Raw genomic sequence first — 72,089 nt, forward strand, 5'->3', positions numbered from 1 at the left:
ATTCTCTAAAGCGACATTAGTGGTCTCTGGTGGTGGAGAAACTAATATTAAATTCTCTAGCAACCGCTCTGGTGGACATTCCTGCGGTCAGCATGCCAATTGTACAGTCCCTCAATGCTTGAGACATCTCTGGCATTGTGTTGTGCAGCAAAATTGCACATTTTAAAGTGGCCTTTTATTGTCCTCAGCACAAGGTGCACCTGTGTAATGATCATGCTCTTTAATCAGCTTCTTGGTACGCCACACCTGTCAGGTGGATGGATTATCTTGGCAAAGGAGAAACGCTCACTAACAACCCATTTGTGCACAACATTTTTGAAAAATAAGCTTTTTGTATGTATGGAAAATATTTCAGCTCATGAAACATGGGACTAACACTTAAGATTTTGCGTTTATGTTTTTGCTGTAATTGTAATTCAACGGACACTCGAATGGACTGTGTGCATCTGACCAACAGATTGAGAGATTATTCAGACAAAATCCTTGCTGGTGTTTTTTTTTAGGGGGAAGGCTGAACATCTACGTGTATAAATACAGACACTGTCGGGGCAAAGATACGTCTTTCTAAACTGAAATTATACGTGGTTCAGGCTACTAATTGATCCGAACTAAAATGGAGTAACGTTTTCACCTTCCAACATGGCAGACGTATATACCCATTTTCTCCAATCACATGGCAGGGTTCTCCTCGGGGAGCACATCCGGTGGCGTTTCCTGTGTTTGTAAATTGAAAGAAATTGGAACTCAGGCCACGGGCGTCGAAACACGACAAACGAGGAAATTTTAAAGGTAAACACCAAAAAACGACGTTTGAATATCACAAATGGTTTCACTTCTTGTATGTTTAGTCGTTTATCAGGCGATATTTGACATATTCGGCCTCCGTCTCTAAGCAAAAAAGCAGTGACTGACACGACTTGTTAGCTTGACAACAGGGGAGGGGGAGTACGCATCGACCATCACGAATGAATGTCTTTATCGGGAAATCTTGCTGTACTAGCTGCTTAGTCGTTTTGTGGCTAATCTGATCTCAATCCTCAAACTTGTTTTATATAGCTGGCTGTATTTATCCGGATCTAATTATATCGAAATTGCCTAATGATAAATTTATATTTCGATTTGTTGATGGGTGGCAACTGAAGTTAGTAAAATGTGATGATGTACGTGGAAGCCACTACTAGCTAACGTTAGCTACGTCGTTATTAGCTAGCTATCTGTTTCTGTTTTGGCTAGCGGCTAGTTAACTCCGATACAAATCATCGAGAGGCTATGATTACATTAACAATTTTGTAACTAGCAGACTCTTAACCTGAGCGATTAGTGCAATAATCTTTAAATGATTATAAGATTACGAGATAATCCTTTTAATTGTTGGGTTATGCCATTTAAATGTAACTTCAAGTAGCTAACGTTAGTATTTCTACCATTGCAGGCTAACTAGCAAACGTTAGCTAACAGCTACGTTTTAATTAAATGTGTTTCACTGTATATTACTACTTGATTGTCCATTGCCTTCCCACACTAGCTAGTTATTTCGTTAACTTCGCCAATTACAAAGTTAGTCGGTAGCTAGCTGCATCCAGGGAAAACTGCTCATATTTGCAACGATAACTAGACATTAGTGTATCAAAATGTTGCTGCTAGCTGCATGTAATAATGTTAGCTAGCTATGGGGTTGCTAAAAGATGGCTTTAGACTTTCCTTGGATCATTATTTAGCCAGAGCCTTATTATTTGACTATTGTTATTACATTGCATATATTTAGCTAGCTAGAGTTAGGTCAACTTTTTAAATGAGGAATATCTAAATGCATGGCTCTGGCTATAGCCATTAACTTGCCAATGTTGGTGCCATTGGTTTAATTTGTAAAATGTTTTTCAGCTGTATGGCTTTTCTTAATCATGGTAGTCAGTTAGGTTAACCTATCTACAGTATTAGCTGTTTGTCCCAAATTCATGGTAGCTAGCTATACTGTTTATAGTTTTTACACCTGTTTGCTAGCTAACATTAGCTGTATGATTATGTACACAATTGGAATTGGGTCCCTTACCGGATTGCTTGACCATCCCATTTTGGATATTAGCTAGATGTGTTGTATTAATGTGACCCGTGTTCAAGGCTTGTAGGCACAGCTCTTTCAGGATCATATTTCATAGCTAGCAAAGTGACCCGATGACAGTGACAAACAAGGAGTAAACCAAATGACCTTCTACAGTTATTATGGAGATGCTAGTTTTTGAGTTATAATTGGGTTTTGTGTGGTTGGTGCAGTTACAATCTGTGACTCATTGCTGGTTTTATTGTTTTTAAAAATCATTTCATTATTATTGAATGTATTTTTATGTATTGTCCACATCCTCCTCTTCCTCAGTTTTAGTGCTAGATGAGTGTGGTGGGTGTGGCCCCCCGTCAGACTGACCATCCTGATTGACGGATCCCTGGATGACCTTGTCCCCGCCCCCATCCCCGCCCTCACATACACCGTTCCCACTGCAATGTCACACCTGCCCAGCAGCTCAGTCCGCGACCATATGAAATGGGTTTGTTTTCCAACAAAAAAAATATAAAATGGCTACAAACAACATGCCTACTATTGGGCAACATTATACAGTATCTTTTGTCACTCAGGATGTGGTCGTCATAAAATGTAAAGTGCTTGATTTTAATTTTTATCATTGGGTTTCATACTGTTTCTTGTGTAACTGTAACTTGGCCTCTGACAGTCTGTGTGTTTGTATTCTCATTTGTTTAGCTCCTCTACACCCAGACTGGTTCTGTTTTATATATTTTTCAAAATGTCTGATTGGTACTAGATTTCCCTGACTCGGGCTCGGTTCTGTTCCTAGGCGGGGTTGCTTGGCTGTGAGGCTGTTCTCTCCAGTATGGCCCTGATGCAGGCCAGCTCCATGGCCGGTCCGCCCAAGAAGATGATGGCTCCACTCGGCCATGGTCCACCACCCCAGAGGGATGGTTTAGACCGCGGTCCTCAGAGCCACATGATCCTGCCATCTGGAATGAGCTGCCCACCCCTGGTTAGGAGGAGCTGGGGCAATGCAGAGGGGGAGGAGGGAACTTTGTTGTTTATCATTGTCACCCACTGAAAGAACAACAAATTAGAAATGGATATATTTCCCATTGGCTAGGTCTCAGAAGTAACTTACTGTGGCCTGCTAATATGCCTAAATAAGTCTTCATTAATGATTTAAAGAGGCTGCCAGAATATATACACCATTTAAAAGTAGTCGTAGGTTACCTTCTGTATTTCTCTTTTGACAATGTTTTTATTTGATTTTTTACTGTTAATTATTATTTGTTTTCCCAGCATAATCATCTAAATGATTCTAAAATCTCCTGTGGTTCATGTTTAAATTTCACACATTTAGAAAACATTCCTTGCATTCCGTTCTTGTTTTGTTTCTGTCTTGAAATGTAGGCCTTATCTGTAAGGTCCTTTCTCATTTTAAGCTTCATACCATCTCCACCGGGAAGGCTGATTCACAGGCTCCTCTCCCTCTTGTATGTGCTCCCCAGCTTATCCGGAAGGAGGCTGACTTCCACGCCCCCCGCCTGCTGGACGAGAAGGAGATGAGGGCCAACGAGGACATGCAGCTGAAAAAGAAGAACAGGAAGTCAGGAACGCCCTGTAAAGTGAGAGAGCAAGACGGGAGGGGAGGGAAGGTCAGTGTCTCTGAATTTTAAAGCAAAACAGCCTCCGTGTGTTTGGGAGAGATTGTGTTATAAAAACGGTCTGACGGTGTGTTTGTGGGTGTTTGGCTCGCTTTGTGCTTCTGTGTGTGTGTGTGTGACCTTTTTTTTGTCTCTCGCTGAGTTGGTGCCTTTGAGTTTGCACATTTTGTGTGGGGGGAGGAGTGCAGATGAGATGTGGAGGGGGTGGGGTTCTCTGGAGAGGAAAGAGGGGGGAGGGGAACACAATAACTGTTATTGTGTTTGAGGGGGGAGCAGTAACATGTGGGAGGGGGTTAACCCTTCTCTAGGTTTTGCTTTAAATGGTCAAAATGGTTAAAACATTGTTTTAATCCTGTACTACCTTAATTTAATTCAGCCTTTGTCAGCACTGGCTTTTCTCATACTAAAATGATTGTATCATATGTTTCCTTCTATACAACATGCTTGTTGTGGTGATTTAGTAGATGTGTACGTTTGCAAGTTTTTTTTTCTTCTTCTGTATGTTGTATTTAGGCCTACAATTGTATTCTGAGCCACTATTCTGTCATATCCTGCCTAGGTGGTTGTTGTGGACGAGAATGGTAACTGTCCAATATCCAAAGTGCAGAAAAACTTCATCTGTGATCACTGTTACGGAGCATTTAGGAGTGGATATCACCTGAAGAGACACATCCTCATTCATACAGGTATGTGTCCCAACCACAATGGCCTACTACTGGAAGTTTTCCATTACCAGTTAGGGAGATGTTTAACATGCTTAGCTAATACAGTAGGAAAATACATAAGGCCAGCAGAAACACGCGTTTGAATTAAGTGACCAGTGATTTTAATCTTGAGATGGCCTCCAAAAAGAGATTGTCTAGTGTCAGATTTTCATTCACAGTTTTTGGTGTTCTCTGTGGGGACCTTTCACTAAAACTGGTACTCTTCGGTTTAGGGGAGAAGCCGTATGCTTGTGGCATATGTGACATGAGGTTTATTCAGCGTTACCACCTGGAGAGACACAGCCTCATTCACACGGGTATGCGTCCTCTTACCGTACCCATCTCTCACTAAACAGGCTACACCTGTAGTGCTGCACCGGAACCCAAGTGTACAGGGTTTTCAGTGTTCTTTTGTCATTTGGACAGTAATTTCCAACAAAGCTCAACATTCCTTTCACCACAACTATGTGAAGGAGAGGGTTATCACAAATGTACAAATGGGTCCCCCAACACCAATGAGAGTACAAATGAAAGATCTATTTGGTACAAATGTTTATAGATTGGCCATAGGAGGCTGCACAAAGGTCACAGTTTTAGGAAAATGTTGCTTTTAGTAGGTGAAGGTGTTGCTAGTTTAGCAGTAGCTTTTTGTATGCAGTATGAGATTTTGAATAGAATTTACTGCATGGACATCAAGCGACTGATTTTCTGAGACATTGTGTAATATTGGTAAGTAGACTATTTGAAGAGTGGTCTATAGCTTCTCCTATATTGGAAAATAAAACACTGCTTTACACGTTTGCATTTTAAATTTACAGTGAAAACTATTTGCTTTAGATTTTTTTGTTATCTGATATTTGTGAAATTCTCATTTGACCAAAAGCAAGATGCATTCGGATCATAGTCAAGTATTATGGGTGTGTTCATCATTTGGCCATATGTTTATCCTTGTAAATATAACCAATAATCCTACTCATATTCATTTGAGTGGACAGTTTGCAATTTGGAATAAATCCTTTTTTTTTTCTTAAAAAAAAATTCTGTGCAGATTGAATAGCTAATATTTGTATGCTCTGTGTGTATAGGGGTGAAGCCGTACGCTTGTTCCATGTGTGACATGAGGTTTTTCCAGCGTTACCACCTGGAGAGACACAGCCTCACTCATACGGGTATGAGTCCTCTTTCCGTACCCATCTCACATAAAACAAGCGACCCATTTTACTCCTGTTTGTCATAGAGCAGCCTCTGAGTAGAAATGTATTGAGTGTCAAATCAAAAAGACCGCATGGCAGTTGGCCAGCTTCGGGAGAGCTCAGGATGTGACAAAGATCTTTATGCTCGGACAAAAACCATGTGGCCTTCATATAGGTATAAATGCAAACTTAATATACAGTTACTGTGCCTTCAGGAAGTATTCATACCCGTTGACTTATTCCACATTGTTGTGGCCTAAATTCAAAATGGATTACATTTTTTTTCCCTCTCACCCATCTACACAAAATACATGTTTTTAGAAATGTTTGCAAATGTATTGAATCTGAAATACAGATATCTTACTTAAATAAATATTCACACCCCTGAGTCAATCCATGTTAGAATCACCTTTTGCAGTGATTACAGCTGTGAGCCTTTCTGGGTAAGTCTCTAAGAGCTTTGTACACCTGGATTGTACAATATTTGCACATTTCTTCATTTAAATCTTTGTCAAATTGGGTGTTGGTCATTGCTAGGCATCCATTTAAGTCTTGCCATAGATTTGCAAGACAATTTTATATAGAGCTGTAACTAGGCCACTCGAACAGTTCCTAGAGGGTGAATGTTCCGATCGCCAAACCAACTGTTAGATCGCCAAACATTTCTGTACGATAAGCCTTGCGTTCCAATTATTTTGACTTCATCTCGCACTGTTGGCAGTAGATGCACCCGATTCTGCGGCCTTGCACGCCGAGTAGGAGACGTGTCCCATTCTAAACTTTTAAAACCATGACTAGAGAGAGCCTGTCAATGTCTATATTAAAGCGCTGCTGTTTATCAGTGAGTTCATGTTTACGTTTTTACTTAGCACTGTCAACACTTTCTATTCAACACTTTTTCTTCTTATCAGCCGTTCTCCCTACTTCCACTCGCTCTACAACTGGCGTTGCAGTGAATGAATGAGTAGGAAAGTGTATCGATAGGCTTGCGTTTATTAGCGGCTTGCACCTTTTTGTAATATCGAGGAATATTTCATTTGTCTGGTCATAGGAGTAACGCATACAGTTTTACATGAGGTAGAAACAATGCGGTGCAGCTCGAGTTTTGCCATCAGCTGGAAGAACGTTTCTTTGGTCAGTGTCAGGGGAGGAAAGAGAGAGTGGAGGGATGTTGAAGCGGACCGTTAGTCTGCTGCCCTCTTCCCTCTGCTGAGTCTGGCTCCATCAGCCCAGCGAAATAAAAATATAAAGCAAATTATTTAAATGTTATTTCACTTTTTAAAATTGAACCTTTATTTAACTAGGCAAGTCAGTTAAGAACAAAATCATATTTACAATAACGGCCTACCAAAAGGCAAATGGCCGCCTGCGGGAATGGGGGCTTGCATTAAAAATATAGGACAGAACACACATTACAACAAGAGACATCACTGCACTACATAAAGAGATACCTAAGACAACATAGCATGGCAGCAACACATGACAACACAACATGGTGGCAGCAACACATGACGACACAGCGTGGTAGCAACACAGCGTGGTAGCAACACAGCGTGGTAGCAACACAGCGTGGTAGCAACACAGCGTGGTAGCAACACAGCGTGGTAGCAACACAGCGTGGTAGCAACACAGCGTGGTAGCAACACAGCGTGGTAGCAACACAGCGTGGTAGCAACACAGCGTGGTAGCAACACAGCGTGGTAGCAACACAGCGTGGTAGCAACACTGCGTGGTAGCAACACTGCGTGGTAGCAACAGAACATGGTACAAACATTATTGGGCACAAACAACAGTACAAAGGGCAAGAAGGTAGAGACAACAATACATCACTTGAAGCAGCCACAACTGTCAGTAAGAGTGTCCATGGTTGAGTCTTATTTTTTTATAATTTTGTAATTTTTTTTAGAAGAGATTGAAATAACTGTCCAGTTTGAGTGTTTGTTGCAACTCGTTCCAGTTGCTAGCTGCAGCGAACTAAAAACAGGAGCGATTAGCTTTAACAGAATGTGACTGGCAGGGCGGGTGTTGTATGTGGAGGATGAGGGCTGCAGTAGATATCTTAGATAAGAGGGTTTTATAAATAAGCATCGACGGGCATACAGAGATGACCAGTTTACAGAGGGGTGAAGTGACGTGTCTTAGAAGGAGCATTGGTGGCACATCTGATGGCTGAATGGTAAAGAACATCTAGCCACTCTAACACCCGTACCTGCCGATCTATAAATTACGTCTCCATAATCTTGCATGGGTCGGATGGTCATCTGAATCAGGGTTAGTTTGGCAGCTGGCGTGAAAGAGGAGCGACTACGATAGAGGAAACCAAGTCTAGATTTCACTTTAGCCTGCAGCTTTGATATGTGCTGAGAGAAGGGAGTATGGCTAGACTGTACACTGTCCAAGTACTTGTATGGGGTGACTACCTCCAGCTCTAAACCAGGGCTGTCCAACCCTGCTCCTGGAGAGCTACCATCCTGTAGGTTTTCACTCTGTCCCTCATCTAGCGCACCTGAATCTAATAATTAGCTAGTTGATGTGCTGTATCAGGTTGGTTATACCCGGGGTTGGAGTGTGAACCTACAAGAGGGTAGCTCTCCAGGAGCAGGGTTGCGCAGCCCTGCTCTAAACCCATCAGAGGTTGTAATCATACCTGTAGTAATCACACTTAGCTATGCCTCACAAGTAATACATTAACTGGTCTATTACCGGTGTGATCATATTGCCTACCTCAAATGTTGAAATATAATTAAAAAGTGGTGTGAGAAGAACAAGAATGCATTTAGGGCAATTCAAGCAAAGCGAATATGTGGCGATAATGTTTTGGGCCTGTAGCCTGCAGCACAAATACCATTCCTACAGTACAGTTTTATTTTTTTGCATTTTTTTACCTGCTTTTTCTCCCCCTTTTTCGCGGTATCCAATTGTTAGTAGCTACTACCTTGTCTCATCGCTACAACTCCTGTACGGTCTCGGGAGAGACTAAGGTCGAAAGTCATGCGTCCTCCAATACACAACCCAACCAAGCCATACTGCTTCTTAACGCAGCGCGCATCCAACCCGGAAGCCAGCCGCACCAATGTGTCGGAGGAAACACTGTGCGCCCGGCCCACCACAGGAGTCGCTGGTGCGCAATGAGACAAGGATATCCCTACCGGCCAGACCCTCCCTAATCTCTAGTCCTTGCCGATGACAAGCATACCCATAACATGATGCAGCCACCGCAATGCTGGAAAATAGGGGTTGTGGTAATCAGTGACGTGTTGTTGGATTTGCCCTAACAGAACACTTTTTATTCAGGACTTTAAAGTACATTTCTTTGCCACATTTTTTGCAGTTTTACTTTGGTGTCTTATTGCAAACAGGATGCATGTTTTGGAATATTTTTTTCTGTACATGCTTCCTTTTTACTCTGTCATTTAGGTTAGCATTGTGGAGTAGCTACAATGTTGATCCATCCTCAGTATTCTCCAAGCTGTTTTAAAGTTACCATTGGCAGCATGGTGAAATCCCGGAGTGATTTCTTTCCTCTCCAGCAATTGAGTTAGGAAGGATGTCTATCTTTTATAGTGACTGGGGTGTATTGCTACACCATCCAAAGTGTAACTGTTTTAATTTAACTAGGCAAGTCATTTAAGAACAAATTATTTACAATGACGGCCTACACTGGGCCCGGATGATGCTGGGCCAATTGTGCGCTATCCTATGGGACTCCCAATCACAGCCGGTTGTGATACAGCCTGGATTCGAACCGGGGTGTCTAGTGACGCCTCAAGCACTGAGATGCCTGTGCATTAGACTGCTGCGACACTCAGGAAATGTAATGTGTTTTTTATTTATTTTTAATATAATTATTTTTTTAACCCATCTGCCAATGGGTGCCCTTTGTGAGGCATTGGAAAACTTCCCTGGTCTTTGGTTGAATCTGTTTGAAATTCACTGCTAGACTGAGGGACCTTACAATTATCTGTATGTGTGGGGTACAAAGATGAGGTAGTTTATTTAAAACATGTTTAACAATATTATTGCACACAGTGAGTCCATGCAACTTATGTGACTTCTTAATTAAGCACATTTTTAGGCTTGCCATAAAAGGGTTTGAATACTTACTGATTCAAGACATTTCAGATTTAAATTTTTAATCAATGTGTGTGTGTGTATATAAAAAATCCTAAAACATCATTCCACTTTGGCATTATGGGGGTATTGTGTGTAGGCCAGTAAAAACGCAATCTCTATTTGATCCATCTTAAATTCAAGCTGTAACACAACAAAATGTGGAAAAAGTCCAGGGCTGTGAATACTTTCTGAAGGCACTGTATATGTATTTAAATTGTTTAAAACTATCAGACTCATGGGGCAAAAGTCAGTCTCTTGCCTACAGAGGGAATGGTCTCTTGATGTCCAAGCCTTGCACATTACTTACTGGTCCTAGTTCATGTCTAGTTATTGTAATTGATAATGGCTTGAAGTTGGTACAGATTATTACTGATGACAATTTTGTTTTAGGTAAAATCTTATTTTGATGTCAGTGAAGGGTTTCCTCTCTTACACTTTGCCAGCTAACATTTCTGTAGTTTAATTCCCAATTGTTGCCATTGAACCCAAATTGAATTTGAATGGGCATAAAACATTTTCTTGTTTTAACCTTAAATGCACACTGGAGTGTTTGTCCCCAGGGGTTAAGACATGGCAACAAACATTTGACCTCTAGTACTAGAACTAATCAGTCCTTACATTTGTGTGAAATGTATATGGTTATAGTTTGGGAGTTGGGTATTGTTTTGTGTTCCACTTTATGCAATAGGAACACTAGCTAATACATTGATACTCTGTGTGCATAGGGGTGAAGCCGTTTGCTTGCAACATGTGTGACATGAGATTCTTCCAGCGTTACCACCTGGCGAGACACAGCCTCACTCATACGGGTACTGGTTCGCACACCGTACCCCTCTTAACAATGGGCTATAAACACTGATGCTGCACTTAAGCACCAATACACAGGTTTCTTATGTTGTACTTCACAACAAACTAGGCTTTTAGAACCGCTTAACAATTTGTGGCTTTCAATTAATATCTCTGGATTCACTATCTTGGCAATTTCATTGTCTTGGTAAATTGCCAAACCAACCCTTTAGTAGGATAGTGCATTAATAAGCTATATTTGTATACTCAAATGACTGAGTTATGCTGATAATTGTTTTGAATTACATTATAGCCCTTTTAAAATATTTTGAGTGCATTCAGAAATTATTCAGACCCCTTCACTTTTCCACATTTTGTTATGCCTTTTTGTACAGCCTTGTTCTAAAATTTATCAAATATTTTTTTCCCTCGTCAATCTACACACTACCCCATAATTACACATTGAAAACTGTGTTTTAGACATTTTTGCAAATGTATTAAAATTAAAGAACAGTCATACCTTATTTACATAGATATTCATACCCTTTGCTATGATACTCGAATTTGAGCTCTGGTGTATCTTGTTTCCATTGATCATCCTTGATGTTTCTACAACTTGATTGGAGTCCACCTGTGGTAAGTTCAATTGGACATTCTTTGGAAAGGCACACACCTGTCTATATAAGGTCCCACAATTGACAGTGCATGTCAGAGGAAAAACCAGGCCATGAGGTCAAAGGAATTGTCCGTTGAGCTCCGAGACAGGATTGTGTCGAGGCACAGATCTGGGGATGGGTACCAAAACATTTCTGGAGCATCGAAGCTCCCCAAGAACACATTGGCCGCCATCATTCTTAAATGGAAGAAGTTTGGAACCATCAAGACTCTTCCTAATGCTGGCTGCCTGGCCAAACTGCGGAATCGGCGGAGAAGGGCCTTGGTCAGGGAGGTGGCCAAGAACCCGATGGTCACTCTGACAGAGCTCCAGAGTTCCTCTGTGGAGATGGGAGGACCTCCAGAAGGACAACCATATCTGCTGCACTCCACCAATCAGGCCTCTATGGTAGTGGCAAGACGGAAGCCACTCTTCAGTAAAAGGCATGTGACAGACAGCTTGGAGTTTGCCAAAAGGCACGTAAAGGACTCCGACCCCAAGAAGGAAGATTCTCTGGTCTGATGAAACCAATAACTTTTTGGCCTGAATACCAAGAGCCACGTCTGGAGGAAACCTGGCACCATCCTTACGGTGAAGCATAGTGGCAGCATTCTGCTCTGGGGATCTTTTTCAGTGACAGGGACTGGGAGACTAGTCAGGCTCAAGGGAAAGAATTATAAAATATTAGAGAGTGGTGTGTTAATGTGTTTTATAAATCTGTTTTTTCTAGTCGGTGGTCTCTAACCAAGTTTCTCATATTTGATGACAACGTGCTCCAGAGGACCTCAGAATGGGGTGAAGGTTCACCTTCCAACAGGACAATGGCCCTAAGCACATTGCCAAAACGATGCTGGAGTGACTTCGGGACAAGTCTCTGAATGTCCATTGGGGGTACCAGCCAGAGCCCAGAACCCGATCGAACATCTATGGAGAGACCTGGAAATAGCTGGGCAGCAACTCTCCCCATCCAACCTGACAGAGTTTGAGAGGATCTGCAGAGAAGGATGGGAGAAACTCCCCAAATACATGTGTGCCCAGCTTGTAGCGACATACGCAAGAAGACTCTAGGCTGTAATCGCTGCCGAAGGTGCTTCCACAAAGTACAGAGTAAAGGGTCTGATTACTTATGTAAATGTAATATTTCAGTGTTTTATTTGTAATAAATTAGTAAAACGTTCTAAACCTGTTTTTGCTATGATATTGTGTGTAGTTTAATGAGGTGAAAAAATGATTTAATCCATTTTAGAATAAAGCTAACTTTAACGAAATCTGGATGAAGTCAAGGGGTCTGAATACTTTCCCCAATCAACTGTTGAATAATGGAATGTCTCAGTGTAAGCTTTGCATGGCTATTGTGACGTCTCAGATCATTTTAATTGCTGCCCGTGTTCTGGCGCATCAGGCTTTCTTCGATGAGTGTTAAGGACTACTTAAACATAGGGCAAGAGGCAGACTTCTCTAAAGTTGGTGCTCTGTGTGTATAGGGGTGAAGCCATACGCTTGCTCCATGTGTGATCAAAGATTTTTCCAGCGTTACCACCTGGCAAGACACAGCCTCAAACATACGGGTATGGGTCCGCTCACCGTACCCATCTCACATATTTAGGTACTCCAGTGAAATAATTGTACGTAAGACCATCGAGTTTGGATTCGTACAAACAATGAAATATTGCAGATGTACTCCAAGAAGCTCTATAGGAACAGCTTTAATTAGTTTTGCAATGTTATGGACACGTTCCACCGCTGCCACTACTTTTAAAATAGGCCACTGAGTTTTCAAAAATGTTTGTCCATATGTTTGTGTCTGGCACAATACAAACCCATTAATATATGCATGATGCTCTTAACAAGCCTTATATACTGACATGACTGGTGATCTGTGTGTGTATAGGGGTGAAGCCGTACGCTTGCTCCATGTGTGACATGAGGTTCTACCAGCGTTACCACCTATCGAGACACAGCCTCACTCATACGGGTATGGCGTCTGCTCACTGCTACCTCACTGGAGCTAGTGACGCAACATTATTCAGTTGAATGTACATGTTAAGTCCCCAACAGCCCCATGCATTGTCAAATGTTCTGACAAAACGTATTTGTAGGGTTAGGCCACTTTTTTAGCACTCAGGGTATTCAGTGTTGGTTGTCCTTGTGTTGGTAACCCCTTAATCTCAAAGTGAATGGAATGAAGAGGCTTTGTTGGAAACTACTGTCCACTGGAAAGAGCAATCTCAATCTCCATGTTATCAAATATTAGAGTTGTTTTATACATCCAGGTTTTTTCTAGCCAGTGATCTCCTAACGAAGTTTCTCATATAATTGACTCGTATTTTTAATAAGGGGAGTGATTTATCACCAGATGATATTAATTTAAGTGATGTTTTTTAGCTTTAGAGAAAGGCATTGTATGATTTGAGAAATGTAATTGCAAGCACTCTTAAGGGTAGTTGCAAAATTTTTCTTTTCATTAGTTCCCCTCGAAGTGATTTTATACAATTATTTAAGTTGTAGACAGGAAATCCAGCATGTTAATGTCTAAATTTTTTACATTATTTTTTTATCGGGGAATGCATATTTTAAAACTGACAAAGATGGCTAATATCTGTCTGCTCTGTGTGTGTGTTTAGGAGTGAAGCCATATGCTTGTTCCATGTGTGACATGAGGTTTATTCAGCGTTACCAACTGGAGAGACACAGCCTCACTCATACGGGTATGTGTCCTCACTTTAAATCTCCCTCTCGCTTCAATCTGACATTGCAAATGTCATGCATGAGCCCCACTGCAATGTGTGGTTACATGAGTTGTCGGTGTCATGTTGGGGTATAATGGAATTGAATTCATACATATGACTGCATCAAACTCGAGTTTGTGTTGTTAAAGGCATTTTATTTCCAAATCAAAGACTATTGTCCCAGCACAGCACTACCAATACTTCGCCTTGATTCCTGTCAGATCTTAGAGAAAGATCTTGAATATTGTTTTATGTAGGCAAAAGATTTCCAAGCGAACCAGTTTAGAGGACTGATAGATTTGAATCAAACCCCCAAATCATTGCACAACATTTGTAAATCGATGTCCCAGTTCCGATTAAAACCCTTTGAACCCCCATGTTGGAATTGAGCTTGAGGTCTGGCTAAGAGCCACAACTTCAGGCTGACTGTATTTCCAAAAATGTCCTATGGAAGCCATCTTTGATGGCGTTTAGAATAGCAGGTGAACCAGACCGCTTCAGGCGTTTGAGACGTCACAATAGCATGCCAAAAATCACATGGTTGTGTCAATGTGTTATGTTTAAATATGTACCAACTGCTTAAAATGTTCACATCTAATGTTCATATGAACAGCATGATGTGAAGCTATGTGTCCACTGCCATTTTCACCCCAAATTCTAACCAAACTCAGCAAAATTGCAATTGTTATTAGGTAAACCATTGGAATCATTGGTAGCTGGTAGCCACGCTTAGGCTACAACAGTGATTTTACCTTGTATTATGGTGGTGTATTAGAGCATTGCCTTTTCTTAGCATTGCCCTTTTGAACATTAACTGCCTAATACTCATTGGGCGCTAAAATCGAGTCCCAATTGGATTAGTAGGTTGTACCTTTTTGACCAACTGCTGTAACACAATTTTCTGTTAAATAAAATTGTCTGGTGAACAAGACAAACTGTGCTAAGCTTATTTAGCTGCACTAAAGGTAAAGAAATAATCCACTCAAATCTTTTGGTCTTTTTTTTTATTTTCGTCCACTGTTTTATATAGTCCCAAAATGTTTCCCTTGTCAGCGATCAAGTTTTCAAGAGATGGGTCTTTCAAAAAGCTATTTGTCACGTGCCACATCAACATGGTGATGCGAAACACTTCTTCATGATGTGGAAAGTGATCATTTCGTTCTTGAAAGTCCTATATCGGAACTTGATTGCTGAAATGCAAAACATTTTTGGACTACCATCAGTGCACTAATGAAAAAAATAACAAAATATGAGTGGATTATTGCTTTAAGATTGATCATTTTTGGCAGTTGAACTTTTTTATACTGAAGTTGGTGCTCTGTGTGTGTGTGTGTGTGTGTGTGTGTGTGTGTAGGGGTGAAGCCATTTGGTTGCACCATGTGTGACAAGAGGTTCTTCCAGCGCTACCACCTGGCAAGACACAGCCTCACTCATATGGGTATGCACCCTCTCACCTTTTCCCTGTAATTAAACCCTAGTATACAGGGTTGGCAGGATTTATGAATTAGTCATGCACAAAAAAAATGTTTTAATATCCCCAAAAAGTTCTTAATTTAATTCTGTTAAGATGAGAATGGGTTAGTTTTGCCACTGGGTGACATCATCAGCTCATGTGATGTGTTATGGTTGTGGACTAAAACATGAGATGGGGAGGGGGGGGGGCATAAAAAAATCTCTCACTTCATCGGGGGTAACATTTGAAAGATTTTTGTGAATACCTATTACATTGTGGCAATTATTGAAATGAGTAGTTAACTACCAATTGAATTACCATCCAAGTATATACATATAACTAAACCTAAAAAATTAGAGGCACTAAAATAATATATTGATGCTCTGTGGGGTTAGGTGTAATACCTTATGCTTGCACCGTGTGTAACATGAGGTTTGTTCAGCGCTCCCACCTGGTGAGACACAGCCTCAAACATACGTGTATGGGTCCACTCACCGTACCCTTCTCACATATAGAAGCTAGTTAAGGATGTTAGTAAAATAATTTGCAGGCACACATTCAATAACGATTTAGGACTTTGATCAATAATTATCGTGATTTTGCAGTCCTTTGCAAGTTAACGCCTTTGATGAAAAGTGCTGTATTGCATCATTGCTATGTTGTACTAGCGAAGTTCCCAGTAGAACTAGGTCATAAGCCGCCACTAGAAAACCACTTTATTTTCGCAACTTCCTAAATTTAAGCACTTTAAGAAGGCCTAGAACTACCACCAGATTATATAATCCCTTAATCTGCGTTGTATGAGATCATGAAGTGCAATTTCTTACATTCTGTGGATGGATGCCTTGTCAAATTGTGGTTAATCATAAACGAATGGCCAATCCTAAATTTTGCACACCTTGTCAACACCTTTTTGATGAACCCCAACAACCGCAAGCTATTGAAGTGGTAGTGTAATCAGATTCTAAACTGCCAATACCCGGGAAGTTGTGTGGATCGACATCAGTGTTTTTATAAGATATTTATAAGTATACAGTGCATTCGGAAACTATTCAGATCCCTTGACATTTTGTTACGTTACAGGTGTATTCTAAAATTGATTAAATATAAGCATTTCCTCATCAATCTACGGACAAAGTATAAACAGGTTTCAGATATTTATTATTCTTATTTACATAGGTATTCAGACCTTTTGCTATGAGACTTGAAATTGAGCGCAGGTGCATCCTGTTTCCATTCATCATCCTTGATGTTACTACAACTTGATTGGAGTCCACCTGTGGTAAGTTCAATTGGACAGGATTTGGAAAGGTAGACACCTGTCTATAAGGTCCCACAGTTGACAGTGCATGTCAGAGCAAAAACCAAGCCACGAGGTCAAAGGAATTGTCTATGGAGCTCAGACAGGATTGTGTCAAGGCACAGATCTGGGGTTGGGTACCAAAACATCTCTGCAGCATTTGAAGGTCTCTAAGAACACAGTGGCTGCCATCATTCTTAAATGGAAGAAGTTTGGATCCACCAAGACTCTTCCTAGAGCTGGACGCCCATCCAAACTGAGCAATCTGGGGAGAAGAGCCTTGGTCAGGGAGGTGACCAAGAACCCAATAGTCACTCTGACAGAACTCCAGATTTCCTCTGTCCAGATGGGAGAACCTTCCAGAAGGGCAACCATCTTTGCAGCACTCCACCAATCAGGTCTTTGGTATGGCCAAACAAAGCCACTCGGTAAAAGGCACATGACAGCCCACTTGGAGTTTGCCAAAAGGCAGCTAAAGGAGAAACAAGATTTACTAGTCTGATGAAACTAAGATTGAACCCTTTTGTCCTGAATGCCAAGTGTCACGTCTGGAGGAAACCTGGCACCATCCCTACGGTGAAGCATGGTGGTGGCAGCATCATGCTGTGGGGATGTTTTTCAGTGGCAGGGACTGAGACTAGCAGGTCTCTCCGATCTAACATATCTATAGAGACCTGAAAATAGCTGTGCAGCATCGCTCCCCATCCAACCTGACAGAACTTGAGAAGATATGCAGAGAAGAATGGGAGAAACTCTCCAAATACAGATGTTCCAAGCTTGTAGCGTCACTCCTAAGAAGACTTGGCTGTAATCGCTGCCAAAGGTGCTTCAACAAAGTACTGAGTAAAGGGTCTGAATACTTACGTAAATGTCATATTTCAGTTTTCTTAACACATTTGCAAACATTTCTAAAAACCAGTTTTTTTAATTTGTCATTATGAGGTATTGTGTGTCGATTGAGGGATATAAAAAAATATATATTATAATAAGGCTGTAATGTAACAATGTGGAAAAAGACGAGGGGTCTGAATACTTTCCGAATGAACTGTAAATGCATACATCCTAATTTTGGAGGACTTTAATTGACGGACAGTGGGGCATAAAAATAATATGATGTTCTGTGTGTGTAGGGGTGAAGCCGTATGCTTGCACCATGTGTGACAAGAGGTTTTTCCAGCGAGACCATCTACGGAGACACAGCGTCACTCATATGGGTATGGGTCCATTCTGGTATACAGGGTTGGAACGATTTTGCCTATATTCTAGCTACTGCACGAATCAAGGATGGCTAAGAAAACATAATCTGCTTGAAATCAGGATGTTGATAAGTGTTCTTTGGATATTGTTGATCATACTAAATGTGGTGTGAAGTTTATGGTATTATATAATGAACTTCTCATCTGTGCAATTTCTTGCATTCTCAGCTCTGTGGGTGACACCTAGTAAAATTGCCTCATCCTTATTGGCCATCATTAATTCGCACAACTTACCAACACCCTTTCTTTTATATATATTTTTTAATATACCCCAACAACCGCAAGCTATTGAGGTGGTAGTGTAATCGGATTCTTCAAGGTGAATAACCTGGAAGTTATGGTGCGTTCGATTGCTGTTAGAAATAAAATAATATGACTTCCCAACTCGGAAATAACCACTTGAACGACCCTCCAAGTTGGAGTGGTGGGAAACTTGGGCCAGTATAAAAATACCAGAATTTCTGAGTTGCGACATATCGTCCCTGTATTTGACACTTTGTGACCAAATATGCTGAAGCGAAGCCATTTACAGTAATGTAGCTAGTTTGGCCCATAATGTCTGGGTTGACACATTGTCCACGTTAGCAATCTAGCAACGTTGGTTCTTTGCCATCAAGTTGAAATGTCATGGTACGCACTCGTGTCATATTTACGACTTCAGCAACTGTACAATACGAGAACCATTCCAGCACATCACCATTGATATCAGTGGTTTATCAGAAGTAAATGTATACACACCTAAGCTTAATTTTGGAAGACTTAAGTCGATGGAGAGAGACTTTAAAAACACTATTTTCTCTGTGTACAGCGGTGAAGCCGTTCGCTTGCACCATGTGTGACAAGAGGTTTTATGAGCGCCACCACCTGCGGAGACACAGCATCACTCATATGGGTATGGGTCTGTTCACCATGACCGTGTCATTAAGATCAGACTACACCTGAACCCTGGTATACCGAGTTGGCAGGGTTTAAATGCCAAACACTGTGCATATTAAGGATGGCCAATAAAATATACAATGCCTTCAGAAAGTATTCAGACCCTTTTGACTTTATCTGTTCAGGGCAGGGTGGCCTAGTGGTTAGAGCGTTGGACTAGTAACCGAAAGGTTTAAAGTTCAAATCCCCGGGCGGACAAGGTACAAATCTGTCGTTCTGCCCCTGAACAGGCAGTTAACCCACGGTTCCTAGGCCGTCATTGGAAATTAGAATTTGTTTTTAACTGACTCGCCTAGTTAAATAAAGGTAAAATAAATAAAATCCACATTTTGTTACAGCCTTGTTCTAAAATGGATTAAATCATTTTTTCCCTCATCGATCTGCACACAATATCCTAAAAATAATGACAAAAATAGGTTTTTAGAAATGTTTGCAAATGTATTAAATAAAATACAGATACCTTATTTACATAAATATTCAGACCTATTGCTGTGTGACTTGAAATTGACCTCCGGTGCATCATGTTTCCATTCATCATCCTTGATGTTTCTACAACTTAGTCCACCTGTGGTAAATTCCATTGATTTGGAAAGGCACACAACTGTCTATATAAGGTCCCACAGTTGACAGTGCATGTCAGAGGAAAAACCAGGCCATGAGGTCGAAGGAATTGTCTATAGAGCTCCGAGACAGGATTGTGTCGAGGCACAGATCTGGGGATGGGTACCAAAACATTTCTGCAGCACTGAAGCTCCCCAAGAACACAGTGGCTGCCATCATTCTTAAATGGAAGAAGTTTGGAACCACCAAGACTTCCTAGAGCTGGTCACCCGGCTAAACTGAGTAATCGGGGGAGAAGGGCCTTGGTCAGGGAGGTGGCCGAGAACTCGGGAGATGGGAGAACCTTCCAGAAGGACAACAATCTCTGCAGCACTCCACCAATCAGGACTTTGAGTGGCCAGACTGAAGCCTCTTCAATAAAAGGCACATGATAGCCCGCTTGGAGTTTGCATAAAAGGCACCTATAGACTCAGACCATGAGAAACAAGATTGGTCTGGTCTGATGAAACCAAGATTAAACTCTTTGGTCTGAATGCCAAGCGTCACATCTGGAGGAAACCTGGCACCATCCCTATGTTGAAGCATGGTGGTGGCGGCAGCATGTTTTTCAGTGGCAGGGACTGGGAGACTCGTCAGGATCGAGGGATTGATGAACTGAGCAAAATGCAGAGATCCTTGATGAAAACCTGCTCAGGACCTCAGACTGGGGCAAACGAACACCTTCCAACAGGACAACAACCTTAATCACACAGCCAAGACCACGCAGGAATGGCTTCGAGACAAGTCTCAATGCCTTTGTGGCCCTGCCAGAGCCCATACTTATACCCGATCGAATATCTCTGGAGAGACCTAAAAATAGCTGTGCAGCGACGCTCCCCACCCAACCTGACAGAGCTTAAGAAGAATGGGAAAAATTCCCCAGATAAGTTGTGCCAAACTTGTAGCGTCATACTGAAAGAAGACTCTAGGCTGTAATCGCTGCCAATGGTGCATCAACAAAATACTGAGTGAAGGGTCTGAATACTTACAGTACCTGTCAAAAGTTTGGACACAGCTACTCATTCAATAGTTTTTCTTTTCTCTATTTCTACGTTGTAGAATAATAGGGAAGACCTCAACTATGAAATAACACATGGAATCATGTAGTAAACAGTTTTAAACAAATCAAAACACATTTTAGATTCTTCAGAGTAGCCACCATTTGCCATTGACAGCTTTGCACGCTCTTAGCATTCTCTCAACCAGCTTCACCTGGAATGCCTTTCCAACAGTCTTGAAGGAGTTCCCACATATTGATGAGCACTTGTCGTCTTTTCCTTCACTCTGCGGTCCAACTCATCCCAAACCATCTCAATTGGGTTGAAGTTGGGTGATTGTGGAGGCCAGATCATCTGATTCCGCACTCCATCAATCTCCTTCTTGGTCAAATAGCCCTTACAAAGCCTGGAGATGTGTTTGGTCATTGTTCTGTTGAAAAACAAATGACAGTCCCACTAAGCGCAAACCAGATGAGATGGTGTATCGCTGCAGCATGCTGTGGCAGCCATGCTGGTTTAGTGTACTTTGAACTCTAAATAAATCAGTCACCAGCAAAGCACCATCACACCACCTCCATGCTTCATGGTGGGAACCACACGAGGTCATCAGTTCACCTACTCTGCGTCTCACAAAGACACGTCAGTTGGAGCCAAAAATCTCAAATTTGGAATCATTAGACCAAAGGACAGATTTTTACCAGTCTAATGTCCATTATTTGTGTTTCTTGGCCCAAAGAAGTCTCCTTTTTAGTAGTGGTTTCTTTGCAGCATTTCAACCATGAAGGCCTGATTTCATGCAGTCTCCTCTGAACAGTTGATGTTGAAATGTGTCTGTTATTTGAACTCTGAAGCATTTATTTGGGCTGCAATTTCTGAGGCTGGTAACTGTAATGAACTTATCCTCTGTAGCAGAAGTAGTTCTGGGTCTTCCTCTCCTGTGGCGATCCTCATGAGAGCCAGTTTCATCACAGCGCTTGATGGTTTTTGCAACTGCACTTGAAGAAACTTTCAGAGTTCTTGAAATTTTCTGTTTGACTGACCTTCATGTCTTTAAAGTAACGGATTATCATTTCTCTTATTTGAGCTGTTCTTGCCGTAGTATGGACTTGGTCTTTTACAAAGTAGGGCTATCTTCTGTATACCACCCCTACCATGTCACAACACAACTGATTGGCTGAAACTCATTAAGAAGGAAAGAAATTCCACAAATTAATGTTTAACCAGGCACACCTGTTAATTGAAGTGCATTCCAGGTGCATACCCCATGAAGCTGGTTGAGAGAATGCCAAAGGTGCAAAGCTGTCAAGGCAAAAAGACTGCTTTGAAGAATCTCAAATATATTTTGATTTGTTTAACTTTTTATTGTTTACTACATGATTCCATCCATATGTGTAATTTCATAGTTTTGATGTATTCAGTATTATTCTACAGTGTAGAAAATTGTAAAAATAAAAACCCCGGAATGGGTGAGTCCATTTGACTGATACTGTATGTAAATGTAATATTTCTTTTTTCCCTTCACATTTCTAAAAATAAAGGAATGTTTTTTGCTTTGTCGTTATGCTGTATTGTTTGTAGATTGAAAATGTTTTATTGAACAAGGCTGTAACGTAACAATGTTGAACAAGTCAAGGGGTCTGAATACTTTCCCAGGGCTCTGTAACTAGTATATGATGAATGTTGGCTATATCGTGGTTCTCCAAATTTGTATTTTTAATTGTCGTTCAACTCAATAATATTTGAATTGATCAAATGTTACCATAATTGGTTTTCTTGTCTCGCGGAAACACCGTAACACGCCCAATCCTGCTGCTTGAAATTAGCATGTTGATAACAATAATGCAGCTTGGTACATATTGTGGGTCATACTGTTATGTGGTGTGAAGTTAATGGTAAGATATCACAAACTTGTCGTCATCCAAGTGCAGATTTTATTGGCTACCCTTAATTCACGCATCTTGTCAACACTTTTTTTTAAATAAAACCCCAACAACCGCAAGCTATTGAGGTGGAGGAGTATTTTGAATATTCAGGGTAAATAACCTGTAAATTATTGACATCCAGTGATTAAAAAAAATCAAATTTAAAAATTTAAAATAGGAAATCAATGTCTTATAAATGTATATACTTGACCTTTTTAATATTGGAAGACTTCACTCGATGAATAGTGAGACACAAAAATAACCTGATGTTCTGTGTGTGTAGGGGTGAAGCCGTTCGCTTGCACCATGTGTGACAAGCGGTTTTATGAGCGCCACCACCTGCGGAGACACAGCATCACTCATATGGGTATGGGTCTGTTCACCATGACCGTGTCATTAAGATCAGACTACACATGAACCCTGGTATACATACTGGTATACATACTGGTATACATACTGGTATACATACTCACGCACCAGACCCTTTAACCCAATAGTAATAACGGGAGAAAGCCCTGGGAAATGTGGCTGGCTGCTTCAGTCCTTTCTTTTGTTTTTCTGTTTTTCTTTCGGATAGTTGGTTTTCCCCACAAGCGCTACACATTGACCACAGATTTTGACGATGTATAACCTGCAGGTCTTGTATATTTCGCTAACACACCACACGTCTCTGATTTGGAGCCATGCCTCAAATTGGTTCGCTAAGATCAAACTATTACAAATACGTCACTTCGTAAGTTCACACCCACTAAGGCCAGATGTACCACCGGCTAATAAAGCACATCAGATGTTTATATGCCGTCATTTCAGTATACGGTTTTAACTGAACTTAATAATATCGACTGAGTGAGAACCAAAAATAACCTGATGTTCTGTGTGTGTGTGTAGGGGTGAAGCCGTTCGCTTGCACCATGTGTGACAAGCGGTTTTATCAGCGTCACCACCTGCGGAGACACAGCATCACTCATATGGGTATGGGGCCGATCACTGTACCCGTGTCATTAAGATCAGGCTACGCCTGAACCCTGGTCTACAGGGGTGGCGGGATTTAAATGCCAGTCATCATACACAAAGAAATGTGCCGATAAGATATATACAATCTCCCATAAGTTCTGATGGAAAGCAGTGGCGCTTAAATTAATACACAATATTGGAGTACTTTTAGTGGATGAATTTTGAGAACCTAAGTAATATATTGTTTTGTGTGTATAGGGGTGAAGCCGTACGCTTGCACCATGTGTGACAAGCGGTTTTACCAGCGCCACCACCTAGCAAGACACAGCGTCACTCACATGGGTATGTCATTAAGGCTATTGGTGAAATGTTTGCATGTTAGGTTTGATTTCCAAAACGCCCATAATTCCATTTCCCTTGAGGATGAGAAGGGCTAATATTACTACCAGATGTTGTCATCAGCTCATGTGATGTGTTTTGTTATTTGGGGAAAAACAACTACACCGACTGTTCGATAACTCGCACCTCAATAGCATGCGGATTCAGATAACTTGCGTTATCGAATTGTCTATTTTCAACCCGAAAATATTTGAATTGAGCAAGTTCTTTAAAAAATAAAAACACTTTTTGTAAAGTAGTTGAAGTCGGTTTACCATCTGAAAACGGGTCAGTTCTGCTACATGAAAGCAGCTTGTTGACAACAGAACGGCACTCTGTACATATTATTAGTTGTCCTGTATTCTGTGTGACGTGGTGTTTTAGGTATGAGATGGTGAACTTTTCATTAAGTGTGATATTTCTACATTCTAAACCCTATATTTTCTACCATAATTAAAATGGTGTTCTATAAAGATAACATTTTGTTGCTCAGCCTCAATTCACGTATATACAAAAATAAAACATTAACTTGTGCTTTGTTGGACTCCCAAAACCACCGCGAGTTATCGAAGTGGCGGTGTAATTTACATTTCTTCAGTGTGAATCCTCTGTTATAATTGCATAGATTAACAACAGGGGTTAATAAACAATCAACGCGTAAACATATTAATCGACTCGAACATTTTCAATTGCTATAATACAATGATGTTCTGTGTGTGTGTGTGTGTGTGTAGGAGTGAAGCCGTATGCTTGCACCATGTGTGACAAGAGGTTTTATCAGCGCCACCACCTGGCGAGACACAACGTCACTCACATGGGTATGGGTCAGCTCACTGTACTCCTGTCATTATGACCAGGCTACACCTGAACCCCAGTATACAGGGTTGGCAGGATTTATAAACTAGTCATGCACAAAGAAATGTACAGGTGAAATATATTGTTTATTTTATTGTAGGTTTTAATATCCAAATAAGTCCAGAATTTAGTTACCCTTTAAGGATGACTCTGTTGGGCTAATATCACCTCCGGATGACATCAGCACATGATGTCTTCTGGATAAAAGCATTACATTTTTTGCCTAGAAACTCCATTGACCACTCAGTAACTCATGCCTCAGTAAGTTTAGAAAAACATGTATTTTTTTAAATGATGGTTGTGGAGATGTCTTCCAGGATTTGTATGTGTGTTTTTTTTCTTCAAACCAGACAGTTATGTGTTATTGTAAATGGAGGTCATTGAAAACTGTTAAAGATTTCTACAATCTGAAAACACCCAATCCTGCTCAGTGTTGCCAACTTGGCCACTTTGCGCTAGAGTCACTAGATCTAGCACAGTTTTGGATCCCTCCTCCCATTTCTACCCCCTGAAAGTGACTAAGACAAATTCAGCCGTATTCAAGGCGTCCTCAGAGGGTTTGCTTCTGAGAGGTTTCAGGAATTAGCAACCGGCTATGTGATGTTCACATTCCTTGCTATTTGTTGTCATCTAACAACTTCTAGTGACAAATTGTGCAGCCAATAGCTACCCGCCCCCTCCCCTAAAAAAAAGTTGGTAACACCAGTCCTGTTGTGTGAAGGCAGAATGTTCATAATAGCCACGGGTATATAGTCAGTCCTGCAGTTTTTGTGCTTGGAGTTTATGGTAAACCTAATATTGGACTTTAATATGGCGTGTGAGGCACAACAGTAATGTATTGATGCTCTTGTGTGTGTGTGTGTATAGGAGTGAAGCCGTACGGTTGCACCATGTGTGACAAGAGGTTTTACCAGCGTTACCTCCTGGCAAGACACAGCCTCACTCATTTGGGTATGGTCCGCTCACCGTACCCACCGTACCCAAGATTAGGCTACACCTGAACCCCAGTATACAGGGTTGGCAGAATTGATATGCTAGTTGTGCTAAAATAAATACATAGGTGAAATGTTGTTTTAGATGTTCAGTTTCTTTACCCCAAGAAATCCATGTAATTTATCTTAAGGATGAGAAGGACTAGTTTTACAACCAAATGTCATCAGGCCATGACATGTGTTGGGGACTAAAGCATAATAAATGCATTAATCTTAATTGGCGAAAATAACTACACTGACCACACAGTAAAACATGCCTCAATAATTTTTCAATTGGAATAACTCACGTTTGTCGAGATGTCTTCCAAAAGGTTAGGTGTATTTTCAAACCAGTTATGATGAGTGTTTTTGGAATTGCTGTTATTGGGAACATGTCTACAATCTGAAAATATCCAATCCAGCTCAGTGTTGCGAACTTAGCCACTTTGCACTAAATCTTTTGGATCCCCCTCTCCTTTCCCCCCTAAACATGACGAAGGAAAATTCAGCAACATTTAAGGAATTCTGAGTTTTAACTCTGAGAGTGTTCAGGAAGTCAACGACTTGCTTGCAGTGAATTTGCCTATTCAGAACAGCAGCATACGCACTCACTGTGCTGATGATCACATGCCTTACAAATTTGTGTTGACATTATTACACAAATCAATTTTCTACTTCGTCTACAATTTCTAGTGATATATTGCGCCACCAATACCTGTTTGCTTTCCCCACAAAAAGATGGCAACACCAGTTCTGTTGCGTGAAGGCAGAAGGTTGATAACAGCACCTGGTGTATATTGTCTGTGCTGTATTTGTGTCTGAAATGTGTGGTAACCCTAATAGTGGAAGACTAACGAGGTACAAAGTTGTGTATTGATGCGTGTGTGTGTGTGTGTGTGTGTGTGTGTGTGTGTGTGTGTGTGTGTGTGTGTGTGTGTGTGTGTGTGTGTGTGTGTGTGTGTGTGTGTGTGTGTGTGTGTGTGTGTGTGTGTGTGTGTGTGTGTGTGTGTGTGTGTGTGTGTGTGTGTGTGTGTGTGTGTGTGTGTGTGTAGGGGTGAAGCCGTACGGTTGCACCATGTGTGACAAGAGGTTTTACCAGCGATACCACCTCTCAAGACACAGCCTCACTCATTTGGGTATGGGTCCGTTCACCGTACCCACTGTGCCCAAGATCAGGCCACACCTGAACCCCACTATACAGGGTTTTCAGGATGTATATGCTAGTCGTCATGCACAAAGAAATATAGGTGAAGTATTGTTTTCAAGTTAGGTTTGATTTCCAGAAGTCTGGATGAGAAGGGATATTTTTACCGTTTAGACTACAATCATCAGCTCATGTGATGTGTTGTGGCTGTGGACTAAAGCGTTTGAAAAATACATAGTAAAAAAAAAAAAATTGTTGGAGAAAACATCTCCCTTATTCTTCCGTCTGAATCCCCCTGTAAATGATTGCATGGATTGAAATGAGTGGTTAAATTGAAGCATAAATGGATATACTGTACTTTAAACTTCCAATTGGAGTGTGAGGAACAAAAGTAATATCTCAATGCTCTGTGCATTCAGGTGTGAAACCTTACGCTTGTACCATGTGTGACATGAGGTTTGTTCAGCGCTACCACCTGACAAGACACAGCCTCACTCACACGGGTATGGGCCCGCTCACCGTACCCATCACACGTATAGAAGCTAGTAAAGGATGTTAGTAATGGACTTTCACAGATGAAAGTATTGGAAGAGTTCTAGAAAAGAACAGTTTCTCATCTACATCATTTTGTAACGAGAAATTAGTATTTCGTTTTTAATGTTTTAAACACTGCAGCAATGCTATTTGTAATACATTCTAGTACATGTTCCATATTATCTGTTTAAGAAATGCCCTTTTAAAGCTAGACCCCTAAAGATCTTCAGCGAATTTATCATTTGGATGTCAAGATAATGAATACATAATTTATTCGAATAATGAAATGTTTCCAACATGTCTTGACCAGGCACTTCCATGTCGGCTTAAATCATTTATATTTTAAAACAAGGTGGCGTTTTAGACTTGTGAGAGATTGTCTAGCTACTTAGCTAGACAATGATCGTTTCGTGTACATTTCTGTTAACTTCTAACTACAACTAACATTGTAAAATGGTTAGTTTTCGATGTTGACACACATGGTACGTTATTTAGTGATATTTACTTTACGATATTTGGCTTTCGAGCTAGTTATTTTGTGGTGGGATAATGCATTCTGCAATGGCTTTATTGACACACATTTCCAGATTTTATTATGTACTTTTATTCGGTGCTTAGTTCACAATTAGTTCACAATTGCATGCGTTGATTGTTCATATTTAGCTACTCGTGTTTTTTTGATGCAACAATTTAAATATCAAAAGTAGTCTTCATTTGAGCTGATAAAACCAGTTAGATTGCAGCATCTTCACGTCCTTGTAATAGATTGTCCACATTGTGACATGACAAAAAGCACTTACTGTAATTGTAACATGCTTATGGTAGCCAACTTTTCTCTCAGAATAGTGTTTGTAGAGCTAGCTTGAGGTCTTTCAGTTTTGTTTGTACACATTGGAGAATGAGAGCTAATGTATTGCTCTGTGTGTGTATAGGGGTGAAGCCGTATGCTTGTTCCATGTGTGACATGAGGTTTATACAGCGTAACCACCTGGAGAGACACAGCCACACTCATACGGGTATGCGCCCATTTACCATACCCTTATCCCCAAGAAAGGCTATTTTTAATCAAAAAACATACGACCACAACAAACTCGAGTTTGGATTGTCAAGTCATTTGATGGGATGTTGAACCAGCCTCAAACTATCAAGTAAAACGTTTCAGGGGCATCGAGTTGGTATGATGAATATCATTTTTTTAAATACAAAAACGGAGATTCCACTCTAATCTACACATAATGAGTTGATGACAAAACATCTTAAAATGTTACCGGAAGTGTAGTTTCCTATCATGCTTAATTCCTGTCCAGAAATGGACTTACTTTTGTCATGAGAACTAAAGAAACCTAGTTTCCCATCACTTTAACAAACATTTGTAGATGCAGTTAATGTAACCAGGAGACTTTAGTAAGAGCAAATCATATACAGTTTGTTGTGGTTGGACTCTGTGGATTTGATGTGATGAATCTGTTTGTGTGCTCTTTTAGGGGAGAAGCCTTTTGCTTGTGACATGTGTGACATGAGGTTTATCCAGCGTTACCATCTGGAGAGACACAAGCGTGTCCACAGCGGAGAGAAGCCTTATCAGTGTGAGCGCTGCCAGCAGGTAAGAGAACTTGCGCACACACACACACACACACACACACACACACACACACACACACACACACACACACACACACACACACACACACACACACACACACACACACACACACACAGGCACACAGGCACACACACACCCAGGCACACCCAGGCACGTACACACACACACACACACTTAGGCACGTACACACACCCAGGCACGTACACACACACACACGGCCGCCCGCATTGGAAAGATACCTTCTCAGTGTGAGCAGTGCCAGCACATAACAGAACACGCCTTACGTGCTGGTACTGAGGAACACGTGGACCCACATGGAAATGTCCTCTTACGTCACAAAACATCTGTCGCAGGGTGAGCAGTGCCAGCTCATAGCAGACTGTTATCACAGAAGCACACATACATACTGATACAGATACAGGCACGCATCATACCTATGCAGCACTTGTAGCAAAGATGTGCCCTACCAGGTTAGAAGAGTCATTTTTGAGGGCGAGCAGTGCCATCACGTAAGATAACGTATCTCACTGGTGATGCACACAGTGACACATACCAACACAAACAGATGCCTGCCTGCGTCAGTGTTCTCCGTATGAGCAGTGCCAGCAGGTAAGAGAATGTGTGCACATACTCTGACAGGTGCACACGAGCCTCCATGCACGAGAATGTCCCATTTGACCAAACAGACACAGTAGGTTTAGTTGTATTGGGCATGTGTCCACACACTCATTTTTTTTTTTTTTTAAATGAATGCTGAATAAATCCTCCTCTATGTATGTGTTGTAGAACTTCTCGCGGACGGACCGGCTGCTTCGACATCGACGGCTGTGCCAGGGCAGGGGTGTGGCCAAGGTGGAGAACCAGCCGTGCTGCGAGCCCCGCCCTTACTCCCAGGAGCCCCCGCCCGCTCCACCAACTTGGAGCCCCCTGCACCCCCCTCCTGGTCGGCTGGCTGTCTGACTGACATTCCCACCACCCCCATCGTCCCTCCATACACTTACACACATACACGACTACCACCTCCACAGAGAGACAGGACTTGCCACGGGGTCTTTGTCATGCAGCCCTGCGCTCAGTGGCCACACTCTGGCAAAGACTGATCCTGCAGCTCCAGTCCTGAGGTTACTATGACAGAGGGACAAATACAGGTAACTGCCAAAATAAAGGAAACACTTGAGTAAATGAGGGATACAAAGTATATTGAAAGCAGGTGCTTCCACACAGGTTTGGTTCCTGACTTAATTAACATGCCATCATGCTTAGGGTTATGTGTGAAAATGCTCAGTTGCCCCTTATTTTAGCTCCTATGACTAGAAGGAGAGATCTGTGACTTTGAAACGGGTCTCAAATGTGCATAGGGGTTTAAAGTGTGTGTGTGTGTGTATGTCTCAGTCACCAGATCTCAACCCAATTGAACACTTACGGGAGATTCTGGAGCGGCGCCCGAGAAAGATTTTTCCTCCACCGTCAACAAAACACCAAATGATGGAATATTGCGTGAAAGAACAGTGTCGCATCCCTGCGCTAGAGTTCCAGACACTTGTAGAATCCATGCCACGGTGCTTTGAAGCTGCTCTGGCTCGTGGTGGCACAATGCCCTATTAATACACTTTATGTTGGTGTTTCCTTTATTTTGGCAGTTACCTGTTTTTATTTGTTGTGTTTTGTCGTCTTTTGAGAGCGAGTTTCCTTCGATAGTTAGTCTATTTTGTTCTTAATATATCAGATCCTTTCTCAAAGTTAAGTTTTGTATTATTTAGGTTTATTGTTTGTGCACTTGGTGGTACTCTTGGGGAGGGTGGGGTTACTGTTTGTCGTTACACCATGGTAATGATGAATGTGTGTGTGTGTATATATATATATACATGAATATATAACAGTATACAACAGAGGATGTCTGTGGAAAATGTAGAACATGTAGTTTGTGAAAGGGGGAAAAAAGGAGAAGTTGTCAGACTGGTACAGGTTTCAGAACTGTTAAAGAAAAAGGGGTTCCACATAGTTAATTTAGGATTGTATAAGCAAGCGGAGGGACGTCCTAACAGGTCAAAGGTGAAGGGTCAGGTCAGAGGATGTTTTATTGGATAAAGGATGTGCTGATGACTCAGGAAGTGGCACAGGCAGGATGACGGCGTTACCATTTCCCATTACACCCTTTATCGGTGTACGTATGTACAGAGGTCTATGTGAGAAGATCGCAGGCTCTTTCACGGTCAGTTCCATTACAGTTGTACGTGGAAAACAACGGCACAAGATGGCAGCTTCAGCAAGTTTGTACAGATCCTCGTGTTGAGAGGTTAGCAGGAGGTATACAAAATCTTGTGGCCTTAGAGCGTGCTTATTTTTTATATGTTTTGTATTTTATTCATTTGCCTTTTTTGTTTTTTGAATTAATGGTTTAATTATTATTATACGATTATAAGGACGAGCCACTGCCTTTTACAAGCGGGGTATATTTTTCCAAAGCTGTCAACCTTATAGAACACTGCTTACTGCAATGGCACTATAAGGCATAGGCTTATAGTGCCATTGGCAAATCCTTCCTCTGTTCTTTGAGATAATTGATATAGTGCTGGTTATTATTGTTAATAATGTAACCCCTTGTGTAATCATTCAGTAACCCTGGGAGTTTGACAATTCCAGTGAGATGCTAATAGTGCTAATATCAGTCAGGCAGAGCTTTGGCCAGCTACAGGCCATATCGATCATTTTGTCATAGCTAAATCAGCAATTGCTTCACTACACACTAACAAATGCCTTTTCCTGAGTTATGTGGGGTATGTGTGTGTATAAAGGATTTGTGTTATGTTCTTTCTGGGGTTAGCCTTAACCCAAATAAGATCTGACTCTTAAATAATCAATGTAGTGCTAAATGATATTGTAATGAATGACTCTGTAACATGTAACAAACTTTTAAACATGTCTGTGGTTTACCCCCTCTAATTGTAATGGTTACAGAGCACGGAGATGCTCTAGTTAATGTCTACCTACTCTGACATTTTATCTATTTCTATGTGGGTTAGTCAGTGGGTCTGTTGGCGGTGTTCCCCAGCAGCCTGTCTGGACTAGTAGAGCAGCCTAGGAGGGGCTCTCTGAAACTTGGCCCTGAGGACTCCCTGTGTGTGCTGGATTTCACTTCAACCGAAGCGTTGGATTTAATGAGTGTTTCTCTAGATCACCATGCTACTACTGTTAGTGAAACAATGTACCGTTGTTTATTTCGTAATACCGTATGTATATTCCAGAAAGGTTGCGATGTACAGTCGGCAGTAGTTAAGAGATTGAACTGTTCAATTATGCCTGAGTGATTAGAGGACGCCATCCAGCAAACACGGGTGCCTCCTAGTACCAGGGTTAAGAGAGTCGAGCTTACTGTATGATTTGGCGAGCCCTTTCCCTAAGAGATGTGGGGAAGATGCCCCCAGTGACCACGACTGCCCACCTGCGAGGCCATAGGGCAAGGCGGGTTGCCATGAACTTTGAAATCCCTATGTTCTTGTCTTTTTAAGTATTGTTATCAATCTTATGGTGAAAATGCAATAGAATCTCTTTGTCTGATCAGTTAATACAGTGAAATGTTTTTTTTTCTTCTAAGCATCAGACAAAGGATGGAGCGATTTAGAGAAGAGCTCTTCTCTCTTCCCCATCGCATTTGACGATTCTGTTAATGTTTCAAGGACCTTTTTTATTTCATTTCTGAAAGTATTGTAAACACTGGAGTGATAAAAACAAAAGACAAAAAAACATGGAATATGGATATTTTTCTTTTTTAAATCAGTACTAGATTTTAGTCTTTAGACAGAGCCTCTTACTCCTCAACTTGACAAAGAAGATGGACAGAACCATTTGGATCAGTACTGTGTTGAGAGCCCAGGGCATCTAGTAATTTAAACATTAGAGGTGGTAGTACCTCGAGACAATGACTGTTTTCATACAAATCCCCTTCTATTTGTAGTAAATGATATTGCTAGAGGTAAGCAACAGCATCTACAGTAGCTATCACAGGTTAGCCTTTTATTTTTCTCTGTTAGTCTTGCATGCAGTTATGGTCCTCCAGTTAAGATGGGATCTTATATTGATTATTCTTTTGTGTAGGCAAAATAAGTGCATCAAAAATAAATAAAATAAACCTTGTGATCCAGTTAGTTTTAATTGTATGGAGTAAGGGGAGAGGCTTCTTACCATTATGCTGAAATAAAAAGACTTTGTAAAAGACGTGAGTTTTGTGTCTGTTTTAATCCCGACAGTCCTGTCTAGGATCGATGGCGTGATGGGGAGTGTATGCACATGTGTCCTCAGGAGGGTGCCAAAGTTGAGAGGAAATATGAGATGAACACGGAATGATTATCAGGAATCTACAATATGACACTGTCTAGCCTGAGTGCCGGTATGTGCTATCATGTCAACTTGTCACTTAGTGTCATGCCAAGCATGTTTGGCTTTGACAATGAGCAATGGACTTGGCAAGAGCACAAACCTGATCTGGGACTGGGGTAATATGGCACCACTGTCTGGATAGAATCATTTGTTCTTTGGGGTTTTATTGAAACATTGCTATGCTTAGTTATATACTCTTCATTGGGCCTGATTATAAAAATAAAAAACATTGATGCTGATCCTAAAATGTAACTGGGATGACTTGTGGCGTCCTCTAGAGAGCCTATACCAAGCAGTAGTTGGTGTTCATGTGTTGGCATGAATTCGAAAGGCGTAGTTGATATAACTGCAACCCATTTCTTGTCAAATTAAATGGCCCGCCTTGGGTTCAATTAAACCGTGTTTGTGATCAGGAAGTTATTTTTGAATGTATTTCCCCAGAAACACTGACCTTGGTCCTTCACCCCACGTCCCCCTCAAACAATCAACACCTGCAGAGGAGGGCTGAACATAATGAGATGGCAGGGAGGAGAAGGACTGAAGCAGGGAGTTAATCAGGGGTGTCCTACTCAAAGGTCTGTTTATTCACCTTCATTTTGATAGGGAGTCACTGCTGAGACCAAAGTCTCCCAGATGAGCCCTGTTTTTCTTTTAATTTTTGTTCTAATTTAACCTTTGACTAGTCAAGTCCGTTAAGAACAACTTATGTACAATGACAGCCTACCCCGGCCAATTGTGCGCTGCCCTATGGGACTCCCGATCACAGCTGTCTGTGATACAGCTTGGGATCGAACCAGGGTTGAGGTGATGCCTCTAGCACCGAGATGCAGTGCCTTAGACCTAGTACAATAATACAAATCTCATTCCAAAATCATGGGCATTTAAAAAAATGAACTAGGCAAGTCAGTTAAGAACAAATTCTTATTTTCAATGACTGCTTAGGAACAGCGGGTTAACTGTCTTGTTCAGGGGCAGAATGACAGATGTTGTTCCTTGTCAGCTCGGGGATTCAATCTTGCAACATTTTGATTACTAGTCCAACGCTCTAACTACTAGGCTACGCTGCCGCATTGATATGGAGTTGGTCCCTCCCTTTGCTGCCACTCTTCTGGGAAGGCTTTCCACTAAATGTTGGATCATTGCTGCAGGAACTTGCTTCCATTCAGCCACGAGCATTAGTGAAGTCGGCACTGATGTTGGGCGATTAGGTCTGGCTCGCAGTCTGCATTCCAATTCATCCCAAAGGTATTCGATGGGGTTGAGGTCAGGGTTCTGTAGGCCAGTCAAGTTCTTCTGCACCAAACTCGACAAAGCATTTCTGTATGGACCTCGCTTTGTGCACGGGGGCATTGTCCTGCTGAAAGAGGAAAGGGCCTTCCCCAAACTGTTGCCACAAAGGTGGAAGCACAGAATTGTCTACAATGTCATTGTATGCTGTAGCATTAAGATTTCCCTTCACTGGAACTAAGGAGCCTAGCCCAAACCATGAAAAACAGCCCCAGATCATTGCTCCTTTTCCACCATACAGTTGGCACTGGCAATTCAGGCAAGTAGCGTTCTCCTGGTATCCGCCAATCCCAGATTTGCCAGATGGTGAAGCGTGATTCCTCACTCCAGAGAACTTGTTTCCACTGCTCTAGAGTCCAATGGTGGCGAGCTTTACACCACTCCAGCCAACGCTTGGCGTTGCGCATGGTGAGATTATGCTTCTGTGCGGCTGCTCTGCCATGGAAACTAATTTCATAAAACTACCGACGGACAGTTATTGTGCTGACGTTGCTTCCGGGGGCATTTTGGAACTTATTAATGAGTGTTGCAACAGACAATGTTTATGTGCTTCAGCACTTGGCGGTCCCGCTCTGTGAGCTTGTGTGGCCTACCACTTCGTGGTTGAGCCGTTGTTGCTCCTAGACATTTCCACTTCACAATAACAGCACTTACAGTTGACCGGGGCAGCTCTAGCAGGGCAGAAATTTGACAAACTGACTTGTTGGAAAGGTGGCATCCTATGACGGTGCCAAGTTGAAAGTCATTGAACTCTTCAGTAAGGGCATTCTACTGCCAATGTTTGTCTATGGAGATTGAATTGCTGTGTGCTCGATTTTATACACCTGTCAGCAACGGGTGTGGCTGAAATAGCTGAATCAACTCATTTGACGGGGTGTCCACATACTTTTGTATATATAGTGTATATTATGTCCTGGGAATGCCCCCAACATCCAATTTAATGGTCCTTATTGTACGGTGCTGTGATAAAGTATGTGTGCAGAGGGTTATTCCAGAAAATTCCATCATATTCAGGATAGTGTTGAGTTAACTTTCAACAAAGAAGGTTAGTTGGGGAAAATGTATTTGTTTCCATGGTTTCTGAGTTCATTCGAGATCTAACGAAAATGGTCTTGCTTTCTGGAATACCCCTGAGGCCACACCTTTCTTTGTTTCCTTCTCAAGGATATCTTAAGCCTCACCACCTCAGGTGACCTCAGCACTGACTGCAATGCTTTCAGACTTTTGGGGTTCTAATGAAACCAGCTCACTGAGGCATCACTCACAGAGGGCACTCCCTCTCTCTATATCTCTCTCCATCCCTTTGTCTCTCCCTTTCTCGTGGGTTCAGCCATACACTGTAATTTACAGCACCCTGGAGCTCTGAGCACTTAACACAGAGCCTTCCTGATTAAGGGGAGAGTATGTCTGCTGATAGGGGGGAAGGGTGTGTGCGTCTTTTCATAAAGCAGCCCACTGGGTACAGACGTCAATTCAACGTCTATTCCACGTTGGTTCAATGTAATTTAATTGATAGGATGTGGAAACCATGTTGATTCAAACAGTGTGTGCCCAGTGGGAGGTGTCTGGGTATTGTTTTTAGAGGTTCGCTAAATAACAGACACCTGGTAAGGTTGCAGACAGTTTGGTTGGACATTTGGCATATTGCCGTGGGGAAGATTCTAGAACTTTGATCGAGCTTTTATTTATCTATTCTCATGGACCTTTCAGACGTTTCTGAAATTAGAAAGGGTTAAACCCTCCTTTCCTTTCCCAATGGTCGAGCCAGGATCCCTCACTGTCATAAATCATGAGTCATTCTTTAAAAGCACCTCAGACCCAGACACCCCACCCCTCTTCCCACCATAAGGTCCAGGGGTGGCCTCTCATTTAGTGGTTAATTAATAAATTAATCAGAAGCTCTGTAACTGCAGTGATTGGCCCTAGGTTATCTATCACGGTATCACCATGGTTACTGTCTGTGGTAATTAAAGATTATATTTAAGCTCGTCGATACATGTCCTGGAGGGGTCTGTGGCTTCATGACAGCATTTACTCACACAAAGACACAGATAAAAACATGTTAGTTGTAAATTCCCCAAACATTATGAGAGAGTAGAAAGCTATTTGGTCCATTTCACAAATGGGAGAAATGAGATAGGAAGAGATTGTGGAATTTGATGAGAGAGAAAGTCAAGCCACAAAGGCCCAGAAGATCTAGGCCAAAGATCATGTTGACTTAAAAGGAAACAGAACGGCGCTCGGTCATATGGACATACAGTGTGATCCTACATTATCACCCTTGAAAAGAGGAGGAAAAATGACTACAAAATAAATCATTAAATTACTGAGCTATATTGCTAAAAAAAGAAGGGGAAATTAGATAATTTTATATTAATACAATTTCTTAGAGAAAGAGATTTAGTTTAACAAAGCAGGGGTCAAAATGATTGACACATTTTGATAATGGCACTGAGCCTTTTTCTAAAATGTTGTAGTTGTTGGAAAACACATTGGGAGGGATCTTAGGCCAGCAGCATACTACCCTGCATCCCACTGCAGGTTTGGTCCTGGTCAGTCCCTGGATGGAGGGCCAGCACTCTTTCCTCTGGACTAAAAATGCCCCAGGGCAGTGATTGGGGACATTGCCCTGTGTAGAGTGCAGTCTTTCGGATTGGGACGTGAAACGGGTGTCTTGACTCTCTGTGGTCAGTAAAGTTCCCATGGCACTTATCGTAACAGTAGAGGTGTTAACCCCGGTCTCCTGACTAAATTCCCAATCTGGACCTCATACCATCATGACCACCTAATCGGCCCCAGCTGCCAATTGGCTCATTCATACCCCCTCTTCTCCTCTGTAACTATTCCCCAGGTCGTTGCTTTAAATGAGAATGTCAGTCAACTTACCTTAATATCCTTAATACCATTAGTCTGCACTTATGGACTGATTCTACTCTTCAATTCAAACCGCAGGTTTTCAATGGGTTTCAAGTCCGGAGACTGAGATGGCCACAGCAACATTTTGATTCTTTGTGGATTTTGATGTGTGCTTGGGGTTATTGTCTTGCTGCCAAGTTTCACCACCATATTTTACAGTAGGTATTGGGTTCTTCTCTGCTTATGCATTCTCATTTCGACGCCAAACTGATGCCAAACCCACCACTGGTGGGTGGAGCTCTTTTCATGTCATCTTACCAAAGCACTTTTCCATTCCATGTGCCAATGCCGTTAAACAAACTACAGGCTTTTACATTTGTTGAATGACATGAGAATAGAGTTCTTTGGCCAACAATACCAGTGGTGGGTTTAGTGTCAAAATGAGAATTCATGAGAATAGTTGTGGATCTTTGATGGTTGTGGATCTTTGATGTTATTGGGCTATTTTGTTTCCACTGGTCCTGGGGCCCTTGTTATGTCAACGGCATCATGACTTTTACCCAGAACCAGGACATTTTAGCCAAAAACCTGGTTGCCTTTGCCAGAAGGCTGAAACTTGGACGCAAGTAGATCTTTCATCAAGACAATAACCCCAAGCACACATCAAAATCCACAAATACCATTTTTATTGGCCACAAAATCAACATTCTGCAATGGCCATCTCCATCATTGAAAACCTGTGGTTTGAATTGAAGATGGCAGTCAATAAGTGCAGACAAAGGATATCAATGATCTGGTAGGATTCTGTATGGAGGAATGGTAAAAGATCCCTCCCAATGTGTTCTCCAACTCATAAAACCTTTTAGAAAAAGGCTCAGTGTCATTATCCTCGCAGGGTGAGGTATTGTAAATAGGCGTGTCAATAATTTTGACCCCAACCTCTTTTAGAGAGAAAAAGTATTACTTGTTAACCAAAATATCTTTCTCTGATCAATTGTATTAGTGTAAAATAATGTAATTTCCCCTCTTTTTTTTTGCATACAACATAGCTCAGTATTTGAATTATTTATTTTATTCAGTCATTTTTGCTCATCTTTATCAAGGTTGTCAATCATTTCAGACCCCACTGTATGTCAACAACCAACCACTCTGTGCCTGATCTAGAAAAGACTTATGAGTGTCAGCTTGTTTACTCAGCAGTGACATAGTGGATTGGTGAGAGAACCCTCTGAGTTATCTTAAAGTGAGCGTGCATTAGCTTCAACTTCAACCGTGATTTAGACTGGTCAACACTAGTGTATGGAGGGGGAGCAGAGAGGTCAGCTTAATGGAGAACTGTAACTTCACATGCTTTTAAAAGCTGTGTAAATTCCTAACTGAAGGGAAAATGACTCCCCTTTGCTGCTTTTTCCATGTGTTGTAGAGCTTGAAAAACGACTGCCATAACACCACCTACTTACTGGGGAACTAATGTTATTGCCTCTAATACTGTCTGCTACCCCAACTACTAGTCCCACTGTGTCTGTGATTAAGGCTAGTTGCTGTATGATTGGCTAATCATGAGATGGAACGAAATGTTGTTCAATTACCCACACGTACCAAAATGTATGCAAGCATGATTCTAAATCTCTTTGGATAAAGGTGTCTGCTAAATGGTATATATTATATCATATTGTATTGTGGTTCCTGATTGCTTCCCTGCAGTATTGAAACCATGATATCATAGCCAATGCATGTTTATCATGTTGTTATATTTGCCATTTACTAGGACAACGTAAGAGAGCAGGCACTTTCACTGATAGACCTCTTAGCAATTCTTTCAGCTGAGATTAGTCTAATAAAAAGTTATAAATCAAAATGAATATTGTAAAAAATAATAGTCTGCAGCATCATCGTTTATTAAACCATAAATCAATGGTAAACGGGGTGAATCTCTGAATGAGAATGAGGGTCGTCTTCTCATGGTTTGAGCAATCAAGGATCCTTGGGACGACCCTAAACCCTAACGTGAACTCCTACCGTTACCCTAACCTTAGCCCTTACTTTAACCATTTTAAATGCCACCTTAATGGGTGTCCTGTGTGGCATAGTTGGTAAGAGCATGGTGCTTGCAATTCCATGGTTGTTGGTTTGATTCCAATGGAGGACAAGTATTAAAATGTAAGTTGCTCTGGATAAGTGACTTACAGTATTGTAACCCTGAACAAGCACACCTGATTTGAGTGTATTTTATTTTTACAGGGACATGGCACATTAATCAACGTTTCAGTAAAAGTGGCGGTTTTAGCCAGCCGGCTAATTTTCATCTGCAGTCCCTGGGCAGGTTATTAAAAACAATTACAATATAGACAATCATTGAGCAGTGAGCACACGTAGAGCAGCATAGGACAAGCAAGACATAGCATACAGACAGAGCAACATAGAACAATAAGCAGCAAGACAAAATTCATAAAAACAACAATTTGTTTCCACACCTCACCAAGCTACAGACAACAGACAACATGGAAAGCGGCAATACACAGCGCGGGATTATGTTCACAAATCTGATTGACCTTTAGCCATGTATTCATACATTTTGTGAAAGTGTGATAGGTGGTGCAGTTATGTGTGTCTGATGGCAATGTAATTGGGAAGCTCTCACAGAAAAAGCGGATTTACTAAAGGTGCTTTTCCTTAAGGGAACTATAGTCACCTCTCAAAGCAGACCTTGTGGATCTGCTGCCATATGTTTGGGTTTTCTGTTTAACAAAAGTACTGAGTGGAGGGGGAGCCAGGCCATTTAGGATCTTGAATACAAGACATACGTCGGTGTATTGCACAAGATTCTTCCAACTCAGGAGCTCATGCTTTCTGAGGTTGTAACAGTGATGATGGCTATTGGGCTTCCTATCAAGCACTTTGAGAGCCTGTTTGTAGACAGACTGAATAGGTTTTAATGTTGTACAGCAAGCTTGGGCCCAACTAGTCAAACAGTATGTTAAGTGGGGGAGTATCATAGATTTGAAGTACAGTTTTGCTACCTCTGTAGTCAAACAATTTCGTATAAATCTGAAATTAGCTAGGTTGAATTTGGTTCTGAATGACCTTTTTCACATGCTTTTTAAAGAGGTTGGAATCAAGTATGATGCCAAGGTACTTAAAATCAGATACCACCTGGAGCTTCTCCCCTGACACATAGACATCTGGTTCATTAGCATCTGTTGCCCTCTTTGTGAAGAACATGCAAACAGTTTTTTTCACATTGAGATGCAAACACGAGTCACTGAGCCACTTTGTAACCTGGACCATTGCAGTAGTGAGTTCTTGTGCAGCTTGTTGTTTGCTCTTTGCATGCACATATATCACTGTATCATCTGCATACATTTGAACTTCAGACCCAGTACAGGCAGAAGGCAGATCATTAATGTACAGGCTGAACAGGAGGGGCCCCAGTATTGACCCTTGGGGCACGCCCACATCATAGCTAAGAGTGGGCGACAGCTGAGTTCTGAGTTCTGCCTTCAATGTATGAATGTATTCATCCATCTCAAGGCATCGGGGGAAAAGTTGAACTTGGACAATTTTGTGATGAGAATCTCATGGTTAACAGTATCAAAAGCCTTCCTTAGGTCCAGAAACACAGCCCCAACAACGCCCCCTTTGTCCGTCTTGGACTGTGGAGTGTTTCACTCTGAAGCGAAACTGCATGGAGTGTAATGTGAAGGGGCTATTGTTGAGGTGGGCAATCAGTTGTTCTGCTACACACTTTTCAACAGCCTTTGACACCACAGGTAGTATACTAATGGGCCTGTAGTTACTCATGTCAGCGGGGTCGCCCGATTTAAAGATGGCCGTTATTATGGCCGACTTCCATACTCTTGGAAACACCCTGAGACCAATAGATGTGTTGGTGACCTTAGTAATGGGGCCAACGAGTGACTCTTTGTAGTTTTTAAGAAAGTTAAAGTCCAGCCCAAACACATTTTTGGCTTTAGTTCTTTAGTGAGCTAATCACCTTGTTCACCTTTGACTCAGAAACCTCCCTTATGATGAAGACAGGTTGAACGTCATTCACTAGCACTGAGCCTAATAAACCAGTGGAGGGGTTCTGTGTCAGTACCCTGACAGAGTCAATAAAGTAGGAATTGAAGGCTATTGCTATTTCGATTGCATCCTGTGTTAGATTGTTATTCACCATGATTTCTAGTCTTTTTGCAGTGTTACTATGGTCTTTCACTTTTTTAGATTCTCCAAAATCAATTTAGAATGTCCCTTTGCTTCACCAATTATGTTAATAAAAAAGTTTGCCTTGGCCTGTCTGATTTCTTTCAACACTTTATTTCTCAACATGGTAAAGCTACGTCTGTCATGCTCCAATTTGGATCTTAGGGCTATTTTTAGAGCATAATCTCGTTCTTTCATCAATTTCCAGATTTCTTCATTTAGGCAAGGAAGAGTTCTCTTTTGGCCAGGTTTGGATTTGATTTTCTATAGGAAACCATTTATTGTAGTCTGGATTGTGGATAGAAAAACCTGACTATCAGCTTTCACGTCTGTATAGGACAAGCGATCATTCCAGTTAATTCCCTTAATTGCGTTTTCAAAATAGCTTAATTCACTCTTAGGTATTCTTAATTGATCTGACTTTCTAACAGTAGAGAGGTTAAACATGCTCTTAGACAGCTTTCTGGCTATAAGTGTCAGATTATGATCAGATAGCCCAGTAACCATATTGAATGATTTAGTCACTCTCTCTGGTTTATTACTGAACACCAAATCAATCTGTGTTTTAGAGCAACAAGTCACCCTGGTTGGCCCTTTAACTAGCTGTGTAAGGTCAAAGGTATTAGTGATCCGTTTGAGGTTTTTCCTACAAGACTTTATCTTCATAATGAATGTTAAAATCTCCCATTAAGATGACCTCTTTCCCAAAATCACATTCCCTAAGCATGTTATTAAACTGATCAAAAAACACACTTTTGGTGGAAGGTGGCCTATACATTCCAATGAGGGTAAAAGACATTTGCGGAGACAGTGTAACGTTCAGGCCGATACATTCTAGTTCATTATCACATGACCACTCAATTTGTTTACATCGGATATGTTCTTTAATGTAAATCATCACACCCCCTCCTCTTCCTCCAATCCTGTCTCTCCGGAAAACATTGTAGCCAGGCACAATCACAGCAGCACATGGAGAGGTTTTATGGAGCCGTGTCTCTGAGAGGCAGAGGAAGTCGAGGTTGGAGGTTGGATTCAACTTGTCATCTAATCATCAAGCCCTCAGTGAGCTGAATTAGTTGTGTTTTTCCAGGACTACAACAACAAGGTGTACTGGAGGACCAGGGTTGAGAAACACTGGGCTAAACGACTAAAATGTCAATGTAAAATGGATGATGTCAGAGTTGGGATATCCCAAGGATTCTGTTAAGACTTTTCCTTCTCATAGGATGGTGAAAAACAACAGCCATTTCGGGTGGGACTACTCAATTTCAGCAGCTGCTTCAGACACAAAATGGTGCTGATGTTGGGTCATTTTAGTTGTCTATCCAATGTTAGCATACCTAAACCATGTTAACTTGAAGCTTACAATGAACATACAGTACGTGTAGGTATATGTGGGTGTATATTTTCATGTATTGATTACTGTGAAGTTCCTTGATCTTCTCCACTAACGGTTGGACAGAGGTAAACTACGGACATTGGACCTTTCCTCCCTCCTCACTGCTGACAGGTTGGAGATACTTGACTCACATGTGAAGTGGAGGTACATCGTAAAAAAATCACTTAACTGATAGACATGATGGGTTCAGGCTTGGACAGGTCCATTACCACTGTGGCCCCGGTATCAATCTGGAGCTGATTTGGCCTCTGTCATTCCTACCGTCAGTCAGGGCTCCTGGTCAATGAGGGGCCCCATTGTCTCCCAATTGAAGTCCTACTTTGTCCTTCGAGCAAGATTGGCAATTCACAGAACTAACTGTCTACTGGACCTCATGTCAGAATGTATGAATAGACTAAGGCCCATGGTGGTTAGTGTGATCAGGGAGAAGGAAGGAGAAATAGAGAGAATCATGAGAAAACAAAAAGAGAATTACTTGACACATTGGAAAGAATTTACAAAAATAACAGAGCAAAGTAGAATGATATTTGGCCCTAAACAGAGAGTACACAGTGGCAGAATACCTGACCGCTGTCTGAGCCAAAACTAAGGAAATCTTTGACTATGTACTGACTCAGTGAGCATAGCCTTGCTATTTAGAAAGGCCGCTGAAGAAAGACCTGGCTCTCAAGAGAAGACAGGCTATGTGCACACTGCCCTCAAAATGAGGTGGAAACTGCTGCACTTCCTAACCTCCTGCCAAATGTATGACCATATTAGAGACACATATTTCCCTCAGATTACACAGACCCACAAAGAATTAAAAAACAAATACAATTTTGATAAACTCCCATATCTATTGGGTGAAAAACCAGTGTGCAATTGCATCAGGGCAACCAGTGAAGAACAAACACCATTGTAAATGCACCTATATTTATGTTGATTTATTTTTGTACTTTGTACTAACTATTTGCACATCATTACAACACTGTATATATATACATAATATGATATATGAAATGTCTTAATTTTTTGGGAACTTTTGTGAGGGGGGGGGATATGTCTACAGAAACAGAGGAATGGAGGAAAAGATACACACTGACAGGCAAATGGATCGTTGCTAAACTGAAGAGAGTTAGAGACAGAACAGAAAGATAATCTGACCAACAGACAGATAGAAAAGGGAGTAAAAGTGACGTTTGGCAGTTTTCTCCTGTTGATCAGCGATGCGACACGGTCATTTACAGCGCACCACATCCATATGATATGTCATACACTGCCTGGCTGCCCACGGAAAGATGGCTCTGGGCTGGAAGGCAGCAGGAGGGAGGAAAGGAGTGGGAGGATAAACTGGATAATGGAATCAGAGGGAAGGAGAGGAGAAGAACAGAGGCGTTCAAACTCAGAGTGCATCATGGGTAATACACAATGACCTGAAGGAGATCCTTGCAGGGTCGAAACGTTAAAGGTGCGTGGAGGAGCTTATAAGTGTGCCGGGCTCTATTTCTTTTATACCGACTTTTTTCGCCCCTGCACCCCACTAAAGGATATGCATCTGATTACACATTTAATACACACTGTACCGCCTCCACTCCCCCGAGTCATAAAACCTGGCGCTCATCTCTACCTCTATAAAACACGCAGTGCAGTTTCACGCCTTCTTTTCTCCCTCATTTCAATTTCTAGCTTTAATTTTGTTTTTTTGAATAGGAACAAAGGCATTTTAGTATAGAAGGGAAACTCCTGTAATGTAAAAGGCCAGAAACAGTTCATGCACAAGGATTGACTGTAGAATATAACATGAGACTGAAAACTCTACTCTTGAAGAGGTATAAAGGCCGTATGAAAACCACATCCTGGGGCAGAGGTGTCAAACTCATTCCACGGAGAGCCGAGTGTCTGCGGGTTTTTGTTTTTTTCCTTTCAATTAAGACCCAGACAACCATGTAAGGGGAGTTCCGTATTAATTAGTGACCTTAATTCATCCATCAAAGTACAAGGGTGGTGCGAAAACACGCAGATCTAGCCCTCCGTGGAATGAGTTTGAGTTGTGTCCTAGGGGATTCTGAGTGGTGCGTGACTTCAACAAAGGCTGCAGGAAAATAAAATAATAACAGACTGGAAAATACAGCAACCCATGCTGCTCCTCTCTCTCTTTCTTGCTGTCTGCCTTTCTGTCTCTCTCCATCTCTTTCTCTCCTCTCGTCCTCAGTCTTGACTCAGGCATACCACACGACACCCTCCCCGCTCCCCTCCCCCAGAGGGACGCAGGTTTTACGACAGTAACTTGACACTGCTCCTGTGTCCTATCACAGACAAGGCCGTAATTCACATCAAAGGCAGGCGGCAGCGAATCGTAGTGCAGCAATAAATTTGCTTGTCATGCGAGGACCAATGAGGGGCAAGCTTTAAATCACTTCTGTCAGCTTGGCGGCCAATAGCGTGGCAATGGCAGTAAATCTGTCTGAGAGGTGGGGGGTGGGCTCTGTTAATGGGTACTGCATTGCTGCTGGGGAATCCACAGGGAGCAGGATGAGGGGGATGGAGGGGTGGAGAAAAGAGAGTGGCTTTAAGAGGAGAAACATACAGGAAAATGGCAGTGTTTTTTTGTTGTCTTCCTCTTCTTTCCTTGGCTGTGTTAGAGTCCCACGAAAACAGATCTCTGGGCATGGAGCCAGAGAGAGGAGGCATTTATGACAGAAACAATCCTGAGTATGTGACCATCGAATAGGAAGACCCAGTAAACCAGCCACATCGAAGCCGCAGCCTTCACCCTGTATAACATCCAAGAACATATCCACAATCATATACAAGATGTGACCATAAACCTATCACTATTTTCTGTTTGATCACACAAAGATAATGTAATACAGCTCACTGGATCAAATCAAATCAAATTTTATTTGCCACATACACATGGTTAGCAGATGTTAAATGTGAGTGTAGCGAAATGCTTGTGCTTCTAGTTCCGACAATGCAGTGATAACCAACAAGTAATCTAACTAACAATTCCAAAACTACTGTCTTATACACAGTGTAAGGGGATAAGGAACATGTACATAAGGATATATGAATGAGTGATGGTACAGAGCAGCATATAGTAGATGGTATCGAGTACAGTATATACATATGAGATGAGTGTGTAGACAAAGTAAACAAAGTGGCATAGTTAAAGTGGCTAGTGATACAAGTGTTACATAAGGATGCAGTCGATGATGTAGAGTACAGTATATACATATGCATATGAGATGAATAATGTAGGGTAAGTAACATTATATAAGGTAGAATTGTTTAAACAAGAACAGTTTCTGTTCAACATTAGTTGGCCACCATCTCCTAATCAGTTACAGAACTACTGTTTTTTGATCATTTAGTAGTGAACAGACATAACAAACTTCAACCAACCATAATCCCAATTGGGTTAGTAAATAAAATAATGCCCTATACAATAAAACCAGTATAAATGCAATGGAATAATGGCAGTGTAGCCTTGAGTTTTATACACCAATCCCATAATGATGAATATACATTCCAGTCTTTAATTCCTTGAGGCCCATATGTTCTAGTTTCATGTCTCGGAGTCATACTTGATGCAGGGAATTCCTTTCCTCTGGGTTCCCAGACTCGGGGTGTGGTGCAGCTATGCAGCGCCACAGGAGTTCAGAAAGCATTACTCTGACATTATGCCCCCCAAAATGTTGATTTTGAGTGTGACTGATATGTGTAGACATCAGGCATGGTAGCATTGTCATCGTATGTCTATGTATGATCTCTCTTTCTCGATCTTTCAAACTAATGGAAATGTATCTTTTCCTGCCCCGCTTTGTCTAATAGTAAATTACTTTCCCCTCTGTCTCTTCAGCAGCTCCTGCAATACACTGGGTGGAATAGGGAACAACTGGACAGTTTGCTTGCTATTCCCTCTTGTCTAACCAACTTGTACATCTGCAACCTCACACCATTACAAGCAAGTACATTTACATGCACTGCGACCACAGATGAGATTTGAGAGTAATTTATGTTCACATTACTACTTGTGGTATTGCTACACGTTTTTCTGTAGAATTGGGGCGCCTGGTGGCTCGAGTGGTAAGTTATAGCCGTGGAACGAGTGGAGGGAGGGAGTTGAGGGAGGGGGGAACGTTGTGGTGATAGTGTTGTTTTTGGCTGTCTCTCCGTCCCAGGGCCCGAATTGACAGTGAGAATCTGTAAACAACAAGAAACAGCCACAGTCATAAAGCACAGTTTAAACTGCGGGGAGAAGCTGCATATCGGCCCCAGGCCCACGTCTCATAAAAACTACACAGGTACACACACACGCAATCCCTGTGTGACAACAACCGTTATGCTGTGGCATTATGGTCGCCCACACTGCTACACAATCCAAGAATCCCACTTCACCCTGCTCTCTCTCTCTCTCACACACACACACACGCACGCACGCACGCACGCACACACACACAACACACACACACACAAAAAAAATCCCTGTTTGACGACAACCGTTATACGTTGACTTTGAACATCAAGATTGCCCACACTGCTACACAATCCCAGAATCCCATTTCACCCTGCTTTCACACACGTACCTCCGGGTTTGTTTATGCAAAACACATCCCCTAACGAATGTCTTTCTCTCCCCTTTATCACATGCCTTGGGTTTGCACAGCTTCCAGGGCCATAATAACAGCAACACAGATGGGAGCAGAATGCAATCAGGCAGACTCCTGCTCCAATATCCCTGATAGCACAGTGTGGCCATTCAATCATCTCGTTTCGACTAATGGTGGTGGATCCAATGATGTCAACCAAAACCCTTAATTTATTTGGCTTTGCAAATGAGCTAAGATTAACGAAGATCTATGCCGCCACACTTTTCACTGTTCGACACTGAATCAAGGTGTAGGATCACTGAATCAATGTGTAGAATCACTGAATCAAAGTGTAGGATCACTGAATCAATGTGTAGAATCACTAAATCAAAGTGTAGGATCACTGGATTGTTTAATAGTATATAGTGCAGGTGACACTAGTTTAAATGGTAAATATATATATAAGCACAAGCTTTTTCCCCCTGAGTTTACGCAAGCAGAAGTCAAGATTTGAAAGTGGGACAATTACAGACAGATGCCAACATAAAGACATGGTAGACACTGAAGATATTCATTCTAACCTGAACGGACAGACGAGAACATCAACCATGGGACATTCCCGTTGTCAATAATACACATATCATGGGCATTAATTATAGACCTCTGACATACATCAACTCACACACTTGTAAACATTCCCTGTTATTAGATACAGGCACCAACCTGCAGAACACACACACACTCAGATGCTGCCGGTCTGTGTGTATGTAAAACATAGGAGCATGCCAAACGGTGGCATTTCAGTCAATTATCCTGGTTTCTGTGTAATCAATATAAATTACCTCTCTGCCTCTTTATGGCTCTGCCGGGGTAATTAGCCGATGAGAAATGAGTCCTTGACGGCTCGGAGGTGTCACTAACGTTCCCTGATGAAAATTAAAAGGATGGCAGCAGCGCTTCCCTGTGACCTTTCCCTACCCTCTGCACACTCAGTATGCAAACCTCATACACACTTTTAGTCTCAACTTTTGACATTTTGAAACACACACACAGGGAGAAAATGTGTATCTGCTGTCAGTATACCAGGGATTCCTAAAATCTAACACATTCTAGCATAGATCTGTTGTGATCGTCATGCCTACTTTCTATTGAGGTTCCATGCGTACGGTGTCCGAATCTGCTGTTAAGCAACTTTCCAACATGCATCGGATTGGACACAAGTCAGTATGAATGATTTGTTTAAATATCTTAGTATGTCCTCTGTCACTACTCTGACATGTGCACTGTAGTGGCTTTGTCTCCCAGCAGGTGGCGATGTAATTCCTTTCAACTGCAGCATCTGCCCTACTGCGGCAAAAGATAACCTCAAACTTTTCCCCAACAAACAAATATTTTACTGCACCACAAACAAGAGAAACCAATCAAATGCTTGCTGGTTTAAATAAAGTTTATTTGATCCAAGTTCATTTCGCAACGACAAGAGAAACGCAATGTAAAGAAAGCCTGCATATCATTGTAATTATCACATTTAAATCACAAAATGTATGCTCCATGCACAACTACACAAGCAAAAAGTTGCCACATTTAGTGGAATCTCCAATAAAGGTTGTATACAAAGAGACACAAGCACAGCAAGGAGATGGCTCAGTGTTTTACTAATAGTCATGTTTCATATACCATACAATTATTAACACAGCTAACAGCTGTGCCCACTAAAATGCCCACTGAAATAGGCAAAATCCTACAGGAATAGGTGAATACTGGGTGATTCATACTGGTCAGATCACATTTGTTGGTACTGTAATAGAAAAGGTTGGAATCACCAACAGCCATAGAGACAGTAAGAGTGTGTGGAGTTGAGACAACAACAAAAAAACGAATCATGTTGTCTGGGAGATAAGAGCTCTGGATCTCCCACCACATGGGAATGGATAATCAAGACAGGAAATGGAGGATAGAAAATGCCACAGTAGGCCTGGCTGGTTCTGATTGGTGGCTCAATCAGAAGACTTCAGTGCATTGATCTCTGGGACACACAGGAATAGGAATGATGTTATCAGGTGAGTGAGTGTTGGTAGGTGTGTATGTGACAGCAGAGACAACACTCCTATCGCAGTAAGGACCACTTGATCTGTTCTTTTGCAGACTGAAGCACCTGAAATAGAGAAGAGAAAAACAGAGTGAGGAGAACTCGGTTTGGTTAAGTGTCCCTGTAATACTGTTTATAGAAGATGAAAGCCATTAGCAACCCACAAAAGGCAGAACTGTATAGTTTGGTAAATGTCCATCACCTCAAAATCCAACAACAGGTAGAAGAAAAAAAATATACAATATAAAACACTGAAGGAAGCTTCCAGAACTTTCCTACTGTGATGTGAGGGAAGAGTGGTGGTGTGATGACACCAGTAATACTACTACACACAGGAACGATACATCATAGAATGAATCATTTTAATTCTGCAGACTAAAGTCTCTCAGTAACCATTATGAGGCGTGCGGGCCCAGGGTTGGCGATGACGATTAATGGACAGAGTGGGAGAGGGAGACACCTGCAGCCAGTAAAATGCCTGTCAGATGGGAGCATCCATCAGCGTAGTGCTCAGAGAGCCTGCCAGGTGTGGAGACACGCCGCCTAGCTAACAGTGGAGCCTCATTAGCAGCTACACTGGGTACGCTCCCCTGTTCTCTTCCCTTTTCATTACAATAAAGCTAATGTAGTAGCTTAATATACTGTTGGAGAGAAATACAATTAAATAGCTAACAGACAATGAGGGCATTTTAGGGATAAAAAGAGCTGGGAAGCATAAGCTACAGTATGTGCTAAAGATTGTTAGCCTGACAAACCACCTGGTCATCACTCAGCCATGTTGTTCACTGATATCCAAATCACATTACTATCAAACACACGTTTAAATTCCAGTACACCAGGTGGCAGGTCGCATAGCGGTTAAGTAGTTGGGCCAGTAACCAAAAGGTTGCTGGTTCAAATCTCGGAGCCGACTAGGTGGAAAATAATATGTTGATGTGACCTTGTGCAAGGCACTTAACCCTAATTGCTCCAGGGTCGCTGTCAATAATGGCTGGTCCCTGGCCGTGACCCAAATCTCCAAGGGTGTCACGTGGGATATGCCCAAAAAATATTTACAATTCACATGTGTATAATACACACTTGTACATGTGTGAAATAAGAGTCATGTAAGCACCTACCCAATCATTAGTAGTACTATAATAAATTGTACACAATTTTAACAAGTTAGGGTTAGGTTTACTAGGTAATATGAGATTTTCTCGTAAATAAGAAGCGCAATTACCTGAGACACAGTCTGTTCTGTTAAAGGAACATCATCCCCCTGTAAACATGAGAGAAATATAGTCCAGATCAATTTAAAATGTTGTTGACTGGGCAGTACAGTACTCCATGATAACAGAACCATGGTGTTTGACTGAGGAGGATCAATGGTCTTACTCTGAGGGCCACACGGTACACCACCTGCTGAGGGTCGCTCTCCAGAATGACTCTGGAAGACAGAAGAGTATAGATCACTCTCAATGGCTGACATCTAAATGCTAAGCAAAATCGGCATCCTTCCTAACCCTAAATAACCTTACTTCGAGGGGCTATTGTATCACCTAGATATGGACTAGTAGGATGGTTGATTTATATTGGACTGAGAGCCTATCCAGTCTCAGAAACCTTAAATTATGTAATAGAGTATTTAACTGGTAAAATCCATCTGTGGGTATGTTTTAGATAAATAAAATAACTATAGTAAAGTAAAATAAAATAACTATAGTAAAGTAAAATAAACTAACAGTAAAATAAAATCTAACAGGGGGAATTGATGTGTGCAACAGGGATTGAATGCAAGCTTCATTTCTAGCTATTGGTAACAGGGTTGGCGTGTTCTGCATGCTTAACCACAAAACATTTCCCAGTTCACCTTTTTACACTATGATGACAGGGGAGTAATTGACCTTAAAAATGAGGGATAGGTTTATTTTCCCTTAATCACTAATCAAGTGAAATAAATAATAATCTTCAGAAATGACTTTTTCAAAGCAACGAAATAACTAGGGCTTTACTATGGAGAACCTGGAGAAATGTTGTGGGTTAAGTGGGTTAAGCTTCTAGAAGTCTTCCGCTGAATTGTGGCACTTTATTTTGTTTTCGATGTGGTCAATATAACAGGCTTTGAAAAGGGAATATTGGTGCACAATTTATACTTAAAATATCAAAAAGGGAATAATTTTGTATTCAAAGAATTGCTTCCCCCTTTATTTTGGCTAGGCATTTTCCCAGCCTTACAATCTGGAATGAAATTTATTATAATCATTTTTTTATCATTTGATTTACACAACATGCCTACCACTTTGAAGATGCAAAATATTTTTTTAAATTGTGAAACAAACAAAACAGAAAACTTGAGCGTGCATAACTATTCACCCCCCCAAAGTCAATACTTTGTAGAGACACCTTTCGCAGCAATTACAGCTGCAAGTCTCTTGGGGTATGTCTCTATAAACTTGGCACATCTAGCCACGGGGATTTTTGCCCATTCTTCAAGACAAAACTGCTCCAACCCCTTCAAGTTGGATGGGTTCCGCTCATGTACAGCAATCTAGAAGTCATACCATAGATTCTCAATTGGATTGAGGTCTGGGCTTTGACTAGGCCATTCCAAGACATTTTAATGTTTCCCCTTAAACCACTCGAGTGTTGCTTTTAGCAGTATGCTTAGGGTCATTGTCCTGCTGGAAGGTGAACCTCCATCCCAGTCTCAAATCTCTGGAAGACAAACAGGTTTCCACTCAAGAATTTCCCTGTATTTAGCGCCATCCATCATTCCTTCAATTCTGACCAGTTTCCCAGGCCCTGCTGATGAAAAACGGTGTTCTCGTGGTGATGAGGTGTTGGGTTTGTGCTAGACATAGCGTTTTCCTTGATGGCTAAAAAGCTCAATTTTAGTCTCATCTGACCAGAGTACCTTCTTCCATATGTTTGGGGAGTCTCCCACATGCCTTTTGGCGAACATCAAACGTGTTTGCTTATTTTTTCATTAAGCAATGGCTTTTTTCTGGCCACTCTTCCATAAAGCCCAGCTCTGTAGAGTGTACAGCTTATAGTAGTCCTATGGACAGATACTCCAATCTCCGCTGTGGAGCTTTGCAGCTCCTTCAGGGTTATCTTTGGTCTCTTTGTTGCCCCTCTGATTAATCCTCTCCTTGCCTGGTCTGGTCTGTGAGTTTTGGTGGGCGGCCCTCTCTTGGCAGGTTTGTTGTGGTGCCATATTATTTCCATGTTTTATTAATGGATTTAATGGTGCTCTGTGGGATGTTCAAAGGTTCTGATATTTTTTTATAACCCAACCCTGATCTGTACTTCTCCACATCTTTGTCCCTGTCCTGTTTGGAGAGCTCCTTGTTCTTCATGGTGCTGCTTGTTTGGTGGTACCCCTTGTTCAATGGTGTTGCAGACTCTGGGGCCTTTCAGAACAGATATATATATTTTATATACACACTGAGATCATGTGACACTTAGATTGCACACAGGTGGACTTTATTTAACTAATTATGTGACTTCGAAGATAATTGGTTGCACCAGATCTTATTTTAGGGGCTTCATAGCAAAGGGGGTGAATACATATGCACACACCACTTTTCCATGAAACTTTTTTACAAATGTTTTAATCTGATTTTTTATATTTTTAAAACAACTTTTTTTTTCTCCATTTCACCAATTTTGACTATTTTGTGTATGTCCATTACATGAAATCCCAACAAACATCCATTTAATTTACAGATGGTAATGCAACAAAATAGGAAAAACGCCAGGGGGATGAATAATTTTGCTGTACTCCATGGTGTGATGTCTGTCTTTGAAAGCATCCAGTCTCGATGGAAAAGTTGGTTTGGTCAGGGAGTCAAAGGACATACTAGAGGAGAATACACAGCTCCAGAGACCCCTGCTTTGGGGTGAGATAAGTACTCTACCTACCCCCCATCCACAATCTCATCCACTGCCAGGAACAGGCCCTCCATGTTCTCCAGCAAGGCCCGCCGCTCAACATTTTTCCTGCAGGAGGACAAAGAAAGGGAACTTAAAACACACATCCTGACCTCTCTATGGAAACTAACAAAGTGTTACAAATGTCTCATTCAGTTGCTTATTCAACTACACTGAACAAAAACTGTAAAACGCAATTTGTAAAGTGTTGGTCCCATGTTTCATGAGCTGAAAAACCCCCACACAAAAAGCTTATTTCGTTCACAAATTTGTTTACATCCCTGTTAGTGAGCATTTCTCCTTTGCCAAGATAATCCATCCACCTGACAGGTGTGTTACATCAAAAGCTGATTAAAACCCGGGGACGATAAAAAGGCCACTTTAAAATGTGCAGCTTTGTCACACAACAATGCCACAGATGTCTCAAGTTGAGGGAGCGTGCAATTGGCATGCTGACTGCAGGAATGTCTACCAGAGCTGTTTCCAGAGAATAGAATGTTAAATTTAAATCTAATCAAATGTTATTGGTCACATACACATTTAGCAGATGTTATGGAAGGTGTAGTGAAATGCTTGTAATTTCTCTACTATAAGCCGCCTCCAACATCCCTTTAGAGAATTTGGCAATACGTCCAACCAGCCTCACAACCGCAGACTAAGTGTAACCACTCCAGCTCAGGACCACCATATCTGGCTTCTTAAGCTGCGGGATCGTCTGAGACAAGCCACCAGGACAGCTGATGAAACTGTGGGTTTGCACAACCGAAGAATTTCTACACAAACTGTCAGAATCCATCTCAGGGAAGCTCATATGCATGCTTGTCGTCCTCACCAGGGTCTTGACCTTACTGCAGTTTGGCGTCACAACTGACTTCAGTGGGCAATTGCTCACTTTCAATGGCCACTGGCATGCTGGAGAAGTGTGCTCTTCACGGATGAATCCCAGTTTCAACTGTACCGTGCAGACAGAAGACAGTGTGTATGTCGTCATGTAGGCGAGCGCCCCATGGTGGAGGTGGGGTTATGGTATGGGCAGGCATAAGCTACGGATAACGAGCACAACTGCATTTTATCGATGGAAAATGAATGTACAGAGATACTGTGATACCGAGATTGAGGCTCATTGTCGTGCCATTCATCTGCCGCCATCACCTCATGTTTCAGCATGATAATGCACAGGCCCATGTCGCAAGGATCTGTACACAATTTCTGGAAGCTGAAAATGTCCCAGTTCTTCCATGGCCTGCATACTCAACAGACATGTCACCCATTGCGCATGTTTGGGGTGCTCTGGATCGATGTGTACAACAGCGTGGACCAGTTCCCACAAATATCCAGCAACTTCGCACAGACCTTGAAGAGGAGCGGGACAACATTCCACAGGCCACAATCACCAGCCTGATCAACTCTATGTGAAGGAGATGTGTCACGCTGAATGACTGACAGGTTTTCTGATCCACACCCCTACTTTTTATTTTTAAGGTCAGTCAGGTGAAATCCATAGATTAAAGCGTAATGAATTTATTTCAATTGACTGATTTCCTTATGTGAATGGTATGCATCTCAGTCAAATCTTTAAATTGTTGCATTTATATTTTTGTTCAGTGTAAATAAAGTGCAGTCTTACCTTAGCATCTGGCTGAGCGAATCAAACAGACAGTTAAGCACTGACATAAGCATCAACTGGGGGAGCAAATAACAAAACGTATGAATGTTTTGTGGGAGAAACAACCCAACATAGGCAATGTTTCAGTGTGTTTTGTTAGAGTACCACCACCAGCCTACCTCATTTTCATGTGAACTGCCAATAACATAAAAGTAGAGGTCAATGTTGCTTTTGTACACAACGGTAAGACCTTCTAGGAGCGCTATCTCACCTGGGTAAAGAAGCGGAGAGAGTTCAGTCTATGATATAACATCTTCATTATACCAGTTATACACAGAAGCCTTCATGCAATTGAGAACAGATCAGCACTCAAAGCCTTTGGCAAGAGATGGAATAGCAAGTAATGAAGCCTGTGACCATAATGTAAACTGAATCGCATATGATTAATTAGGGTCGAAAAAAAACCATCTTACTGTCTGTGCGGTGTGTCTTGTTGAAGATGTTCTTCTCAAAAGCTTTCTGCTCTTTCACAGTGGGATAGGTTTCATCATAGTACTGTGAGGCAGAAGTCAAACGGAGATCACATACAGTGTCTTCAGAAAGTATTTTCACCCCTTGCCTCATTCTACATTTTGTTGTTACAAAATGGGATATATGTTATTCTTTTAGATTCATGTAAATAAACAATAATATATATTGATTAGATAAGTATTCAACCCCCCCTGAGTCAATACATGTTAGAATAACCTTTAGCATCGATTACAGTCTTTTGGGGTAAATCTCTAAGAGGTTTGCACATCTGGATTGTACAATATTTGCCCATTATTCTTTTTGTAAACTCTTACGCTCTTTCAAGTTGGTTGTTGATCATTGCTAGACAGCCATTTTAAAGTTTTGCCATAGATTTCCAAATGGATTTAAGTCAACTAACTACGCCACTCAGGAACATTCAATGTCATCTTGGTAAGCAACTCCCATGTATTTTTGGCCTTGGGTTTTATGTTACTGTCCTGCTGAAAGGTAAATATGTCTCCCAGTGTCAGGTTTTCCTTTAGGATCTTGCCTGTGCTTAGCTCTATTCTATTTCTTCTTATCCTACAAAAATGTCCTAGTCCTTGCCGATGACAATTACTATGTAATTTAGGTTAGCATTGTGGAGTAACTACAATGTTGTTGATCCATCCTCAGTTATCACAGCCATTCAATTATTAACTGTTTTAATATCACCATTGGTCTCATGATGAAATCCCTGAGCGGTTTTCTTCCTCTCCGGCAACTGAGTTAGGAGGGACACCTGTATCTTTGTAGTGACTGGGTATAATGGTACACCATCCAAAGCATAATTAATAACTTCACCATACTCAAAGGCAGTGGTGGAAAAAGTACCCAATTGTCAGACTTGAGTAAAAGTAACGATACCTTAATAGAAAATGACTCAAGTAAAAGTCAACCAGTAAAATACTACTTGACTAAAAGTCTAAAACTATTTGGTTTTAAATAAACTTAAGTATCAAAAGTAAAACGCATAAATACTTTCAAATTCCTTATATTAAGCAAACTAGACTGCATCATTTTCTTAATGTTTTATTTATTTACAGATAGCCAGGGGCACACTCCATCATAATTTACAAACAAAGTATGTGTGTTTAGTGAGTCTGCCAGAACAGAGGCAGAAGGCGTTCTCTGAATAAGTGTGTGAATTTGACAATTTGTCTGTTCTGCTAAGCATTCAAAATGTGACGAGTACTTTTGGGTGTCAGGGAAAATGTATGGAGTAAAAAGTAAATTATTTTCTTTAGGAATGTAGTTAAGTAAAAGTAGTCAAAAATATAAATAGTAAAGTACAGATACCCCCAAAAACAACTTAAGTACTTTACACCACTGCTCAAAAGAGAAATTCAGTGTCTGATTTTCTTTTTTTTTACCCATCTACCAATAGGTGCACTTCTTTGAGAGGCATTGAAAAACCTCCCTGGTCATTTTGGTTGAATCTGTGCTTGAGATAGTTGTATGTGTTGGGTAGAGAAACGGGGTAGTCATTTAAAAATCATGTAATCCATTATTATTGCACACAGAGTCCATTTAACTTATTATGTGACTTGTTAAGAAAATGTTTACTACTGAACGTATTTAGGCTTGCCATAAGAGAAGGGTTGGAAACTTATTGACTCAAGACATTTCAGCTTTTCATTTAAAAAAATCTCATTTGTATCCATTTTAAATTCAGGCTGTAACAATAAATGTGGAAAAAGTCAAGAGGTGTGAATACTGTGTGTCAAGTGCTTGACTTGGGCAGGAGCTCACCGGAGCAGAGTACTTGCAACTCAAATGTTATACTGCTTGAGCTTGAAGAGCTCCTGCACCTAAATATAAAACAGTACCAGCACCCAAAATGAGTACCAGAACCTATTTCAGTCCAGGTCAAGCACTGACAGTGTCACAAAATAAGTCATAGTTTGAGCACACAGGCAATTTGTTACCCAGGTAGTCAGCTGAATGTAAAATTACAAAACTATTTTGGCTACTTTGCATCTACTCATGCAGCTGGATGAATATTGACATGCTGTGAAGCAGAAATGCTTACAAAGCTTTCCCTCGCCTCCAGGTGGTAAGGGTAGGTAACAACACATCCGCCACGCTGATCCTCAACACGGGGCCCCTCAGGGGTGCATGCTCAGTCCCCTCCTGTACTCCCTGTTCATTCATGACTGCACAGTCAGGCACGACTCCAACACCATCATTAAGTTTAATGATAACACAACAGTGGTAGGCCTGATCACCGACAACGATGAGACAGCCTATAGGGAGGAGGTCAGAGACCTGACCATGTGGTGCAAGGACAACAACCTCTCCCTCAACGTGATCGAGACAAATGAGATGATTGTGGACTACAGGAAAACTAGGACCGAGCACGCCCCCATTCTCATCAACAGGGCTGTAGTGGAGCAGGTTGAGAGCTTCAAGTTCCTTGACGTCCACATCACCAACAAACTAACATGGTCCAAGCACACCAAGGCATTCGTGAAGAGGGCACAACAAAACCTATTCCCCTCAGGAGACTAAAAAGATTTGGCATGGGCCCTCAGATTCTCAAAATGTTTTACAGCTGTACCATCAAGAGCATCCTGATTGGTATGGTAACTGCTCCGCCTCCGACCGCAAGGCACTACAGAGGGTAGTGCGTACAGCCCAGTATATCACCGGGAGCCAAGCTTCCTGCCATCCAGGACCTCTATACCAGGCGGTGTCAGAGGAAGGCCCAAAAAATGGTCAAAGACCCCACCCAACCCAGTCATAGACTGTTCTCTCTGCTACCGCACGGCAAGCAGTACTAGAGTGTCAAGTCTAGGTCCAAGATGCTTCTAAACAGCTTCTACCCCCAAGCCATAAGACTCCTGATCAGCTAATCAAATGGCTACCCAGACTGTTTGCATTGCTCCCCCTTCTACGCTGCTGTTACTCTATTATCTATGCATAGTCACTTTACTAACTCTACCTACATGTACATATTACCTTGACACCAGTGCCCCTGCTTGTAAAGTAAGCATTTCACTGTAAGGTCTACATCTGTTGTATTCGGCACATGTGACAAATAAGGTTTGATTAGAAGCACATTGACTGTGGGGGCAGGTGCTGGTAGTTCATTCGTCGCTGTTGATTAGCTAGTTACCTTGGCGTACAGTCTTTCCCCGTCATTGTCCAGGATGAGCACAGCCTTCACGGTGTACAGAGTGGGTTCCTGATGAAGAGAATGTTGTATTTTGTTCAGTGAACATGATGCCAAACAACTTGAACGACAAGCGCTGACTGATCAGTTGCAATCTGACAACAATCATAACATGCCGGCTGGCTAGCTAGCTACTAATTCTGTGAACTGGCTAGTTAAACTGTGTCCTTCTACATTGTTGGGCTAACAGAGGCAACTACCCCTGATACATCAATATCATAGTGTCATTCAAATCACAAATATTAACATAAATAGCATGAAATGCATGTTATGAGAGCGCTAACAGTACCAGGCTGAGTGCGTCCATTTTGTCTTACTACCAGATGACGTGGATTCAGGGACAAAACTCTCTGTGATTGGTGCAACACAGAAATGCGGTCAGATAAGACATACCGTTGGTTGCCTTTCACATCAGTCAAATCAGGTCCTCAAATGGCATTTACCCAGACTTTGTTTAAAAAAAAAATTATATTATTATGTTTTATTAACAACAAATCAATACATAAAGCACATGAGGGAACACAAGCATATATAGATTACAAACAATGGACAATAGAGCTAGGGGGTACAATATCACATTACAATTACACAAGGACCTACACAATTACCACAGGGACATACACATGTTCTAACAGGGACACTTACAATTCTAACAGCTTTTTTGTTAGTAGAGCATTTAACCGTCTTAAAATACAGTTCAATTTATTTTTGTAGGGTACGAAAATGTGGTTTTCTGTTTGTAAATGTACATTTGTGTATATGCCATTTGGCCAAAAGAATAATTAAATCAATTACGTAAAAATGTTTCAGCTTTTTACTCAGACTTTGTCGCCACCTTTGTACAGAGTGTCTTGACGACACAAGATATAATAATTTAATTGATGACGTACTCCTGAATCGTTATATCAAATCAAATGCTATTGGTCGCATATTCCTATTTTGCAGATGTTATCGCAGGTGCAGCGAAATGCTTGTGTTTCTAGCTCTGAGTCCAGAGTCCAGAATATAAATATATATGATGGTGTTTTTATTTATTTATTTATTTAATTTATTATTATTATTTATTCAAAATGCAGATCAACAATTTACATTCTTACATCATACAAAACAGAACGCTGGTATTAAGGAGAAAATATTGTAAAAAATAAAAAAATACAAAATTCTAGTGCAATTGTAATCACAATGAAAATATCTTATTATAATGATTTAGGAAAATATTATTCTTGTTATTGTTCAATAGGGTTCATGTTTTAATAAAATATTTAAATTCAATCCAAAAAATAATTTTGGAATTTTTGTTTGTGTAGGAAGTATTTTGCAACAAGAATTTTTAAAAATCACAATCATTTCAGTGGTTTTGTTCTCATTGCGATAGTAACATATTATATCTTTCATGTCAAAAACATAGGTAGTGTTCATAATGGTAAATAAGTATTTTGCAAGGTTTCCCCAAAATTCTGACACAAATTTACATTAAAAGAACAAGTGGGATAGATTCTCACCTTCTTTTTCACAGAAAACACAGATATCATCAATAGCCACAACTTTGGATATCATAGAATTATATGGATATATCTTATGTAAAATTTTGAAGTGCACTTCCTTGACTTTGTTTGGTATAAAATATTTGTACGGCCTCAACCATGCATTTTTCCAGTGTGTAAGTTGGATTTGTGAATGAAGAATGTGTCTTATATATTTATTTCAACAAGATTTCTCAAGTAAACCCACGCCTTCCAATCTGAGTTCTGGATCAACTTTGTGATCATTACCAAAGCTAAGATGAGTTTTCATTAGTGTAGTTAGACCACTGGGAACGGCTTTGATCACAGAAATAAACTCTCTGAATAGTATTGGAAACTCTTTCAATGTTATAAATTGTTCATATGTGAGAATATTACCCTTGTTGTCGAAAACATCAAGAACAAAGTCAATATTCCACTCATGCTAGCTGGGGTAGAACAATGACTTATTCCTTACTTGAAATGGTTATTTATGTCAACAAAATCCAAACACTTCTAGATCGCCTTCAGCTCTTTTGTTAGAAAGGACTGACTTTTTTAGTTTGTGAGACTTATTTTTCCAGATGAAGTCAAGAAAGGTCTTATTGATCTTTTTACAAGTAGAATGATTTACACATAACGATAATGAGGGGTACACAAAATGAGACAGTCCCTCTGTCTTGGAGAAAAATACTCGACAGACAAACATCTGATCGTTTTCCTATTCTGCTAAACATTCAAAATGGAACAAGTACGTTTGAGTGTCAGGGAAAATGTATGGAGTGAAAAGTAAATTAATTAATTTAGGAATGTAGTGAAGTAAAAGTTGTCAAAAAGATAAACAGTAAACTACAGATACACCCCAAAACTACATAAGTAGTACTTTAAAGTATTTTTACTTAAGTACTTTACACCACTGTATGAGCAGAGAAAAATACACTGCAGCATGGTAGCAGGGTGAGCAGGCCGTGGTTCAGGTGGCAGAGGTCTTTGATTATCTTCTTGGCCTTCCAGTGACACTGGGTGCAGTAGATGTCCTGGAGGGCACGCAGTGTGCACCCAGTGATGCGTTGGTCTGACCGTACGACCATCTGGAGAGCCCTGCGGTTGCAGACGATGCAATTGCCGTAGCAGCTCGGAGATACAGCCCGACAGGTGTGTCTTTAAAAGATCAGGAGGGTCTTAGGGGCAAAGACAAATTTCTTCAGCTTCCTAATGCTAGAAATGTATTGATTTAAGGGACCAAGGGATGATTGAATAGCCAGAAATCTTGCATGGGTGGCTATATTACCCATCTGAAGTTGTTGTGTGCCAACACCCCAATATCAGGCACACTGCAAAATCCTTGGGAACTCCTACTAGGCAAAAAACAAAAACACAAACGCAACATGTAAAGTGTTGGTCCCATGTTTCATGAGCTGAAAGAAAATATCCCAGACATTTTTGATACGCACAAAAAACTTATTTCTCTCAAATGTTGTGTACAAATTTGTTTACATCCCTGTTTTGAGCATTTCTCCTTTCCCTAGATAATTCATCCACCTGACAGGTGTGGCACATCAAGAAGCTGATTAAACAGCCTAATTACAGACCACTCAAAAATGTGCAGTTTTGCATGCATTTGGCATGCTGACTGCAGAAATGTCCACCAGAGCTGTTGCCAGAGAATTTACTGTTCCTTTTTCTGCCATTTGAATGCACAGAGATACTGTACCGTGAAGAGATCCTGAGGCCCATTGCCCTACCATTCATCTGCCGCCATCCCCTCATGTCTCAGCATGAGAATGCAATTCCTGGATGCTGAAAATGTCCCAGTTCTGGCCATACTCACCAGACACGTCACCATTGAGCATGTTTGGGATGCTGTGGATCGACAGTGTGTTCCAGTTGCCGCACCTTTGCAGTTTTTGAAGAGTGGACTAACATTCCACAGGCCATAATGGGGTGGCAAGGTAGCCTAGTGGTTAGAGCGTTGGACTAGTAACCGAAAGGTTGCAAGTTCAAACCCCTGAGCTGACAAAGTACAAATCTGTCATTCTGCCACTGAATAGGCAGTTAACCCACTGTTCCTAGGCTGTCGTTGTAAATAAGAATTTGTTCTTAAATGACTTGCCTGGTTAAATAAGAAAATAATCCACCTGATCAATTCTATGAGAAGGAGATGTCACGCTGCATGAGGGGTTCTACCAGATACTGACTGGATTTTTGACCCATTTTTCTTTTTAAGGCATCTATATTCCAATCATTTGAAATCCATAGGTTAAGGCCTACTGAATCTATTTCAATACTGTGCTTTAAAAATGGTTGCATGTTGCGTTTATATTTTTCCTCAGTATACACAGAATGCATGATGCAAAGGAGAGAGGTGTTGACCTGTTAGCAAGCAGACTATTGTGCCATAATGAACTGCCAGATCCCTACATTTGTTTTAGATTTAACAATTTAAATTGTTAAATTGTTGTTAAATTGTTTAAAGCAACAGATTCTACTTGTAATGAAAAGACTCCTTGTTAGAATGATGCCCTAACACAGGAAAACATGACATGTTATAAGACTGCTTAGGCTGTGTGTTGTTTAACTTGCCATGTTATGAGCCATGGCAGGGTTTCTCCACCCCAACTATTTTTAATTGTTTAACTAGGCAAGTCAGTTAAGAACAAATTCTTATTTTCAATGACAGCTTAGGAACAATGCCTGTTCAGGGGCAGAACGACATATTTGTACCATGTCAGCTCGGCGGTTTGAACTTGCAACCTTCCGGTTACTAGTCCAACGCTCTAACCACTAGGCTACCCTGCCACCCCAAAAGATCATGCATTCTGTGTCTGAAAATGCTACCACTACTCTACTTCATACCTCTTCCTTACTCTACTTCCGTTAAACCCCGTACACAGGAATTTGACATTCAGCAAATAGGTGATAAAAACCTAAAGTAAATTTCCCTCTGCACCACATACAGCTGTCTATACTGAATGAACTGCCTCTACAGAACATACAATCAAGACTTCATTTGGAAAAACAGACCAGAGCCTCATAAGTGTTTACAATAAAGACAAATGCTTAAAAAAACAAACACTTTATTGCAAGTTAGTACAAAAGTTTAAAACTGTCCAGCAGCATTCCTGTAGTGTCCCTTCTGTCCATTTAAAATTACACTGAAAGACAAACAGTAAAGCGATTAAAACTACACAAAGCATGCACACCTCATCTTGAAATAATCTGATATTTGGCTTGCACAAAGCAGAGAAAGTGAGGCATCTCAAAAAAGTGAGGCATCTCAAAAAAGAAATTAAGTAAAAAAATACAGCATACCCATGTCATAATTGGTCCTGCAACAGCTGGTCATCTCAGTACAGGTGTAGAGGTGCATGCGAGGTGCACTAGTGCAGACATCTTACATTCCTGAAAATGAGAGAGATATTAGAGAAAGTACATACATTTTTAGTGCTACTGAGTGGCTTTATTCTAGATTTTCATGCACTACCAACATTAGTGTAACCAGATCTAGTCATTAATGTTGAGGATATCCGGCCACTTATGTTGTCACAAATGCAATTGAGTAGCAGTCAAGGTTTGCATCATTCAGGTAATTGGGCAACCAAAAACACTGGTAGTTAACTAATTCACTAAATCTATAGCCCTCTTATTCTAAGATTAAATACCTTTGCTGGAATAAAATGCCTACGGAGCGCATGTTAGTGAATTTACCCTGAGACTTAACATGGACTGCTAACATTTTCAAAAAGGTGAGTGTTAAAAATACAAGAGTTGATCAAAAATCTCTTCTTACCTACCAGCATGGTATATAAAATACCCCTTCCTTTCTCGAGCTGCCTCTCGCTAGTCTTACAAGAGCAACCATCTGTACTCAAAGACTGCTGCTGTCCCCTGCTTCACTGGCTCCTCGCGGGGATCTTGCTACTTCTCTCCCTTAGCTGGTTCCTCCCAATGACTAGCCTCTCAGCTGGCTCCTCCAATTGATAGGCTAGTCTCAAGTTCTGTGTGTAAGCTAGACTCCAATTGATCGTGAAGCTATGAGCCAACAGAAAAGCCATTAAGCAAAACTTTTATTTTGTCCAGTGGCAACAATGCTAAACTTTAGGGGAGAAACCGGCCCGGCGGCCCAGAAGCACAAAGGCCTCTGACCTCTGTATGCAAGCAGGGTATTTTCACCAAAGGCATTGAGGTAAACTATCTAAACAAAAATGCACTTTTCTAAACAATGACATGCTTTGATACTGAATATGGAACATAACGCAAGTACTCTGAGGATATTCCAATTACACTTCATACCATCTACTCATCTGTTGAGGACTACTCATCTCATGTAAGACAATCAACAGGAACCCATCAATCAAAATACACAATGTAAAAAAACAAAACTGAAAAGCGGTTTATTTAATCTTGATTTGGTGGCGGTTACATCTTAAAAACACCCTATAGGTGCGGGGGAAAATCAAAATACCTATATAAAACCTTAGTGGAATGCTTTACACTTCAAAGACAAAAACAGCAAAACTACAAAATCATATAATCCTGCTGGGAAGCATTTGACAAGAACGGTTTGAAAAGGACCCACCCATTCCCCTCCCTCCCTCTCCACATGATTTTTCCTTTTCTACTGTACATTTCTCTTCATGTGGCAGATGTAAACCTGCCACAACTGTGCTTGGCTGAGCAGATATAGGGGGTAAACCTGCTGCTTCCTTTCCCTGTCACCTCTCTGGCTCTCCTCTCCTAAGTACTGTAGCCTGTTGGACAATACGGAACAACATTGTTAAACTTTTGCACCTTCCTTCTTTCGTCATCATCAGCTACATTTGAGTGGGGTCAAGAGGAGAAAAGCCAGGAGCAAGCCTTCAATTCAAGCCCGTTGCACTGCATAGCAAAGACAAGAAGGGCAGATTGTGTGTGGAGTTGGGGGGGGGGGATGTTTCAAACTCAGTCCAATCCATATGCCAAGGGGCTCAATAGATGGTAGATTCTGTGAAAGTAAAGGTTTGCTGCTGGATCCCCCATACAGAACTCAGACAATCAATTTCAGCACATGTATCACGGTATAGGATTGCCCTCGAGCCTAGGCCTACTGGCCATATGTAAAGGGAGTGCTTTGTTTTCTAAAAACAACTATGCTGCATCTTGGATTAGGCTGTGCCAAGGAAGCCACATAGTGGAAATGGCAATCTCAATTCCTCCAATGTACGGACTCCAAAACTACATTTAACAGTCCAATCTAGAGGTGCAGTGCAATTTTTTCAGTACAGCGCTTACCTCAGAACCTAGAACCTTCGACCTCCGGAGCCCCCTCCATATCCACCACCGGAGCCTCCTCCGTAACCACCTGCAGAATGGGCCAGGCCTTATGTAAGTGCTCAACTCAAGGGACTAGCTACTAGGGAAACGCCTATATTTTCCTCCCTTACAAATCCAGGGACTTAGGCTCAGTTCTTATTTACTTCAAGGGGAAGTGTAACATGTGACTTACCACCACCACCAACACCACCACCACCACCACCACCACCATATGGGTTGCTGCTCCGGCCCCCTCCACTGCCGCCACTATAGCCGCTGCCTCCTTTCATTGGGCCGTAGCTGGAAGACGACTGGCTGTTGTAATTGCCAAAGTCATTGTAGTCTCCACCACCACCACCACCACTTCCACTGCTGCTCCCACCACCACTACTAGCTCCGTAGTTACCTGCAAGAGGACACAGATAGCTTGGAATTTAAAACTACTATCCATCACACACAACTATCCCGATACAAAACTAAGTGATGGCACTATTTATATGTGCAGCGCACCATTGTTTGGTTGACCTACCACCTCTGTAGCTTCCACCTCCACCACCACCACCACCATTGTTGTAGTTGTCGTATCCTCCTCCTCCATAGCTGCCACCCTGGTTACCATAACCACCGCCGCCGCCTCCGCCATAGCCCCGGTTGCCACCACCATACCCGCCGGGACCTCCACCATAGCCGCCACCTAAGGAAATAAGTCAAACAAGTTAAGCTTTTGGACAAACTGGCAAATCCTCCCGAAAACATTGCCCACATTTTATTTTACAATATCTAGAAAAAACACAGAAGAACTCACCATTGCCTCCATAGTTATTGTATCCATCGTTATCACCATATCCTCCACCTCCCCCTCTCCCTCCACCGAAACCACCTAGGAAAAAAAATCGTTACAGATGTGAGAATAACTTGAAGCCTGCATTGCACCTGGGCAACCAACTAGTAAATCAATTCCCTACGGAACAAGGATGAATATGGTTTAAAAGGAAATAAAAACCAGAGTGCTCATACCTCCATATCCACCACCTCTACCAAAGTTTCCACCTCTTGGCCCTGAAATTCAGACAAACAGGTCAGTCACTTTCTCAACATCACATCTAAAGCTTCAGTTGTTGTTGGAAATCAACTGCTACAATACATACCGGACCGGTTCATGTCTTCCTTTGACAAAGCCTTCCTCACTTCACAGTTGTGACCATTCAATGTATGATACTTCTGGACTGTAAGCGGAGAAAGGAGATTGTTAAAAACAGATCAGTAAATTACTTGACGAAAAAAAGTAAAACATCTAAATACACAATAGCAGCTTTTCTGTATCAATGGTATTGACTTGAGAACTTACTGACAATCCTATCGACTGCATCATGATCATCAAATGTAACAAAGGCAAACCCCCTCTTCTTCCCGCTGGTCCTATCAGTCATGATGTCGATGACTTCGATCTTGCCAAATTGATCAAAGTAGTCCCTAAGGTGATGCTCCTCTGTGTCCTCCTTGATGCCACCCACAAAGATCTTCTTCACAGTGGTGTGAGCACCTGGCCTTGAGGAATCCTGTCCAACATGACATTCAAAATATTAAAATCACTTCAAAAGACAAACAGAAGATAATTAAAAACAATTCCACTTAATATTCAGAAACTCCAGCAGCACCCCAACATCAAAATATGCGAAACTGGGAGGTTGTGTTTTGTAGTCACAGCAGACACCGCTCACCTCTCTGGACACCGCTCTCTTGGGCTCCACTTGGCGGCCATCAACCTTATGAGGACGAGCCTCCATTGATGCATCAACTTCATCCACAGAGCTGTAAGTGACAAAGCCAAAGCCCCTCGATCTCTTTGTGACTGGATCTTTCATTACCTGAGGAATTGAACCGTTAATTTGCTGATATAATTACAAAAGTACCAGTCAAAAGTTTATTTTGACTATTTTCTACATTGTAGAATAGTGAACACATCACAACTATGAAATAACACATATGGAATCATTTTGTAACCAAAAAGCGTTAAATGAAAATATATTTTAGATTCTTCAAAGTAGCCACCCCTTGTCTTGATGACAGCTTTGCACTCTTGGCATTCTCTCAACCAGCTTCACCTGGAATGCTTTCCCAACAGTATTGAAGGAGTTCTGACATGCGCTGTGCACTTGTTGGCTTATTTTCCTTCACTTTGCAGTTCAACTCCAATTTGGACTCAGATTTCCACAGGTCTAATGTCCATTGCTCCAGTTTCTTGGCCCAAGCAAGTATCTTCTTCTTGGTGTCCTTTAGTAGTGGTTTCTTTGCAGAAATTTGACCATGAAAGCCTGATTCACGCCGTCTCCTCTGAACAGTCGAGGTTGAGATGTGTCTGCTACTTGAACTCTGTGAAGCATTTATTTGGGCTGCAATCTGAGGCTGGCAAATCTAATGAACCAATCATCTGCAGCAGAGGCAACTCTGGGTTTTCCTTTCCTGTGGTGGTCCTCATGAGAACCAGTGCCATCATGGCTTTTGCAATTGCAAGTGAAAGAACTGTCAAAGTTCTTGACATTTTCCAGATTCACTTCCTTCGTGTCTTAAAGTAATGGGAAGTTGTTTCTCTTGGCTTATTTGAGCTGTTCGACTCCAGGATGCTGGCCTAGGCAGAGTTTGAAAGAAAAAGCTATACCTCAGACTGGCCAATAAAAAGAATATTAAGATGGGCAAAAGAACACAAACACTGGACAGAGGAACGCCGCATCCCGGAGTTGCCTCTTCACGGTTGAAGTTGAGTCTAGTGTTTTGCGGGTACTATTTAATGAAGCTGCCAGTTGAGGACTTGTGAAGTGTCTGTTTCTCACCTAGACACTAATGCACCTGTCCTCTTGCTCAGTTGTGCACTGGGGCCTCCCACTCCTCTTTCTATTCTGGTTAGAGACAGTTTGCGCTGTTCTGTGAAGGGAGTAGTACATAGCGTTGTACGAGATCTTCAGTTTCTTGGCAATTTCTCACATGGAATAGCCTTCATTTCTCAGAACAAGAATAGACTGACGAGTTCTTTGTCTATTGTTCTGGCCATTTTGAGCCTGTAATCGAACCCACAAATACTGATACTCCAAATACTCAACTAGTCTGAGGCCAGTTTATTGCTTCTTTAAATCAGAACAGTTCTCAGCTGTGATAACATAATTGCAAAAGGGGTTTCCAATGATCAATTAGCCTTTTAAAATGGGTTGGGGACAATTGGCCACTAAAATGTGCAGTTGTGTCACACCACAATACCAGATGTATCAAGTTGAGGGAGCGTGCAATTGGCATGCTGACTGCAGGAATGTTCACCAGCACTGTTGCCAGATAATTTAATGTTAATTTCTATACCATAAGCCGATTCCAACATAATTTTAGATTATCTGAGACGTCCAAACAGCATAACAACCGCAGACCACGTGTATGGCGTTGTGTGGGCAAGCGGTTTTCCAATGTCAACGTTGTGAACAGAGTGCCCCATGATGAGTGGGGTTATGGTATGGGCAGGCATAAGCTACAGACAACAAGCAGCATTGTATTTTATCAATGGCAATTTGAAAGCACAAAAATACTGTGACAAGATCCAGAGGCCCATTGTGAGGCTAATTTTTTAAAGGCATCTTTAACCAAAAGATGTTAAATAAATAAATGTACTAGGCAAGTCAGTAAAGAATAAATTATTGTTTACAATGACAACCTAACCCGGCCAAACCCTCATGACGCTGGGCCAATTGTGTGCCGTCCTATGGGACTCCCAATCATGACCGGTTGTGATACAGCCTGGAATTGTACTAGGGTGTGTAGTGCTATGAATGTATTTCATCTATATGAACAGTAACTAAAAAAAATAACTGAAATGGTTGAGTTTATATTTTTGTTCCGTATTAGAAAAGCAATGCAATACTCACCACACAATCTGTGAGGGATCCCCATCTTTCAAAATGGGTCCGCAAACTCTCGTCGGTAGTCTCGAAGCTCAGCCCACCAATGAAGAGCTTGCGGAGCTGCTCCGGCTCACGGGGAGACTGAATTTAATACGAGGGAAACACAATGGATTAGAAGCAAATGGGGATCATTGCTAGCCATGGCAGGTCAGGTCTATTACTACACTCAGAAATGGCCTACCGTTACTTGCTAGTTAGGCATGCGGCCTGCTACTTTAACGCATCGGGAGCCTGGGTTGGTAGACAATCTTATGAATAAGCCATTTCGGTAACGCTAGCCAGTAAACCATCTATAATACAAATTAACAAGCAGTGCACATTTTGAAATGAATTTAACGCAAACACACTAGCGCTTTTTGCTTATTCAAAAGTCCGCGACAAAAGCGCATCTCGCAGAGCTAACGTTAGCTATCGAGCGTCACCGCGCGCCCTCTACTAGCTAACGTTAACTGGCTAGATATAATGGCGGACTGTACACTTTACTTGATGCAGGCGCCATAAAAATTCAGTTGCAATTGTGAACAAATGGGCGAATGTTTACAAAAATGCATCTTCATAATAAGTTGTGAAAATACTGGTGACTCGCTAAATAACAATGCTGACAAAGACCTTTACAACTGCAGATCAAATGGCCTGCTGTCAGATCAAATGGCCTGATGTCATGTTTAACGTTAGGTAAGTAAGAATGCGTCGCCTTCAAATAGCATAACTGTTACGGACTAAAATGCTACAACCTATCAGCACGTTAATGAATAGTAATCAATACAAACTTACCTCCTTCGACATTCTTTAAAAATCTATATTTAGTTCGACCGTAGCGTAAATAGAAACGAGCTAATTCATGCGAGAGCTATTGCCAAGCTAGCGTAAAACTGTGCTAGCCTAGAGACTCAACAGCACTGCTGTGATCCGCCCCTCCAGCGCGGTGATCTTCTTGTTCTTTGGGATTGTGTTGGCGAATCGCATCCTATTTAAAGTGTATACACCGCCACCTACTGTACTGGAGTGTGAGTTCATTCACGGCCTACCTACATTAATTAAATTATTTGTGATACGGTACTATACAATTGGGGTAAAGGAAAAATTACCCTGACAACTATTAGACCTCTCGAAATAAAAAATGAATAAATTAATATATACAAAAAAAACACCACCCCATTCCACTATTTACCTTATCTAATCCTACTCCAGTACACTACCACTCAACACCTCCTGTAACTGTTCTGCAGGAAAACCTTGCAGTCTCAAGTATTTCTCTGCCACTGCCACAACAACCTCAATTTTCTGTGACTTTCAATCTATTTCTGCAGTACAATTGACAACCATAGCTATGAATGCCAAGAAATCTACCTTTCATATTCTCCCTATCACTCTCCATTAGTCTCTGCCTACTCACATGAATCCTCTCAGGATCCCTCACCGTGTACTATCTTCCTCTACCGCTCTCTTCACTGCTTCAGCATACAACACATTCTGTACCACTCTCACCCGACCAACCTCAACCTGCCTTTCTCTTACTGGACACCTGATTTCCAGCCCCATGGGCCCCCCTACAACTAAGGCACACAATTTTCTCCACCAAAACTACACATTCCTTTGTCTCATGCCATCCTGCACACTTCTCACATCTAGGGCTCTCCTTCCTACATACTGATGCAACATGCCCATAAACCTGACACCTTAAACACTGAAGTATTTTCGGAACAAACGCTCTCACCTTATGACTTACACTTCCTTAACCTTATCTGGCAAAGACACTACATTAAAACTCAACAAGACATACAACGTCTTCTCCGTTTCCTCACGCTCTCCACTGAATCTGCGTCGCACCAAATGGAAAGCTACGCAGACACCGGGAATCGTCACTTTCAACTGATCTTCCTCAACATTTAATGCCACCCCCATTGTCACTCCTTTCAATGGTGCCCTGCTATGTAGAGCAAAGCGATCAAGTGATCAGCCAGCTTCCTCTGGTCTGAAGAAACACAATAAATCATCACTAGTCCACTCCTAGTTACTTTCCCCAACTCAACCCCAACTTCTTCTCCACCCAACATATCACCATATATGGATCAGCGGTCCTCACTGCAGGAACTTCATCCACCCTCTCATCAGGTTCCATCTCAGAGCCTCTGTAACACATGTCCCACTTTTTGCACTTGATGCCAACCTTCCTCGCCACACCACCTCCCTCTACACTCAACTTCTTCTCAACAGTCATCACTGCACCTGCCACCACATCTAATTCATCCTCACTCTCGTCACTCTCAATTTCCTCAAGTTCTTCCAAAAGTTCTGTGAAATCGCTCATTCCCACATAACCATTTTCCACTGTTCTCCTTTTCTTCTTGTCCTTATCTTTCCCCAGATCTTTCAGAAGGCATTTGTATTCCCCCACTTCATGTTTATTCATAATATTCTCCACTTTCTTCCTTATGTCCTTTCCCGCCATCTCCTCCAATCGCTAATTTCCCCCACGGCCCCAACACAGTGATAGGTCAGTGTTCCCACTTTATTCAAATTACTGCAAATTGCTTGGACTAATATATTATA

At 41.5% G+C, this 72,089-nt stretch overlaps 3 protein-coding genes across 55 annotated transcripts; 1 reads left to right on the plus strand and 2 right to left on the minus strand.

Annotated features, from left to right (window-relative positions):
• The first annotated feature begins 606 nt into the window (after positions 1-606).
• On the plus strand, positions 607-32,986 carry LOC124003639 (gastrula zinc finger protein XlCGF57.1-like). 48 transcript variants are annotated; one of them, XM_046312063.1, is made up of 24 exons: positions 611-789; positions 2,372-2,540; positions 2,847-3,032; positions 3,532-3,678; positions 4,247-4,373; positions 4,625-4,708; positions 5,477-5,560; positions 10,423-10,506; positions 12,623-12,706; positions 13,030-13,113; positions 13,763-13,846; positions 15,222-15,305; positions 17,751-17,834; positions 18,685-18,768; positions 22,616-22,699; positions 23,221-23,304; positions 23,545-23,628; positions 24,399-24,482; positions 25,387-25,470; positions 26,543-26,626; positions 27,054-27,137; positions 28,101-28,184; positions 28,653-28,771; positions 29,558-32,986. In XM_046312063.1, the coding sequence occupies exons 2-24, from the start codon at positions 2,496-2,498 to the stop codon at positions 29,729-29,731; spliced, it is 2,226 nt and encodes a 741-aa protein (XP_046168019.1). In that variant the 5' UTR covers positions 611-789; positions 2,372-2,495; the 3' UTR covers positions 29,732-32,986. The 48 variants fall into 48 exon arrangements, with proteins under 48 accessions (XP_046168032.1, XP_046168044.1, XP_046168019.1 ...); XM_046312064.1 differs by lacking the exon at positions 611-789 and adding an exon at positions 918-1,160; XM_046312076.1 differs by lacking the exon at positions 4,625-4,708 and having other exon boundaries at positions 607-789.
• Positions 32,987-48,893: 15,907 nt separating this feature from the next.
• LOC124004063 (coatomer subunit zeta-1) lies at positions 48,894-59,172 on the minus strand. The gene is made up of 9 exons (XM_046312825.1): positions 59,091-59,172; positions 58,745-58,813; positions 55,548-55,629; positions 55,254-55,345; positions 55,096-55,151; positions 53,460-53,537; positions 50,931-50,982; positions 50,776-50,814; positions 48,894-49,619 (listed from the first exon to the last, which is right to left on the minus strand). Exons 1-9 carry the CDS (start codon positions 59,106-59,108, stop codon positions 49,572-49,574), a joined length of 534 nt encoding a protein of 177 aa, XP_046168781.1. The 5' UTR covers positions 59,109-59,172; the 3' UTR covers positions 48,894-49,571.
• A 4,191-nt stretch (positions 59,173-63,363) lies between these two features.
• LOC124003514 (heterogeneous nuclear ribonucleoprotein A1-like) lies at positions 63,364-70,467 on the minus strand. Of its 6 annotated transcripts, none has more exons than XM_046311819.1 (12): positions 70,311-70,467; positions 69,501-69,617; positions 67,317-67,463; positions 66,944-67,154; positions 66,744-66,821; positions 66,613-66,654; positions 66,401-66,475; positions 66,125-66,289; positions 65,804-66,001; positions 65,575-65,644; positions 63,616-63,705; positions 63,364-63,458 (listed from the first exon to the last, which is right to left on the minus strand). In XM_046311819.1, the coding sequence occupies exons 1-10, from the start codon at positions 70,320-70,322 to the stop codon at positions 65,583-65,585; spliced, it is 1,107 nt and encodes a 368-aa protein (XP_046167775.1). In that variant the 5' UTR covers positions 70,323-70,467; the 3' UTR covers positions 63,364-63,458; positions 63,616-63,705; positions 65,575-65,582. The 6 variants fall into 6 exon arrangements, with proteins under 6 accessions (XP_046167775.1, XP_046167774.1, XP_046167773.1 ...); XM_046311818.1 differs by having other exon boundaries at positions 63,616-65,054; XM_046311817.1 differs by having other exon boundaries at positions 65,795-66,001.
• Positions 70,468-72,089: the final 1,622 nt, after the last annotated feature.

The sequence above is a fragment of the Oncorhynchus gorbuscha genome, linkage group LG18 (assembly GCF_021184085.1).
Source record: "Oncorhynchus gorbuscha isolate QuinsamMale2020 ecotype Even-year linkage group LG18, OgorEven_v1.0, whole genome shotgun sequence".
Lineage (NCBI taxonomy): Eukaryota > Metazoa > Chordata > Actinopteri > Salmoniformes > Salmonidae > Oncorhynchus > Oncorhynchus gorbuscha.

Coding starts and splice junctions, on each gene's coding strand:
- LOC124003639 (XM_046312063.1), top strand. CDS start 2,496: ATGTCACACCTGCCCAGCAGCTCAGTCCGCGACCATATGAAATGG. Junction 3,033..3,531: donor GAATGAGCTGCCCACCCCTG/GTTAGGAGGAGC, acceptor TGTGCTCCCCAG/CTTATCCGGAAGGAGGCTGA. Junction 28,772..29,557: donor AGTGTGAGCGCTGCCAGCAG/GTAAGAGAACTT, acceptor TATGTGTTGTAG/AACTTCTCGCGGACGGACCG.
- LOC124004063 (XM_046312825.1), bottom strand. Junction 50,983..53,459: donor GATGAGATTGTGGATGGGGG/GTAGGTAGAGTA, acceptor TCTGTCTTCCAG/AGTCATTCTGGAGAGCGACC. Junction 49,620..50,775: donor CAGAACAGACTGTGTCTCAG/GTAATTGCGCTT, acceptor TCTCTATTTCAG/GTGCTTCAGTCTGCAAAAGA.
- LOC124003514 (XM_046311815.1), bottom strand. Junction 66,822..66,943: donor TGCAGTCGATAGGATTGTCA/GTAAGTTCTCAA, acceptor CTCCGCTTACAG/TCCAGAAGTATCATACATTG. Junction 65,645..65,788: donor TGGTGGTGTTGGTGGTGGTG/GTAAGTCACATG, acceptor CCCATTCTGCAG/GTGGTTACGGAGGAGGCTCC.